Source organism: Rhopalosiphum maidis, chromosome 2 (assembly GCF_003676215.2).
Source record: "Rhopalosiphum maidis isolate BTI-1 chromosome 2, ASM367621v3, whole genome shotgun sequence".
Lineage (NCBI taxonomy): Eukaryota > Metazoa > Arthropoda > Insecta > Hemiptera > Aphididae > Rhopalosiphum > Rhopalosiphum maidis.
Window position 1 is genome coordinate 86239229 of NC_040878.1, and position 72089 is coordinate 86311317.

The 72089-nt window shown below is 30.3% G+C and overlaps 6 protein-coding genes across 14 annotated transcripts in view; 3 read left to right on the forward strand and 3 right to left on the reverse strand.

Annotated features, from left to right (window-relative positions):
• Positions 1-9542: 9542 nt before the first annotated feature.
• LOC113552630 (receptor expression-enhancing protein 5-like) lies at positions 9543-10516 on the reverse strand. Its single transcript, XM_026955478.1, has one exon. The coding sequence runs from the start codon at positions 10053-10055 to the stop codon at positions 9543-9545; it is 513 nt and encodes a 170-aa protein (XP_026811279.1). The 5' UTR covers positions 10056-10516.
• A 2440-nt stretch (positions 10517-12956) lies between these two features.
• Positions 12957-14793, reverse strand: LOC113552262 (phosphoglycerate mutase 1). The gene is made up of 4 exons (XM_026955049.1): positions 14580-14793; positions 14142-14374; positions 13768-14032; positions 12957-13559 (listed from the first exon to the last, which is right to left on the reverse strand). Exons 1-4 carry the CDS (start codon positions 14677-14679, stop codon positions 13393-13395), a joined length of 765 nt encoding a protein of 254 aa, XP_026810850.1. The 5' UTR covers positions 14680-14793; the 3' UTR covers positions 12957-13392.
• Positions 14794-14877: 84 nt separating this feature from the next.
• LOC113552261 lies at positions 14878-16787 on the forward strand. The gene is made up of 3 exons (XM_026955048.1): positions 14878-15775; positions 15841-15976; positions 16042-16787. Exons 1-3 carry the CDS (start codon positions 15630-15632, stop codon positions 16609-16611), a joined length of 852 nt encoding a protein of 283 aa, XP_026810849.1. The 5' UTR covers positions 14878-15629; the 3' UTR covers positions 16612-16787.
• A 1139-nt stretch (positions 16788-17926) lies between these two features.
• LOC113552814 (histone RNA hairpin-binding protein) lies at positions 17927-20985 on the reverse strand. 4 transcript variants are annotated; one of them, XM_026955758.1, is made up of 5 exons: positions 20700-20985; positions 19926-20595; positions 19638-19748; positions 19401-19574; positions 17927-18189 (listed from the first exon to the last, which is right to left on the reverse strand). In XM_026955758.1, the coding sequence occupies exons 2-5, from the start codon at positions 20477-20479 to the stop codon at positions 18021-18023; spliced, it is 1008 nt and encodes a 335-aa protein (XP_026811559.1). In that variant the 5' UTR covers positions 20480-20595; positions 20700-20985; the 3' UTR covers positions 17927-18020. The 4 variants fall into 4 exon arrangements, with proteins under 4 accessions (XP_026811559.1, XP_026811557.1, XP_026811558.1 ...); XM_026955756.1 differs by having other exon boundaries at positions 19926-20630; XM_026955757.1 differs by having other exon boundaries at positions 20679-20985.
• A 398-nt stretch (positions 20986-21383) lies between these two features.
• On the forward strand, positions 21384-30699 carry LOC113553708 (SWI/SNF complex subunit SMARCC2). 2 transcript variants are annotated; one of them, XM_026957190.1, is made up of 17 exons: positions 21384-21645; positions 21770-21889; positions 21976-22089; positions 24612-24780; positions 24854-25062; positions 25422-25520; positions 25582-25691; positions 26254-26393; positions 26460-26768; positions 26841-27025; positions 27105-27328; positions 27425-27645; positions 28003-28157; positions 28221-28316; positions 28389-28643; positions 28707-29121; positions 30362-30699. In XM_026957190.1, the coding sequence occupies exons 1-16, from the start codon at positions 21529-21531 to the stop codon at positions 29085-29087; spliced, it is 2904 nt and encodes a 967-aa protein (XP_026812991.1). In that variant the 5' UTR covers positions 21384-21528; the 3' UTR covers positions 29088-29121; positions 30362-30699. The 2 variants fall into 2 exon arrangements, with proteins under 2 accessions (XP_026812991.1, XP_026812992.1); XM_026957191.1 differs by having other exon boundaries at positions 21976-22080.
• A 38070-nt stretch (positions 30700-68769) lies between these two features.
• The window catches only part of LOC113552114 (dynein heavy chain, cytoplasmic), a 21514-nt gene continuing 18194 nt past the window's right edge, over positions 68770-72089 (forward strand). For 2 of the 5 annotated variants that reach the window (XM_026954816.1, XM_026954818.1), the window contains exons 1-11: positions 68770-69077; positions 69189-69458; positions 69540-69639; positions 69710-69883; positions 69979-70237; positions 70307-70714; positions 70775-70896; positions 70959-71196; positions 71280-71588; positions 71657-71792; positions 71856-72055. In XM_026954816.1, coding sequence (XP_026810617.1) covers positions 69194-69458; positions 69540-69639; positions 69710-69883; positions 69979-70237; positions 70307-70714; positions 70775-70896; positions 70959-71196; positions 71280-71588; positions 71657-71792; positions 71856-72055 — 2211 coding nt within the window. In that variant the 5' untranslated portion in view covers positions 68770-69077; positions 69189-69193. Of the gene's footprint in view, positions 69078-69188; positions 69459-69539; positions 69640-69709; positions 69884-69978; positions 70238-70306; positions 70715-70774; positions 70897-70958; positions 71197-71279; positions 71589-71656; positions 71793-71855; positions 72056-72089 lie in introns of those variants that run through there. The other 3 variants (XM_026954819.1, XM_026954820.1, XM_026954817.1) reach the window with 2 other exon arrangements.

The window sequence follows — 72089 nt, forward strand, 5'->3', positions numbered from 1 at the left end:
GCCAATATAATAAGTACCTAAGCGATAATTTATAGTATTACTATATAGGTGTGAAGTACTATATATAATAATGTATATTAATTAGCTACGTAATTTCAATCATGTCGGACGAAATCTTAAAAAACACGAAACGACCGTCGCTAATGTGTTTTTAATTATTCTTTTGTACGGAACGCCATTGCGAATAAATACGCTCCTATTATATAATCAATCACCGTCCTCGTTAGTCGCTACTACAATCACAATTGTAATTTTGTTAGATTTGTACACCGGCGTTCGAATGGAGTGAGACTAAAATCGTGTAAATAAATATAGTTTCGAACACAGTATCTTTGAATTCAATCATTCAGATTTCGTGCACGAATTATACATTTTATATACCTGTGTGGTTTTTGCTATTATATATATATGATTTTTATATATCATCTAATTTAAATTTTAACCACTGACTTAAAGTTAATAAAGAGTGAAACAAATTTTGAATTTTAGTTAATTTTACCTAATTATGTTGTTGTTATAAAATAGACACATGACATATGTGTTGATACAACGATCAAGTTAAAATCCAACAAACAGCGAACAAAGGTAGAATGACCTCTAAATCCAATCGAAATATTAATTGAGCATTGTACACAGTCACCAAAGTGTATACCCATCACCCATAAAACGGTGCGCAACGTTTGTACATCCGAACACACTCCACAGTTAGGTTAGGCTAACTTAGAGTAGAGATTCACAACCAGGGTGTCGCGAAATTTATTTAGGGTGCCACGAAATTATTTGAAATATATTTTTAGTCCATAGGACATACGGTACCTCCGGATTTTTAGAAAATGACTAAGGGTGCCGAGAGTCAAAAAAGGTCGGGAACCTCTGAGTTAGAGAATAAAATGATGATAATCTGCACTTTAATACAAATAATATTGACGACTCAAAGTAACGTAGTCTGAGGGAGGAATAATAAAGTGTATAACACTAAAACTACATAGATTAAATGATTATAAAGTTGTATTTGGACGATACGATTGAAAGACGTATTAATTAAAACGTAAAACGAAAAAATAATAATATATTTTATATTAACGTTTATCGAAAACGTAATAAATTAGCTATTTACTGTTTAGTATAAAAAAAAATCAAAGCTGAAAAAATAATGTTAAAATAGTTTTAAAACGTTCAAACCACGAACGATTTTTATTTCGCTATAACACGTAATAATTATACCGTTGATATTAAGGGCCTAAAGATGGTAGGCCATTTTAATTAAACATGACTACCCTTGGTAGTTGGTTTCCAAACGTAGATTTGGAATTTTTCTGTATCGGCTTGTAATGATATGCTGACAATCGTATAATTGTATAGCAGTTTAAACACATTAAATAAATAACGGTCAAGTGGCCACGTGCAGATTATGGTTAATTTCAATATACACATCTTTTATCACTGATGAAAAGGACGATTTACACTATAAGGTCACATATATAGAAACTCACGCGTGTTTGTGACAAGGGGGCCCAGGACGTGTGATGTTTTCGTGTGCCGCCAGAGGCATAAGGGATGGTCCAATGAGAGTGTCTGCCACCAAGGATAAAGCTATATGTCTTTAAAAACGCATAGGCTTTTGATGGGGTCGCCTGCGACTCTGGCCTGCATGACCACGTCGTCTTTCTCATCAGTGCATGTGCACCAGTCACATTAGAAACGTCTTTTGACACCAGATCCTGCAAGCGACAACTGTGCCTCTTTTTGAACGAGTTAAGAGTTGTTTTTATTTGGATTCTCGTGTTCATCAGAGAGTTCTTTGTTTGTGTCACCTTACTGTATCACTGCATGACATTCATATATTGCTGCCAGTCAGGTGAGGTACATGATAATAATAAATTATATACTCGTGTTTCCCAACTTCTTTTACTCGCGGAACCTCTGCAGGAGCTTGAACGTTTTGTGGAACCCCCATATAATTGTTGGAGCTTTTCTTTGTTCAAATCAAAAATATTATTAATTAATTTATATTTTATCAAAATTTCCACGAAACCATTGGCACCAGCTGGCGGAACCCTTAGGTTCCACGGAACACCAGTTGGGAAACACTGCAGTATATATACTAATATCATTATAATTTATACACATATTCTACATACGGTGCACTTGATCATACTATCGAATACACTACCTCGCGAGTCCTCCGAACATCAGGAAAAAGATTATAGCGTAAATCTGAGGTTAATATGTGATATGTAGTTTTATTTCCAGCACTTTTGAGTGTAGGGAAGAATCACCCAGACCTGGACTCATATACCAATAGGGATGTGGCCTTATTATTACTATCTATCACTTTCACCCTTTTAACATTATTTTTAATTTTATATATTTCTTTTATTTCTATTTTTACGTTATTACGCAGGCTCGTCGCTTCAAAGTGTATAATACACTATTGTTGTTTTACGATACGTAATAATAAATGTCATCGTCAATCATTATTTAATAATAATAATATGATCGATACGATCAATAATGGTAGGTAATAAGCTATTTTATGCGATCGGCGTGATAGATTTGAATAAATATATTAATATCTATAACATCCTTTGTCAATCGTAAGACTTTCGGATTACCCTTCCCTTATTTTTACGAAGAAAATGGCGTCTGACGATGGCTACGAGAAAAAGTGTTAACCGTCGGTTGACACGAAAGATTTTAATCAGAAAACTGAAAAGTAAAAACACGAAAAACGCGTATACGGCATCACAGTCTAGTGGTTTAAGTCTGTTATAAATTCGTTGATAAGTTTAAATGCACGGCGGTAGACGGCGCTGCTGTTATCGTCAGGACCACGGTGTAGATATAAACAAATACAATGTGAATAGATTTTTGAATAAAAAACGTTATTTAAATTGCGTATGGTCCCGACTAGCCTAATATTTTTGACGGTTTATACATTGAAATGGTATTGCGCGGAACAGACTTATAACGGAGACAATATTCATATTAAATATTTGCTATTCATATACATATATGCAGTATGTGTACTTCCTGCACGTCTTGAAGCATGACCTGGCGGCGGTCGATTTAACGTCAGTTACGCGCAGTCGACTTCTGATTGGTTTTCCAAACACACGTCTATCACCTAAAATGGTGGAGGAAGTGTTGTTTTTTGGAAATGTGGCTTTAACTTTAACGTGCGACGAGTATAGATTATAGAAGAGACTTAGATTTCAATATTAAATTTTAATTTAAAAATGTAAAAAATGTTGCACGTATTTTAGTATATTATTCAACAATTAATCACGCTTTTTCTGATGAAATAAACGGAAATCGCTGTTCATAAGATCTAAAGTGTTTAATTTTATACTTTGAACTTACAAATTTAATGCAGTATATTTATACTAAATATTAATTCAATTTATGAATTTATATTACTGGAATAAAGTGGATTCGATACCAACTGGTTTTAAAGAGTTTAATAAATAGTAGATTGTCTAAGTGTATACGTGTATGTAAAATTATAGCTCCTATGACCCCCCTTTGAAGCCGTCTTTGTAACTAATAAGTGATAACAGCGTATAGTGTAAACGAAATAGCAGGGACACGCACATGCATGCATAATAACATCATGTACACATGTCATTGAATGCTACACAAATATTAATTATTATTATGTAGTTGTTTTTTGTCTAAAAGTACTAATATCTTGTAAATTATACTAATTAACCTCTATTTATCAATTAATCATACAACATTTCTGAAAACATATTTGAATTTGTGTATCTGAAATCAACCTTCTTATATTTTTAAATCAATATTAATTTTTACTTTAATATAATTAGCATTATACAATTATTAATATTGAAATTTAACAATAAAATTGAGGTGCTTAAAAATTCGATTTAAAAAAAGCGGAAAATTTGTTTTCAGATAATATTTTCCGACTATATACAATTGGCTTAAGATTGGTCTATATTAATATAAAACACAACTGGGATTAAATCTTACAAAAAAAAAGGGTTTTATCTAATGTCATTTTATGCTATTTATATAATATTATTGGTTCGGTATCCATAAAGTCATTACAATCTAACGGATGACAAATGATCGTGACGTGATAATTTAAAATTTAAATAAATTTATTTGCGTTTGAATGCCTATTTAAAGTCCCTTGTGACTTTATAATACGTATTAGCGAAAATTATACAAATCGATAACTCTTAAATTGTATTTTATTAACACATAACCTAACCTGTTGTGAACGCATGCAATAGTGTTTCAATTTTCGTAACGATAATTTCATAAATATAACTGTTTGTTTATTGCATCATTTGATTGGAGTTGTACATTTTCACCGACATATCTAGATGCTAATGAAACCCATCTTAAAGTACTACAGGTCAATAATTTGGGATCCACATACTGTGTACTGTGTTCTACTTTAGCTTGAAAGAGTCCAATGTAGATTTTTAAAACTTGCAATTTTTATTTTAGGCATTTAATGTCCTCGTCGCTGTTACGCTCCTGTCAAAATAATTGTTGGCCGTGCACATAAATTAAACAAGACTTACTAAGCAATCTGTTATCTAGTGCTGTTAATTCTCTTACTATCGTATCTCTCATTAACTTTAAAGTTTCACAGTATTTTGTCCGTTAACCCATATCCTTTCATATACCTACGTAATTTTAAATCAATAAAAAAATAAATTAACCAATGAGAATTATGTCTATCGCCAAGTTTCAGCCTTTCTTATTTAATCATTTTTCTTTTTGTTTAATTACTTTATAATTTTATATGAATTTGCAGTCAAAGCACGGAAATATTGTGGCACCAACCAAGAATTGTTCATCACACCCAAGAGAATATTTGATGTTGCAGCTTCAATCATTTAATTGTCTGCCACCATAATAGGATGATGTTATTTGCATGGGTAAAGAATACGTACTTCAGTTTGCGCTGTCCAAGAGGCAAGAAGGCGTATACTAAATACAAAATCATTTTAGAGAAAATTTAATCTTATAAACAATTCATATTGGTATAAATTTAAGGCTGACACCTGCGTGGCTTATAAAAGATTTACAAAATACTCAAGTTTCGACTTTGATTATTTTTCACGAAAGTTATATGAGGAGATTTATAAAATTAAGTCCGACGATGTACATGCTTTTTGGAATAAAATGTAGAAATATAGATATTTTAAATAGTAAAGTTAAAAATTTAGATCCAAGTGCAATTGAAAAAAAAAAATAGGAAAAATGTTAATTTTAGACTAGAGTACGAGGCTCTAATGGTGAGTCTTATCTTTATAATGATGTAATATAGTAGATATTTAACGTTAACCGTTAAGTAAGTTTTTTCAACACCGCTCATGTAAAATACGAGTGGAAAAAACTTGTCATTTCAGTGTATCTATATAATTTCTAGAATCTTCGTGTTCCTCGTCCTTCACAACAAAAAAAAAAAACGTTATTTAAACTCGTTAGGTTAAAAATTAAAATAAATTATGTATATTTTTTTATTGAATTATATTTACATTTTTAATTATTTTTCTGAACGTAATTTTTAATATTTATATTTTATTGTGCACTCTGATTATATTCCATTTACTGTTTAAAAATATAATATAATATTTTGTGAAACCAATATTCTTTATCTTCTTTTGAAAACCGCTATTTGTGATATTTGTGTGTTTATAATTCGCTTTTATTTAAAAGCTTAGTTCAGCTGTACCGGCCAATGAATTCAATTTTATGAAATGTTTATAACTGCGAGGTACGTCCAGAAAGTAAGGTTACAAAGGCTGTGTAGGACGAAGGGAATTTTGTTTTTCAGAGTTGTCACCAATGTCATGAAGAGAATTTTCTAACGATCAAAACAAATTATCAAACGCCTCAGTCCGTTACGAAATGTCGTCACAGCAGCCAAACGCGTCAAACAGTTCGTCCTCCAATCGCTCCACCTACCGTAGATGTGAGATACGCTCTGTATTCCTTGAAAGGTATGAAAGCGAAGGTGAAACTTTTCTTGACTCAATTGTGACTGGTGATGAAACGTGGATGTGTCACTATACTCCCGAGTCAAAAAGGCGATTTCTACAGTGGCGCCATACCCATTCACCATCAACCAAAAAATTCAAAGTCCAATTTTCAGAGAGAAAGATCATGGCATCTGTTTTTATGGACCGGAAAAGGTTATTATTGGTCGATTTTATGCCTAAAGGATCCACCATAAATGCAGCTGCATACTGTGAGACACTCAAGAAGTTGAAAAAAAAATCAAGGACAAAAGGAGAGGAATGCTGACTCGTGGTGTGTCACTCCTTCATGACAACGCTAGACCGCATACCGTCTCACTCAGGACCTGCTTGTTTCATTTGGGTGGGATATTGTGACTCACCCACCCTACTCCCCGGACCTGGCACCATCGGATTATCATCTTTTCAATAAATTGAAGGAGTTTTTGGGTGGACAACGATTTTCAAATGACGAGGAGGACCAGGATGCTGTCGAAAATTGGCTTCGGGAGGTGGAGCGGAAGGTATACGACGAGGGTATATAAAAACTGGTCCCTAGGCTTCAAAAATGTATTGATCTTAATAGCGATTATGTAGAGAAATAATGAAATGTTTTGACACTTATCTTGTAAATTTCATTTAAATATATTCATTTTACAATTTTTAACACATGTTGTAACCTTACTTTCTGGACGTCCCTCGTATGTAAACACTCGAGTACAGTGCCGTAGCTAGATATTTGTGTGACCTGGTGCAAATTGGTCTAGGTGCCCCATAAATTTAAACGCTATTAGTGACTAATGTGACTTAGTTTGGGCTTTTCAAATTGCGCTTTGCCCATAAAATGTGTTTATTCCAACATAAAATTATATTAGTTAATTTTGTTATTTAGTATGAAACTTATTAGACTGCCATTCTATTAAACATAAAAGTAGATATCAAACGGCCAAAATGTACCTGTAAATTATAATTAATTAATTAAATAGCCATTTATAGTGTACCATTTATAAATTACATGTAGTAGTCAATTGAATAAATATATGAAGACAAATAAATTTACACAAGTTTCATATAATTTAATGTTATATCAAAGAATTTTATTAAGTTAACATCTAAAACGTTATGAAGTACCTACATTATAATAATAACTAGATTATATAATATAATCTAATATTATTGGGTATTCACTATTTAAAATTACTAGATCACTATATAATGTTAATGATGTATTATATTTTATTCATATACCTACTATAAAACATACATAACAAATTAAAACAAAATTATTATTAATAATAATATTATATATTTAATAATATAATTTAAATTTTATTTTGTTTAAATTTAAAAAAAAAATTGATTGAAATACACATTATTAATAATTATAGGTATGGTGACTACAAAAATTTTTTTTTAATACTATTTGGTATAAAAACATTAGTAAATATCTATATCGATCTTTATAAAAAAAAAGTCAAATTTAAATTTTTCTTTGTAAAGATAATAATAATAATAGTATTAAACAATTATCAAAATTATATTTGTCATAAGTCAGATATTAACTAGTATTATATTAATACTAATTATTGTACTATAGGTTAAGTCGAACTCGCGTCTCATGCTAACGACATTATATGTAACTATTACCGTCTACCTACATAATAACATTAATAACTAAAAGATCATTCTATTATTCATCATCTCACATTATTTTATTTTTTCTTTGTTATACTCTTAATATTTTTGGTCACATTATCAGGTAATCTGCAGGGCCCTTTCAAGATCAAGTGTCCCGGTTTTGCACCGCCTGTACCGGTGGTTTCTACGGCACTGCTCGAGTAGATACACCCGTCGTCGTCGTAATATCATGTTTGTTATTTAGTTATTATGTACGTCGTAGAGTTATAAATAGAAAAATAATTAAAACATTTTTTAGAAAAACCACTGGCCTTCTTCAGTCCCTTATATCTAAGAACATCAATGTCAATATATCTTTCAAGTTATACTTATAATCAGGGCTAGGATTTATATGCAACAGCGTGTTTTTTTGTTGCAACTTCTGATTATTGATTTTATCAGTAATGTCCACAAATCACCTCAAGATGAGATAAATTGTGGTGTTTTTATTTTGCATGCTTTTGCATATATTGAATAAAATGAATATTATTGCATATTTCGATTATAAGAATACAAAAAATGCACGTTTTATAGTATATTTCGTGATTGATATTTCTTATTTAATTATAGCCTTGCGCTGATTAAAGTATGAAACTTTGTTTTTTTGTCAAACATAAATTTTATTTTTATAAATACAATTTTATGGTACAATAGGTATGCGATACAATCTTCAGTCAATATAAATCAATACTACGATCCAATCGCCGATCATTTATAATCGAAAATTTAAAAAAAGTCTGTGGTCGTAACACGTATTTCCACTGTTGAATGTGAATTATAAATTTTATTTTTAAAGTATTTTATATTATTTCTCGATTATACTATATTAATACGAACAACCAATCACTGATGTATTTCATTAAATAGTTTTTTTGTAATTATATTTTGTGATTATCTTATAAAAATTTAAATGCATAATTTTGCATATTTTACAATTTTTTATTGCATACAAATCCTAACCCTGCTTATAATAATTAAGAAAAAGTATGTTAGAATATAATTTATAGAAAATAGTATTTCATTTAAAACATACTATGTAACGAGTTTCAATTTTTCTACCTGTAAATGAGATATGTATAAAAATGTGAAATATTCAAATATATCATTAAACAATAATTGCAAGTGAATTAATGTACTCAAATTTCAAATTCAATTCGGCACGGGTTAACATTAATAGATCGACTCTAAACTTTTTGCACCTCGTTTTTTCTTGTATATACACAAATTCAGTGAGACTGGAGAAATATTGAGATTGATTAATAAGGGACACTCAAACACATTATATATTTTATATACATTTCATAGTTTCATACATACACTATATACACATAGTTACAAAGTTACAGATGTTGCAAACTCTAATATATTATGTACATTTTCATTTAATACGAATAATATTATTCGGATCTATTTAAAATTTCTCACTCTGGTATTGATATATATATATACATACATTTTACAGAGTACCTACCCATTCAATGAACATAGCAATTTTTCCTTTATGCCACGACATTTCTCAATTACCTATACATTTCAAGAAAATAGTATGGAGTTGTAATTATTATATATATAATATAACTGTTTCCGACACTGGACGGGGTTAGGCTAATTAGGTACTTAAGTAATTTGTAATTGGTAATTGATTATAAAATCAATTGATGTTGATGAAATTTGTAATCGTTATAATGAATTACATAGTACTCGGTGTACTGAGCGTACACATATAACTTATAGAGGATATACCTTAAGTTTTATCAAATATATGTGCGAATTCGCTTATTGTTTATTGTTCGTCGAAATGTAAGATTTTATTATAATTTTATTTTAATATAATTATACACTTGTAATAAAACGTCGACGCGATCATCAGTCGTCCGAACCGAAGACCATCTCGAACAACGGCCGTACGACGGCGTCGAGCACGTACGCGGACCCGTTGTCCCGGATCGGCACGGAACACCAGACGAAAAACCACGTCCGGCACATCTGGTACAGCGGCACGAACCGCAACACCGGCCGGCACAGCGATTCGACGATCAGCACCGCGGCGAACGTCATCCAGTACGCGAACCTCTCGTTGCGGGCCTCGTCGGCGGCGGACACGCGGTCGTACTTGCGCCACACCGGCGGCGAGACGGTCGCCGACACCGTGGCCACCGCCGGCAAGACGAGCGCGAACACGTTGCTCATCAGTTCCGCGGTGGGCTCGAACATGAACAGCACCGATGCGACCAGTACGACGCACAGCAGCACGCGGAACCTGGGCAAACCGGTCAGCGCCTCGGCCCACACGAACGCCGCGTGCCACGGTTTCGACCTGTCGTTCAGCGCGTCGCCGATGACGCCCCTGACCAGTTCCACCTTCGTCAGCCTGGCCATGTCGTACGATATCGGTAGGCGTACCGCACGTCACGTCATCACAACACGGGCCGATCGCGGGGGTCCGGTATTATTATTGTTATCACGTCGTAGAGCGTCGCGAATATTATATCGTCGTGTTCTGCTGTTTATTGCGCGTTCGACGACCACTGTGTGTTTGTTACTGATTCGCGGATATAAACACGTCGTTATCGGGTTAGCAACGTTTAGACGAGCACTTGACGACGACTCCGCTCCGGCTGAAGGTACGCCGTAAAATAACATAAAACAATGTTATGTGATTTCGTTTGCTGCGGGCCAGACACGGAAAATCGGTCGTTGCGACGTTACCTATTACCGTGTTAACGAAGTCCCCGTGTCATGGGGTCACCTGCAACTGGCGGACCGCAAACACTTTTTTACGGACCCTTATCCGCGGAAATTTTAAAATTTTTACAATGTAAATAAATAAAAATTATAAGCGTGACACAAAAAATTTAAATAATCTGTATTGAACAATCAATAAATGAATAAATAAATCAATATAAATACTAATTTAAAAAAAAATGTATTCATTAACGTATGTCGTGTATAAATATTATTAAAACTGTTGGGGGCCGCGGAATGCATGGTAAATTTCAAAACGTACCTCAATAAAAATCAGTTTATTTTAAAATGCATAAAATCGACAAAATCTTTTGTCAAACATACAGATGGATGTAGTAATATCATTATATATATAATAATTTTGTATAGTATAGAGACATAGGGTATAGATCATAGACGTATAATGAATGTGAGTATATCTTAAAAGTTAAATTGATATAGGTAACCTAACCGTCCTAACCGATATAGGTACAATTAAATTAAATCATTAAATACCTACGTTATTAAAGACAAAACAAAAACAAAATATATTGGGATAGATGTAATACCTATAAACTATATACGTTTGATAACCGATTTGAATTTATCAATATGTGAATATGTCTATTTGTGATTGATTAGATCACTTTTTCAAATTTAGATCTCAAACTCCTTTAAATTTAGTTAAATTATTAAAAAAAATTATGAAAATGTAAGTGTTGATTATATATTATTCGAATTTTAAATTTTAATATGTGGCTCGATCGATCCATTTACTAAGGAATTCAAATCATTTTTCAGAAGTTAAATCGCATCATTAGTTCCATCGGTAATATTGACAAAGATACATAAAAATCAGCATATAGTAACTGTTCACGCTTTCGACGCCGTTCTGTGATCTCGAAAAATTGGACGTGCAGATATTTAGACTCGATGGAAATTATTTCAAATATTATCATTTTAATTCAAATTTCTATTACCTACTTATTAGTCAACTAACTCGAGCGTTTAGGGCCGCAGTACTTGTCGATGATGCTAATGTGATTACCTATACGTATTATTTCTTTTATACTCATAGGCGTAAATTTGCTTTGTTAGAAGGGGCAGGGGCGTATTTAGAAATATCTAAGGGAGGGGCACAAACAAAAAGTTCAAATTAGCGTACATGTACATGGGGTGTAGAGTTGTAAAATATCTCGTATGATAAAAATAAGTATAAAATACGGTGAATGGGAGGGGGCACGGGCCTCTCCCTTAAATACGCCCCTGATGGAAGGTGGAGCTAAAATTATAAACATAGAACAGGCCCAATCATTTTAATTTTATTACAAATTTACAATTCCAAATTCATGAAGCTTAAATGTTCACATAACACATACCTATCGGCTATCGGATATCCTGATTGAGAATTACGTTTTACATTTTATATTTTCTCATAAACAACCTTAAATTTCTTGAAAATCTTAAAAAAATGTAGGGGGGCTAAGCCTCCTAATTTATACCTATGTTTATACTTATATATTATTTAAATAATAATCTATTAAAAAAAGTTGAGTGGTTGTCAAAATTGTAAGCAAACTTTGTTAAAATACAAAAAACAACTGTGTTATTAACAAATATTAAAAAATTCAAGACTTGTTTCGTAAAAAAACTTCAACAGTTGAAAGTAAATATACACTATATAGTATATAACATAAAATATAAACTATACTTACTAGTAACAATTAACTACCTATATATTAATCACTAATCAGAGCTCTTAACTTTACACTATAAAGATTAAAATGTGCAAAAATCAAAAGTTTAAAATATTTAAAACCTTAAACCACAATAAACCAACTACATATTAAAACTTGATAAAATGTGTGTAGATAAATTAAAATTTAATTTGTATTAGAATTGTATTATTAATTAAGTAATTAGTAAATAGTAGGTGCTAATGTACAATATAATGATACAAACAAATAACCCGAGTACTTTACTAATATATTTATTATATTATATGAATTAGTAGTGTGAATGACACGTCTAATTTGTTTATTTCCCTTTTTACCAAAAAAATTGAGTTATGTTAGAATATAATCTTATTTTTGGGTGGGCCCTTTAAAGGGACACCAATTTGTTTTTGCTTAGGAACGCAAAATGTCTAAATACGTCATACGGCACTGACTGCCAACTTGTTTAACATATGCCTAGATGTATACACAGTTGTTCTGAAGACTAAAAGAAAAATTATTGAAAATGCTCAAAATTCAATTCAGATTTACGAAGCTCATTTCGCTGGCCAATGAAAGTACAGTAGAAGTAAATAATTAGCCGGAAATACTCGTAAGTCACCCTAATGTTCAAAATGAGAACGAAACACAATGAAACATAGCTAGTAGCAACCACAATTACAGAATAAAAATGATCGAAGCACATTTATAATTTAAAATTGAATAATACAGAAACTGACTTGTTAAATGATAAAAATGGAAAAATTGAAATGTAGGCAGTTTTAGAAAAAAAGTAAAAACATATTTATATACTAGAAAAGCAAAAAGTTAACACATTTCATAATATAGGTAATGTAAGTGTATTGAATTATTGAATTTTATAACTACTTAATAATGTAAGAAGATATTTATAATTTTTGGAGGTAGAAAGTAATAAATGCAAAGTGTAACAGGACAATAAAAGAGGCCAACATTAATATTAAATTCTAAATAACTAATAACAAATAAATACCTTTCGGTAATCAGATTACATTCAAGGCTCACTAAATTTTAATTTACGATACTTCAATATTTTCACACTTTAACCAATATGTATACTATCTGTATACATAAAAATACTTTATAACTGTATCTAGTGAATAAATGGTTTTATATTTACCTAATAGTTCCATAAATAATTTAACATACTATGTAAAGAATACATTTAAAAATATTTTATGCTACTAATAAGTATTTAAATTTTTGTATAGTTGATTAGGTTTATTTTTTTTCAACGATTATTTTGCTTTGCCTTGTGCAGCAACAGCTTCAATTGCCTTTTTTACAGTTTCTTCGTCACCCAAAAACTTCATTGAAACCACAGGTTTAAAGTTTTCATCTAATTCATATTCAAATGGTATACCAGTAGGTAAGTTAAGAGACATGATTTGGTCTTCAGTTAAATCTGAAAAATACAGATTATGTAAATAAATATAATTATTTTTTTTAATTTTTACCTTAACCAATGTATTTAATACAAAAAAAAAAAAAATTGTCAAAATTAATGTCTTTCTCAATACAATTAATAACTGTATAGTAATATAAATTGTAGCTATAACTCAAAATTGAATACTGATTGCACATAATTAAAAATAAATGAATAGGAAACTCACTATCTAAATGTTTGACTATTCCTCTAAGACTGTTTCCATGAGCAGCTATCAATATTTGTTTTCCTTCTTTTAGCTGAGGAATAATAACATCATTCCAGTAAGGCAATGTCCTCTGAATCGTCAATTTCAATGATTCAAACATAGGAAACTCTTCCTTTGAAGGTTCATCTTTGTAACGGGGGTCATTTACGATTTGATCATAGTATGCATGGTCTGTATCCATGGCAGGTGGAGGAGTGTCAAAACTGCGTCTCCATATTTGAACCTGAAACCAAAATATTAAACAATAAATATTAATACTGGAATTAGATATGAAAATTAAACTTAACATAATGTTAAAATAACAAAAAATTGAAATAGTATGATTATATTACCTGTGCTTCGCCATATTTGGCTGCAGTTTCAGATTTGTTCAATCCAGTAAGGCCACCATAATGTCTTTCATTCAAACGCCAAGTTTTAGATATCGGAATGTCTTCTTGGCCAAGTTCTTTCAATATTGCACCCAGAGTGTTTTGTGCTCTCTTCAATACAGATGTGTGTGCTATGTCAAATTTGTAATTGCCTTGTTTCAATGCTTTACCAGCGTTTGCTGCTTCCTCTTCACCTACTCAACAAAAAAGTAATGGCACAAGCCTTTATTAAATTGAAATTGATAGAATATCAACATCAAATCGACAATACAACTCTAAATAACCCTCAGGTTAAATATAAAAAATCTGATTCCATAACATTTGAGGTATAAACTCTTTTAATTATACAAAATTCATAATTTATGCACTTTAATCTTCGAATAGTACAAAATTACAAACCTTTTGGGCTTAACGAAGCATCATACCATCCGCAGAACAAGTTTTTTTGGTTCCATTCGCTTTCGCCGTGTCTAACCATCACTACCTTGTACTTGGCCATTGTATTTCGTAAATTGAAAATCGTAAATTTGGAAATATTGAAGTCTTCTAACGAACTATTGAAGGTGAATTGAAAGTTTTTATAACCTTGTCATTTGCTAAAAGTCAAATTTCAATTAATGAGAAAAACGTCGTGACGTCACTACTGATAAGCATAAAACCAAGTGTTACCAAATTTCAAAATGGTAATAACCTTTAAGAGCTCCACTGGAAAGATAATTCCACGAAACATACCTCCGGCTGTTGAAAATGTCGAGAGAATATTAATTACTACATCGTCATAGACACATACGACGTGTGTAACATAATTCAAAAATAGAGTAAAAACCCTCGCTTTTCGCGAAAAATCGAATACGTTACCGGTGGACTATTACAAATTTTCGAGTTTCTAGCCGTTTATTTGAAGTGAAAATTTGTGGGCATATGTTGTCATGGATGAAAAAACTAATTGTAAATTTCTTCAATGAAATTATATTTATTACAATCACCGATTACGATAAATACGCTAAACACACGTGATGATATCATAGACCCACAGGTATATAAAATATATTTATTTTAAGTTTATTTTATATATCTGTGCATAGACCTTATACAAACTATAACTATAGGTCAATGAATGATATTAACTTTAACTGTTTATCAGGATCTCAAAATACAAACTATTTACTAACATTATGCATATAGCATGTATACTATTATAATAGTGTTTTAGTTTGTAGTATTGTAGTTTTATGTTCAACTAATAACTATTAACAAATAATATATTATTTATCCGTAACATTTGGCGATGATTATTGAATAATATCTCCCAAGTCATAAATGAACAGAAGTCAATAATTCAGTATTCAAATAAACTGACAGTATTAAGGTTAAATTGTATAAAATGTTTAATTTTAAGCATTTGTAAACTTCAGTCTGAACAACGACGTTTTTAACCCGAGAATTGAGATGACAAACGACACTGCAAATTTCACTATGTTTTCTACTAACACTGTAAAAGTCAAGTGTGACTGGCAGTCAAACGTTTGTGGAATGGACATCGAACACTGTGTTGTGGCCCGTCCAAAACAATCTGACATCGATACCAAAACACTGTAATACAATATTGTTTTTAAAATATAAATTATTATTATTTTTATTGTTATAATTATTATTGCAGTGATATATTGCAATTAATAACAGAATTTGATTGCAAGAGCGTGAATTTTGAGAAGCCTGAACATCAAAGTGACTTATTCATAAATATAAACTGTGAACCGACGCATGTAATAGATAGAGTAGCTGTGTGTTCTGAGGTAAGATTGTGTCATTTTGCATTATGATGTATTTTAATGAGAGCAATTACTTTTTTGTTTTTCAGGCCAGAATCATAGAACTGTTTGGGAAGACTGGAGAATATGTGTCTATACATCAGTCTATAAGTCACAGTGATTTTGATGGAGTTCAAATGTACTCTCATTTGATACCCATTGACAGTACAGAATGTGCTTTAAAATTAAAACAATTTAATAATTCAGATTTCATTTGGATTTTTGGCATAATTATTTATTTAACCGAGGTGAAAGAACATTCTAACAAATTCTTGGGTCCTATAAATATGCAGAATGTTCAACATTTGTTAGAGTCAAAACCATTAGACTTAAATGCTTTAAAACTGTTTTCTATGTTAAGCCTTAAACAATCACAATCAATTAATAATGATGTTTTAATGTCTATTTTTAATAATATGGATAATTCCAAATTTTCAAATAGTGATCCAGAAGGTGGTGAATTCAAATTGGTTAGTTTCAAACAATTCGAAGAAAAAGTAGAGCACCGACTTCAAAGTATGGCTGTTCAAATGAATACAATTGAGAATAAAATTGAAACATTAAATAAAAAGTTTGATTTGTTGATAAGCGCATTACATGATAAAAATATTATATTGTGATATTATGTTTTGTCTAAAATGTTTAAATGTTACTTTAATCCACAAACTATGACAAAACCGAAGATAAAATTTTAATTCTATTTTGTCTTGGTTGTACTGGTTTGTATTGTTTTTAAATGTATATTTTTATTTTATTGTATAAACAGACTGATATATTTAACATAAAAAATTAATAACAAACTTATCTGATTTAAATTTATTTTATTTTCAAAGAGTTAATCTTGTGTATAGTTTCAACGATAATATTATTATCTATTTGTGTTAAGAAGGAACCTCAATGTCATAAAATATTAATGTGTTCGCTATATAGTAAAGTTGTAATCTTGGACCTTGGCATACAAGTTTGTAGCAAAATTCATTCTTAACAAGTACTGATTTTCATAAATTCAAAAAAAAAAATATCTAAAATATTTTAAGATTTATATTTTTTATTGATACTGCTTATAACCGACAATATTTATAACACATCCTTTTGCAGTCTTGTCAACCGTCCAATATCACAGCTTACCCAATTCACCGAATAATATATCTTGTAAATAAATACCTCTCTTACAATTAAAATTCTTGAAAACTTGAGGCTCAGGCCAATTTATAGTAAATAATAGTTTTCAATTTTTCACCTAAAATTCACTTGATAAAATTGAATATCTTATATTATAATAATATATATACCTGTAGTAGTGTGGTCAAGTGCACAGAAAAGTTGTACTATATATTATAAATAAACATAAGAAATGAAGTTAGGACTTAAGATTTTATGTACATTGGACAATTTCTACTGTATATACAGTGTATTACTAAATGGAAATAATAATTGGATGATTAGAATACTATTATATTATAATATTCATGACAGAGATGCCTATTTAAAAATTAATTATACAAAGTTTGAATGTAATACAAATATATTCAAGATTTAATTATTAATACATTTACATAGTAATAAAATATAAGTAATAAATAGACATTATAAATTTAAAATTGTTATAAATTGGTATAAAACATATATATGAAAGTCTTAATTGTTCGAACAAGGTTCTAATCGATGGAAATGGAACACTTAGTTTATAATATTGTAAAACTGACTCAATATGAATATAATTACAAAAATAAAAATAAAAATTATATACACATACCTAGATAGTCATACATATATTCAAATTAAGTAACTAATATTTTTAATCAAATATAGTTAATAAAATAAAAGTTTGTATCCATTAATTTTAACATTTAACACATGTTTAGTTTTTACTGTATAGAAAATAAATAAAATTCTTTCAAGTTTTATAGAAATAAACATTTTATAATTAAATATAATATACATAATAAATAACCTACAGATTATCAAAAATATTTTAATGAATGGTCAATAAATGTTATGAGTGTAAAATTTATGAATACATAGATACCTAATTTTCAGTTTTAGATTTCTTAAACTTCTTCTGATTTAGAGTAAGACCATCTTCATGGTTTTCCCGTTTTTGTTGTGATGAATCTTCAGACAACCTCAATGGTGGCGTTGATGGCCTTGAATCTGAGGCCTGTGAACTTGAATCCAAACTAGTCATTGATCCTAGTCTATAAATTAAGCAAAATATTATCAACATGTCTACGTAAAATTATGGTTTGGATTAAAGTTTAATGATATGTTGTGTACCAAATACTATTTAATAAATAATATGATGGTATTGAATATTAGATTATTATTCTTGAAAGATTATATTTGTTCAGACATAATTTCACAGTAAAATTAATTAAGTTAGAAAAGCTCTTACTAAATTAAGTAAAACATGAAAAACTAAGCAATGTTTATTTTGACGGAACTAAAATTTTCTTTATTACGCATAACTTTAAGCTGTATTTCCAAATAATAACATCAGAAGAATTTTTTTTTCATGTTTATATCATCAAAATTGACAATTAATTGAATATTTATATTGTCATTCAAATTATTATTTTCTGACCAAAACATTTTAAAATATTTTATGCTAATGATGAATTTATTAACATGTTTATGTCCGCGTACATTTCAGAAGTTGGGTGTTACTAGCCGCGTAAATATTGATAATATTATACTCGTGAAGACTAGGCAAATTATACATATACAAATGCCAGATCGGAACCAGCTGTTTGTTGTTGTTTTAAATGTTTTGATAGTTATACTGAATAGCCTATTAAGTAAAATAATCGATCACAACCAGCCAAATATTTTAAATAACGAATAAAAGTAATTGTCCTATGATGACTACGCATTGTCATCGGAGCTGAACGTGTTAAATACAATTTTTATAATTTTAATAAATATATTTTTCTTTAAATATTAGATTGTTTAGTATACATTTTTATAATTTAAATTAAGTATTGAGATCATTTTTTTGATATACAATAAACTAGTTACATGTAACATCGTAACCCTTAAAAATAAACCCTGTTAAAAAAATTACATATCTGCTCACGGTGTAACATACCTGATTGATCTGATCAAATTGAAAGTATTCACTAATATTCTAGTTATATTTATTTTATTAAATGTTATTTCATAAAAAAATGTTTGTGATCAAGTATAAATTAAGTTTGCAACCCCCAAGACTAGACTACTGGAAAAGTATTCAATTTCTCGATTTTCCACTCAGACCTATTAAAGGCTATTACTAGTTACACAATGTATACAAAAAACTTTGATGATATTAATTATTATTAGATCAATCCTAAATAATGTTTAAAAATCCACGTTTACTTTCATTGCAATGTATATATAGTGCACATGTTTCTTATATTAATTTACTTACGAGCACAAATTTGAACTTGAACCGGTGGTCAAGGCATCATCATCATCATGTCTCCTATCAGGGTCCCATAAATGTAACTTAACTCTCCAGTTTTTAATTAATCCATCCCAGGCTCGCCTAGTATATTTCAAATTTTTTGGAGGAGTTTTAGGATGCCTCTTTGTACGTTCATGTCTAAAAAAATAATACTTATAATAATTTATTTACTTAATTTATAAAATATATAAAAGTACATACTTAGGAACCTGTTCTAGATACTTGACGTATCCAATGGTATTTTTACCAAAATCTATTTGTTTTTGTCTTCTTGCTAAAATTAATGCGTCTGTTTCACGTCCCAATTTTACTCTACAAAATAACATAAAATATAAATCATCAAAATAATACTGAATTAATAAAAATGGATAATTTTCAGTATAATAAACACTTTTAATATAGAAGTGACTAACTACAAGATTCAAAACATTTCATTAAACAATAAACTTATTTATTTTAATAAAATTTTTAACAAAAATACATGCTTACTTGGGACTTTCTACAGAGTCGTGTATATTCTTATGATCTGTGGATTTTTTGTTAATTTTGTTGACCCGCTCAGGTGACATGGTATCAGTAACCACAGACTCGCTTTCAGAAGTTAATCTTCTCTTAGCATGCTGTACATCCTTCTTGAGGTTTTCTTCTTTACAGACCAGCTCTTTAGGTTTGTTATCTGATGTTTTATTTGACTCTTCCTTTACAAATGGACTACAAATGGTATCTTCGTCAAACGTATGCGTCTTTTCATCGAATTCCTGTTTGATTGGCGTTACCATGTGTACATTGTTCATGAAAGAAGTCAAACTGAGGTCGTCCTGGGTCGAAGCTTTGACAAACTCCTTTTTAACTGGCTGGAAAACCATATCGTACAGATCGTCCTCATCGTCGCCATTCTTCACATTCGGATCGTCAACGTTCTTTAGTGGCGAATCAATGTCTGTCTGCGACTGTGATGATTGCGAACTGTCGCAGAGTTCGGCCCAACTCTTACCGGATAGATCAGTGACAGTGGATTTAAGTTTTCGTTTTACATCGGCCATCGCGGTATGGTTACCAAACAAGTCGGTGCGGCGGGACGACGTACCAACGAAAAGTGTAATTTGACTAATTCGAGCGTGCCTCGGTGCGAACGGTATAAATAATAGCCAGAGGTCAGCTGCAACGATATCGCGTGATAGTAGTGACTGACGACTGACGATATAAATAATATATATTTTAAATTACGTTTTTTCAACCTACACTTTGGTAGTGACGACTTACGAAAAACAGGAAACAATGAAACAACAGTCGTACTCGGACTGCTTGGCGCGTGCACTAGAGCAACCGCGACAAACTGGCTAAACTACAGTCGAACACTTTGTGCCTTTGACAAAATATGATTGTACGATATTTTTCGTCTTTCCATATAATCGTTGAAAAAAATATTCCAAAATCGAAACGCAGTATTACGCCAAAACGGCGTGCTAATGTAACAATCAAAAGATATCACTAAAAATTAATAACATTAATATTTATTATATTTAATATGATATTTGGTAACATTATTGTTAAAATTTAGTATACAATTAGATACCACCGTACCCATATGTAAACAAAAATCGCGGGAAATCGGTATTTTTACCAATACAGTTGTGCCAATACACAGAAATGCTCGTTTTGTGCGTTACATAAATTTAAACACTATTGAAAACACTGAAAACTATCATTCTATTCATTCAACAAATTTAAATACGAGTATTTACTAGAAATTATTATTTAATGTATTACAACACGTCGGGATATCATTCCGGTATCGTCAAGTATAATTATTAATTCAACATCAACTTGGAAAAAAAATAATATTTCCGAATTTCAAAGGTTGCATCTGGTAATTTTGAGTCGGCGTGCTGTCAGCCCTGTGCACAAAATCCAAACAATTCGGCCATATTTATTATCGACGTTTTTTTGTTATTGTTTCTTGCTTGTCGTGTTCACCGGGTTTTGCGGTATTAGATATAATCGTCCAAAGTTTTGCCGAAAGCTCGTTTTTGGGGTATTTCGACAAACCGGCCCTATTTTGTCGTCCGATCGTCCACCACCCGACGCTACAATGTTGGCCTTGGGTCCGAAAAAGGACGGCAGTCCGAACGTGAAGTTTTTTGAATCTCCCGAAACGCTGAACATGTTGGAGGGCGTTAGGACGTGGCTAATGAAAAATCACAAAAAGGTTCGTACACTTTTGTTAAACAACATCTAGCCTTAATGGCCGGACGTATACGACTGTCCCGTCGCGTTTTATTAGCTATTAAACGTGTGTGTTGTGACGGTTTTATTTTTTTTTTTTTGTTCAGTACCTTCAAGCAGATCCACCAACCAACAAGACTCTTGCAGCTCTGGTGTTGCAGCTCATTCAATTTCAAGAAGACAATCTTGGCAAAAATGTCAGCAAACCACCACTCACTCGCTTGCCTGTTAGTTGGTTTGAAAAATTCTCATTGGTTCCATTCATCTGTGATTTTTTTTTAATCCACCGATTGTTATCGACGTTCTGTTGTAGATGCGCTGTTTTATGGATTTCAAACCTGGAGGTGCTCTGTGCCATTTGCTAGCTACCGTGTACAAGTTTAAAGTGGAACAGGGGTGGCGAAGATTCGATTTCCAGGTCAGTAAGGTATGATTTGGCGAGACGAGCCTTCATTTCACCTCACCACTAACCACTAATCGGACGTGCACGCCTGACCTGTTGTTATAATCCCACGCTGTCAATTTGTATTGCTATAGCTCGTCTCCAATTTATTATTATTGGTATTATAATATGTGTACGAAATTTGTTCATGTTGCCCGTGTTGTGTGCTTTTTCTGTGGTGACCACAAAGTTAATTACATGCCGAGCACGTACTTTCTGCACCTGTCTCTCCTTATTCCTATAGGATAATATCCTAATCCTTTGCAATATGTACATCAATGGATTATACAAGTAACACAAACTACTCAAGTACTTTTTTGTATATGTAGATTAACAATTTAGTAGTTTATCAATAATTATGTACAGTTTATCTACATAAGTTCTAAATATTTTATTGAATACAAATTTATACTTAGGATAAAATTTAATTACATTTAATAGGTACATATGAAACTATAATTATGAATACCTATAACATTTTTTATTTTTATTAATTTTATTTTAATCCATTCTATTATCAACTAACTTGGATCCACCGAATCATAGATTGTATTATAGGTCAGCTATTGAAAGTTAATCAATTTATTGTTATCAATACTATTCATTTATTACTTTTTGGAAAAACTAAAAAACCTTAAGTCTTACAATTGTGCCTCTCGTATGAAACTATAGTATAGGTCATAGATTTTAGCAAAATTGTTATTAACTTAAAAAGACATTGTTTTCGCATAAGTTTACACCATCATATTTACACATAACAGCAAATATTTACGTTTATATTTTCAGAAGAATCCATTTTATTCTGTTCTTAATATTAGAGCAAATTGACAAATGTGTTATCCAAGGTTCTACTTTTTTTTTTATATTTTAATTTTGAAGCAAATTATAAGCAATTGAGTTGAAAAATACATTTAATATTTTAAATGCTTATAATTTGTTGCAAATGTGGAATCCTGGATAATATTATTTTTAAATTTGATAAAAAATTATTTCACCCTTTTATTTTAGTGAATTGGATTCTTTTTAATGTACAATTTCTATGTTATATTATGTAACTTAGATGAAGATAACTTATGTTGAAAATGATAACCTCTTTAACTCTTGAATGTTTATTACATTTTTAATTTATATTATATTTAAAACTTAATATTTCATTTTAGTACTTATGTTATTGATAGTATTGCTCAACAATATTTCTATTATTACAAGTCATATAGACTGCACAAGTTATTTAATTTTTAGCATAATATAAGAAATATTATATTACATTTAAAATCATGGACAAAAATTAATTCTATGTAAATATTTTAAGCTATACGCCTGGAAAAAACGCCTTATACGCATGATTCTGTTATAAGGCATTTAAGTGATCAGTAACACTTGCTATCAAAAGCCTATATGATTTTTATATTTTAGCCAATGAAAGAATATAAATGGAATATATTTTAGACGTATGATCAGAAACAATTTTTAGTCATATGGTATTTACATAATTACAATTATATTTGGTTATAGGTTCTATGTTGTGATAGTGAATTCCAAACAATACATATAGTTTAGTTTTTTCTATTATATACATTTAAATAGTTTACTAAGGATGACATTTTTTTCACAATTATTTATCAAAATAATGTAGATATATGTCTATTATATGCATTAATATGTTATCTATATGAATATAAAATGATACAGTTTTATCATTAATATAAAAAATAATAAAATTGTTCACAATGCATTACTGGCAAATAAAAAATAAATTTAATGGGAATTTATAAGTGTATTATAAGTATAATTGGGACTAAGAACTGCTTTATATGTTTAAAATTATAAATATTTTGGTGTATATAGAAATAGTTTTAATAACATTTGTGTGCTTGTTCATGTGAACTAATATTTTTCTTCTACATTCTTATACTAATTCAGTTATTAAACAACATGTTAGAGAAAATACTTGTCAATATTTTTGTGTTATGAATAATAATGTACAGAACTTAAAAATCTTAAGACATGTTCAGTAGTCCAAAATTTATGTTTGTTATTATTTATTCAAAAACTATCATTTCTACAACTTAATCAACATTTTAAAATGTCTTTTACTTATGATCTACAATATTTTATTGTTATTATTGTCATTAAACACATTAAAATAATATTTTAAAGTACTGTACATGTTTATTATGTTGTCTTAACTATATACTAAAATTATATTTAACTTATATGAAGTATACTAATGTAAAATTCACATTTTCATAAATACTGTTTTATAAATTTCAGATGTTGGTATATTATTTTCAATATAAAATAGCTAGCTCTTATATATATGTATATATTTTTTAACAAATCTCATTACTTTTTTAATTCATTTAATAGCGATTTTACTAAAATTGTATAAATGTTTATCATTATTTTTTTAGTATCCTTCATAGAAGTTAATGTGTTTATCTTTAAATGTATTAAAGTAAATTAATTTTTACTTGATCATAAAAGTGGTTCTGGTTTATTCACAGAGTCCTTCTAGAATGGACAGAAGTATTGAAATGTTTATGAACGTTGAAAAGGCTCTAATCCATGCCAAATGTCTATCTATGCCAGTTATACTTATTCATCCAGATGTTGATAAAATAGTTCAAAACCGCATAAAGGATATTATTAAAAGGCATCAAGGAACACTTACTGGTATAATATATTTACAAAGTTTATTAAGCATTTTACATTCAAATGAACTATTATTCTTAAAAAAAACTTTTAGAAAATGAACAAGAAGCTACTCATGTCTTATTTCCGGTTGTGGATCCATTGGATGAAGAATATGCTCGCCCTGTTTACAAAAATAAAGAACGTTGGATACAAATGCATTGGTATTATTTTCCTGATTCTCATGATTCATGGGTGACTACTGAATTGCCTGTTGAACCACCTGAAGTATTATATGGCAATCAACATCCAACTCCATGGAGGGTAACTTAATTTAAATATTTATTATTTATTTATTATTCATTTTGAATTTGAACTGATTTTTATAATTTTTGCCCTTTGTCTAACTTAAGATATTAACATACCTAAATGTATGATAAATATGTTTTATAGTAATAATATTATTATATTACATAATTTATTGTTCAAGTATAATTGTTTATTGGTATAACAAGGTGCTATACATTTCATTAAACTAATAGGCTTTAAATATAATTAACAATAGTTATAGAATATTTTTTAATTGCATTTATATGACAAAAAATTATATGTTAGATAGTTATTTTGCTTAAAAAGCATAAATAAATTTATTTAAAGATTAATAAACAATTATTGTATTTTAGGTCACAGCGTCTTGGGTCTTAGATTTAGATACTTATAATGAGTGGATGAATGAAGAAGATTATGAAGTTGATGAAACTGGCAAAAAAAAAGTTCATAAAGTAAAATAATAAAACGTGAACCTTACTTTATATATTATTTAATATTATATTATTTTACTAGTTACGTCTCTCAGTTGAAGATTTCATGAGTAATGATCCATCTGGAGGTAAGAAAAAACCTAAACGAAAGCGAACGCCATCGCCACCTTCAAAACCAAATAAACGTAAAAGGTAATAAGATTATTTAATAATTTAACTAGGAAACGAATTTAAATGCTCTAAAAAACAAAAAAAATGCCTTAAAAATATGATTTAAATGCATTCATAACAGAATTTGTTTTTTTAATACTCTTAAAATTATTTTTAACATTGGAAAATTTTTTTTAATTATACAAATTTTTATTCTTAGGTATTAATTATTCGTATTGTTTTCATGGTCTTCTAGTTCTCTTATCTTGTTTTTAATTTGAAATTTATTTCCAGAAAATAACTATACAAATTAGATGGATACATTTGTTATACTTATACCCTGTGTTTCATAATAGCACTGTATAATCAGGTGCAGCTTTATTTTTATTTAATTATATCAATTCCTTTATAAAAATTACTTAAAAATATAAAGAATACAAAATAAAAGTAAGATTTTTTAATTTCTTGATATATGAAATAAACTTAGTGCTTGGAAAGCAATGTTTTTGGACCTTCAGAAAACAATGCAATTTGCATTTAAATTTGTTCACTAGATGTAATTTATAGTTGTTATTTAACTTAATTATATCTATTAATTGTATAGTGGACGTGGAGGTTCTGTGATGAGTGTAAAGAAAAATAAAGTAGATGATGATAGTGATGATCTAACTAGAGATCTTGAAGATCCGATTTCAGAACCCAATATTTCTGAAGTTAATTTAAATATTTCTCAAATAAAAACTGGTAATTCTTTATAAAATTTTGTATGTAAAATACCTATTAAACATAGTATATATTTTATATAAAAAGGATCGTCTTCATCAAAGAAGGATAGTGATTCTCAGCCAATTAGAAGTGGTACTCTTATGGATTTAGATGAAGATTTGGATAAAAGTGAAGATAATAAAAACTATGATAATAACGCACAAGATGGTACAAGTTGTCCTGCATCGGGAGTGTCTAGTACTGGAGGTGCTTTATCAATAATTAAAGAAGAAGGACCAGAAGATAATGCCACTGAACAAATGCATCATATTGTTATACCAAGTTATGCTGCATGGTTTGATTATAATTCAATTCATACGGTTGAGAAACGTGCCTTACCAGAGTTTTTCAATAGTATGTATCTATTTATATATCATAATATTTTTATAATTTGTTAATAAGTTTTCAATGTATCTATTGTTTCAGACAAGAATAAATCGAAAACACCTGAAATATACTTAGCGTATCGAAATTTCATGATTGATACGTATAGACTTAATCCAACTGAATATATGACAAGTACTGCTGCTAGGCGTAATTTGGCTGGTGATGTTTGTGCAATTATGAGAGTTCATGCTTTTTTGGAACAATGGGGTCTTATTAACTATCAAGTAAGTGTTTTATTTCATTTAATTTTAAAAGGTAAACATTTTTTTTCTATGCATTAATATACAATAATAAATAATTAAGGTTGATGCTGATAGTAGACCAACTGCGATGGGTCCACCACCTACATCTCATTTTCATATCTTATCTGATACACCCTCTGGTTTGCAACCTGTTAATCCTCCTAGAACCCAACAACCTTCAGCTGCTAAAACACTTTTAGATTTAGAGAAAAAGCCCGTAACAGCAGATAAAGATACTGGTCATCATCCAGAACCATTATCTAGTTTTGGACTTAAATTAGATCAGTAAGTATTCAAATTTCTGATAATTATATTAATGTTCTTAAAAATGTTATTAGTATTATATTTTTCTTTTTATTAATAATCCTTTTTTTTTTTTAGATATGCTAAAAAACCTGGTTTATTACGAAATAAGACAGCTGCTGGAATGACAAGAGATTGGACTGAACAAGAAACTTTATTATTACTCGAAGGATTAGAAATGTATAAAGATGACTGGAACAAAGTTTGTGAACATGTTGGCACAAGAACTCAAGATGAATGTATATTACACTTTCTTCGTTTACCGATAGAAGATCCCTACTTAGAAGATTTTGAAACTGGTATGAATATTAAATCTGTTTATAACATGTTATATGTAATAATGTTATTTATATAACATTAGAAACTGCATACTGTATGGGATGGTTTTTTCAGTATTCTGATTTTAATAACTATCAACCCTATCAAGGTTGTTTTTAAAAATTCTAGTATAGTGGTTTCTGGTATTAAGGTATATCATTTGTTACTAGTGCCTAATCTAATACCACAGTATCGATATCAAATTTAAATACCAGTAACATATTATGTATACTTAAATAATAAAATACCTTGTATCTATCTATCAAGTATAATTGGATTAATTTCATTATATTTTCTTAAATAATTGATTCAAATGTATTTAAATTATTTTTTATTAGGTGGTGCTTTGGGTCCTTTATCTTACCAACCCATTCCATTTAGTAAATCTGGTAATCCAATTATGTCTACTGTTGCCTTTTTGGCATCTGTAGTGGACCCCAGAGTTGCTGCTGCAGCAGCTAAAGCTGCTATGGAAGAATTTGCTGCAATTCGAGTAAGTTAATACAATTTTACTACTTTTATTGAAAAATGATTTTAAAAAAATAATTTATTTCAGGATGAAGTTCCTTCTGCGTTGATGGATGCTCATGTTAAAAACATTGAAGCAGCCACTACAGATGGAAAATATGATCCAGCTGTTGGACTTTTACAGGTAAAATGATAAAATATTACTGTAAATTTAAATGTTATCAAACAATTATATAATATTTCTACTGTTGTATAGAGTGGTATTGCGGGAACTTTCCCAGAAAAAGAAGAAGAAAATGATAAAGAAAAGAAAGAACCGGAAGATGTCAAAGATCCATCATTGACAACAGAAAACGATAAATCCGTCAGAGCTGATAAAGAAGTAATCTCTGACAAAGATAAAGAGCAACCTATGGATGTTGATAAGAAACCTTGTGAAGAAACTACAGCCAGTACACAGTCTACTACTGTTAATCGTACTGCTGAAGAAGAACCTGAACGAATAGTTAAAGTAAGTTGTAATGTTAAATTTATCTCATTCAAATTACTAATATTTGTTTTGTATAATTATTAGGACTCTGAAGTACAAGCTGCTGCTGCTGCAGCTTTAGCCGCAGCTGCTGTCAAAGCAAAACATTTAGCAGCTGTAGAAGAACGAAAAATAAAATCTCTTGTTGCATTACTAGTAGAAACACAAATGAAAAAACTAGAGATAAAGTTAAGACACTTTGAGGAATTAGAAACAACTATGGAAAGGGAACGCGAAGGGTTAGAATACCAAAGGCAGCAGTTGATACAAGAGCGACAACAATTCCATTTAGAACAGCTAAAAGCTGCTGAATTCAGAGCTCGCCAACAGGCTCATCATAGATTACAAGCTGCTGGTGTTCCTCCTCCAGTTTCAAATCCAGAACATGTTGCTCCTGCATCACCCGCGCCTCCAATGGCCACATAAAACATGCAATTCCAGAATTACAAAGCCTTATAATGTGAGTTATATTAAGCCGTTTCATCAATAATGAAATTTTATTCATACAACTATCTTAGTTTTACCAACCTTTTAACATTAAATCGATCTTCCTTGTTGTATAAATTATTGAATATATTTCATTTCTTTTTTTTTTTTGTTTCTTAAATAATAGTTTTGGTGTTTGATCTTCAAAAAATATTAATATTAATCTAAAGCCATTTGAATATTTACTTTTTATATATATATGTATATAATCACATATTAAAATCAATTATTTTATCATCAAATATATACATATACAATTATATTATTTCTTATTATTATAATTATTTTATTTTTTATCATTTTTATTTAATATTTGTACTAATAATTATGTAAAATTACTTTTTTTAATGTATCAAATTGAACTAATTTTTATACTTAAAGTATAATCCATTTATCTTATTATTTTTTATATTAATTTATTAAAGAAAAAAAGTAGAGGTTAAAGATAAACAATACATTTTGTAATATCATATCCTTAAAAACGACTTGTATTAATTTGTTGTCTGTTGCTCATGGTATCATTTTACATAGAATATTCAACTGCACTATAATTTCTTATAGTTCCATCTTATCTAAATAAACAAGTTTGAATTCATGTCTATAATATACTATGTTTATACTACTTTTGTAAGAGTGATGTTAGGCAATGATTTTCTTCACACAATGGTAACTCTGATGCCCAGTTTAGGGAGTTTCTTAATAATTCAAACAATCATCTAGTTTGCACTTCGCTTATATTAATTAGATGAAGGACTGTGGCTGACTATTGAAAATAAATACTGAAGATGATAATTAATTTGTTGAGTGGCGTGTCTCAACTGGACTATAATTTATCATCGCCTAAAACCAACTATTTAATATTTTATTCAATATCTATGTATATTTTTCACTTCATACTATTACTTTTATTGTTTTTTTTTTCATTATTGAGCTTGTAATATATTTCAGATTGTTTTACTTCAATTTTTATTGGTTTTATTTAGAATTCTTGTTAAGTTATAAATTACATTTTATTAAGTTTTACCTCTAAATAATAAGAACAATTTAAAAAAAAATCTTGATATCTGTTAGGTAATTTTGTATTTTGTAATTATCAGGGATTTATTTTACTTTTTTTATAAGTGTGATTTTTAATGTCCTTTATATAATCCAATAAATCTTAATTTTATGTTAAAGTTTGAATATGATTTTATAATCTATATTTTTGTCAACAGGTATATTATGATAAATGGTCTGTTTGAATTCTGGATTAGTCGTCGATTATTTAAAATCAGTGGAAGTTCTGTAAGTACTTTTGTATTCACTTGTAAATATTTAGTTATTTATAGGGTCTTACTGTAATAGTTGATTTAATTAGTATTTATTAATGTATTATTAAATGTATTCTAGATAATAGTAGGTGCAAATAAATATATTAACTTGTACTGTTAGGATAAAAAGAAAATTACATAATTTATTTGTTTCAATGTACAATTTGACAAAGAAAGTAAATGTTTTATTTAATATTTTTTATGTGTTACAATCTTATACTGTTTTACTACATTACTGATATAATTAAATTTTGTGTAGTTTCCAGACTACTTTGTGTAACTTAATATACAATTGTATGATTTAATACAACTAAAATGTAAGTAATTTTTATATTAGATAAATAGTAATGTAATATTTAAGTCATGTGTTTTCCTTTTTTTTTATATATATATATATTGATGAGATAAACAAATATACATATATTTATTGTATTTTCAATATACACAATTAGTTATTACTAGATTTATTGAACATATATCTATATTTATTTGATAATTAACAATTACAATTGATACTATTAACCAAAAAAGGTACCGCCTCATTGGTGTCGAAATCTTTTAAGGGACCTGTGCTTACAAAATAATAAAAAACTACTACATTGAGTTATTAACACTGACCCTTCGATCCCTGATCAGATAATATATCTAATAATAATCATATTGTTTTTATTAATATTATTACTTATTACTATAATATTATACCACGGGTATACCGCAGTCGTAAACATGCCAGAACATGAAATATTGAATACAGAGCGATATTACGAATGATACAATAATTAATAACCTTGAAATAGGTTTATACATCTACTGGACGTGTGGTAACAGGATCTGCAGCAGAGACATTAACTTGTGTGTATTAAAAGCTAGTTTGTTTTTTTTTTTGTTACTGAAAACCCGTTGCTTGACAGACACTTATCTGTTCAATAATGATGATACACTGATTGTAATTTATATTTACGTCGATTATCATAGTCGTGGTTGTATTTGGCCATTGTGCGTTTCAAATTGTGGGGAATTATGTCAGACCAAAACTTTCACCCTGAAACCAAAAAAACAAAGTTAGTTTAACTTCACGAAGCTCGCCCAAGTTGATATAGAATTTCCAAATCAATATCAAACGAAAACTAATGATTAGCAAGTACAGTGGATTCCGCTTAATGTGGGCACGTTAAGACCAACCCTGTTTGCCTACATTAAGCGGTTGCCCATAAAAACCGAAATTGGTTAAAAAAAATAATAATAATAATAATAATAATATCATAAAAAGTTGACAAAATCCCTTTCTGCGTGAATTTTTATTTTTACCGATAAAAATGTACTTATTGTAAAAAACACCAGAAGGATGGGAAAAATATTTAAGTGAAACTACCCTTAAAAGTTGATTAAGGATTAATGTTTGGCACATAATTAGGTTATGATACGTATATATATATTTGAATATTTCAATAAGTATTATTCTTAAAAATCTATACTTATTTTTAAAATATTCTGGACAAAAAGTACTACAAGATGGATTTTTTTTACCAAAGATCGATAGTATCAAATTTTTATTGTTGTAACATTAAGTGGGTAGTGTTTCACTTTGCACAACAATAATATTTTCAGTCGTTTATTTTTCATCTGAAGTTCACAATTTTACTGCTAGGTAGATGTAACCGGCCGTATATGTAGTAATGTTGTAACTTTATTTTCAACAATAGAAACCACAAAAAACTAATTTGTGCCATTTTTGGTACAATAATATGTAGAAAAGGGTTTTAAGATTTAAATGGTACCTAGTGCTTTTTATTACTTTCGATAAACACAATAATCTCATAGATATGACGAAACCCAATTAAATTTATCGTTTTAAAATACATATGTGTATATTCTAACAATATGATAAAATAAAAATTGCCCACATAAACCGAATCGAATGCCCATATTACTCGGCTTTTTTTAACCTTGTTATTATACATTTATATTGGGACCAGACCATTTTGACCATATTAAGCGAATGCCCATATTAACCGGTGCCCACAATAAGCGGAATCCACTGTATTTGGTTATCTATTTTTAAAATTTACAAGTCACTTAAGGGACCATTGCAAGCTTTTAATGTTACGAAATAAGCCCACCCAATATTTCTTTAAACTTCTAAAAGTTTTATCCTTAAGTTTAATTCTGTTAATATGTTTGCACGACAGAATATTCATTGTATGTAAACAGTGGTTGCTCCCCTCTAGTTTAAAAGGTAAAAACCATATTATACTAAGACAGATAAAATTACTTTGATTCTTGAATGGCCTAACATTAGAACCAAGTTGGATCAACTTTATAACTTCAAAAGATCCCGATGGACGCCAAAGTGAATTGAGAATACTTATTAGAATCATTAGGTTTCATTTGATAACAACATCAAAGTTCCATTTCATAACAAGTGGGCCAATTTCACAACTTCAAAAGCTGACTGAATCACTTGCAAATTAAAAGTTATTGTTTATTATTTATAATCATTGGTAATATACTAATATGTACACTCGACTCATATATGTTACATAATTGCGCATTTTTACCATATTTCATTTTAAATGATTATTCACTTGTCACAGGGCTTAGTGGGGAAAAATTCCAGGGGGAGTAATGTCTGAAATGTCTCCATATAGTTTTAAGTATTCCATATATAATTTTTTATGTACTATGTCTAATGCATATAGTATAACATGTAATGTATAAACAATGATTGTGTAACATACCTATTCATCCCACTTTTATCATTGAAAGATGTTCAAAATTCAAATTTGTAATTTGTTTCATGAAAAATTTAAATCAAAAATAATATTACATTTTTTAGAGTAACTAATATTTTATACAAAATTAATGTTTGGAAAGAAAATATTTAAATCTTAAAAATGTAGTGATTTAGTGCTTTAAATTGTATAAGAAAACATTTAAATTCTACGCATGATGGGGTGAGCATACTTAAAAAATCACACATTCGCACTTTACCTATATAAGGTGTAACAAGACTATTAGACGAATTTCCATTACAATTGTTACTATATTTGTTAAATAGTCCTGTTACACCCTGTATATATAATGAAGACAATGTTTCATTTAAACTTTCTATTAGTTCATAATCAATAATTAAATTTACTATTTTATTTCTCATTCTCATATAGTTGTATTTTATTCATTAAGTCTAAGTATCATGTTCCCCTCTTGGGACATTTTTAGTATATTTTTTATGTTACCATCTTTACTTCCAGTTGTCCTTGGTTGCATATAAACCTAAGTGAAATATACTAGATGTCAGATGAGGAGTGGCATGCAGAAGTGTCACTAATGGAACCTATGCCCCAATTGAAAATCGGGGGTAGGTTGGTGGTTGGTATTTTTTAGTAGGTATAGGATGGTTAAAAGTTAATTATTTAGTTAACTTTATAATTGAGTATATTGTATAGGTATTAACTATAATAGCTACAAAAGACAAAAAAAGAAACAAAATTACAATTTTTTTTTTTTTTAGTAAAATATATGTTTTTTGACTGAGTTTGAGTGGAAAATTAATTTTGCTCTACACAACGAAAAAGTTCTGCACGTCACTGTAGATGGATATATAGATTTAAAAAAATTAACTATAGAAAATTTAGGTAGATAAGTACCTATTTATTCAGTGACGGATTCAAAAGTTTCAACCAAATTTCTAACAGCGTTGGTACTTAGTGTTTGGTTCTTGTAATATAACATATCACAGTAATTATTAGTTATAAATCATAATAATCATTGATCTAATTATATGCTGACCAAAGCAATGCATATCAATATAACGACATATCTGCAGTTATATCGGATACAAATGATATGCAATAAATTCAACAATTTAAACATATAATATTGTATTATAGCGTTCGCTCTATTTTTATTTCTTCCGACAACGAATTGTTAGTGTTTCAGTTAGTCCGAATAAATTATTGGTAATGTTTATATTTACTTCGTAATATCATTGATTAAATATATAATGTAAAAAAAAAATTATAAAAAAGATATGTATATATTTCTGCTTAATATATTTTAATATTATTTATTATTATTATATTTTGAATATACCTAATATGTATTATGATAATATTTTTATTATATCGAACACAATAGTACACCATTTTATGACCGACAGGCCACTAAACACACTTTCTTAAGACGTTCAAACATAACTTTTTCGTCTAAATTAAATATATTATCTAAAACTAAACCAAATCCATGTACTACCAAAACACCAATTCAACTAAAAAACTCCTCCAAAATCCAAACTTAACCTGTAGGAGATGGAATATGCCAAAGCATTCTTCATTTTGGTTAGTTGGGACTCCAAACCGGCCGTGAAGCGAAACTAGTATCGCAAGCCTACCCCAATAAGCTCCAACAAGAGATTGTTGTCACAAGAGTCTTCCTGTCCCACCATGTGTCTTTGTGGTATTGAAGGAAGAGTCGACAGTGTCGCGTCTTATCCGTGGTGGCGGTTGTGACAATTCAGACTAGTCTCTACGGTGCCTGTACTTATAATAGCGACCGTTGCGTACCGTGTCATATACTAAACGGTACCTTTTACGCGCCCTGCAGCTAGTCCAGCTATCTCGTCCGTCCACCAATGCACAAGCTTTCGATCCTGGGCCAGGGTGCGACGAGGCATGGTGTAGTTACACAGATCTACCAAGATATTGTTTAAGCTTTCAGCCGTTGCGTCAGCATCTACTCCGATTTGAATAACGAATTCATGACATAGACGTGTTAACGGGTATGGCCAGACCTGCGAAATTAGCGGTCTTCCCTCCCTTACGCTTATATCACCACCATTGTGGTATACTTGAAGAACAGGACGAGCCGAGTTTTTCAAATTCAATTAAATAGAATAGATATAATATTATTAAATTCTTATCAAATATCAGGCAATTTTCTAATCGAAATTAGAATAATTTTCTGTAATTTAAGTAAGTTAATATACAATTTTTGCTAAATTGAAAGATAATTTTTAATAAATTTGTTCCAGGATGAAGTGTTCTTTCTACGTTGTTAAATACTCATGTTACAACATTAAAGTACTATGATAAACTATACATTTAAATTTTATCAAACATTATAATATTATACATAATATTTCTACTGTTTTTTAGAGTAATATTGCGGAAACTTTCGTAGAAAAAAAAAATAAGAAAGAACTGATGCACGATATCATATTATGTTAAATATCCATCATTGACAATAAAAAATGACAAATCCATTCAGTGAAAATTATGTGCTGCTCTTACTGGCAATTTCACTGCTTGTTTAGATCAGGTGGTTCTCGTAAGTTGTTGTTATTGTGAAGGTAATTTTTTTGGTATTTTTCTGTGTACGTCGGTTTTAACCAATCAATAAATATATTCTTTATGCTGCTATGTTGTAAAATTTTGAATGTTTTTTATGTTCATTCCACATTTTGAAAAGAGTCATCATAACTGCGTAGACACACATTCAGCCTTAAACTTAGAATTTTACACCAAAGTAACCTGCCCCTATACTCCTTATACGTATCAGATATAAAATAATATTTTATTACTTAATATATATATTATAACTAATAATTACTATTGAATACCTTCCCTAATAATTTATAATCAATTAATAAAAGCTTATGTATTCTATATTTAAATGCAATATGTACATTAGTATATAGTTACATAATAACAAATAAAAATTGGTGAAATAAATGTACAACATTAATATTATTTTAAGTGAGAAAACTGAATTAAAAATCAATTACATAAAATGAAATTTTCTTGATTTTTGTGAAAACATGTTATTTACAATAATTTTATTTTTTAACCCATTTGGTACTTTTCTTTCTTTATATGAATACAAAAGAGTATTGAATCTATTCTGCACCATACTGGTGTGTAACCAATTCTTAATGCAGTGTAAATGCGATGAAAATGACCTTTTACATGTTGCAGATGAGATTAGTATGATTATTGCAACTTGAATTAATTTATGAAAGTTTGGATGTACTTTATATATATATTGCATATACTAATTACATGTGCACATTTTCCCGCAAATAGTTATAACTACTATTGTTACTATTGTTTCTGCTCTTAAACTTTCATATAAAGTTAATACAACTTAAAAAAATAAGAAACATGCATAAAAACATTAAAACTTTAATTTTATTTAAGCTAATTTTAGAAATTCATTGGAATATCTTACATTCAAGTTTGAAATCACAACATTAATAATTCTGAAGTACCTATGTGGTTCTTCACTAATGAATATCAACAGATGCACTTAAATGTCTTAAATCTACATTAAAATTACATACTGCCTCTGTTAGAGTAATCAAAGCATAGTTTTGAAGTGTTATAGGTTTTCTTCTTTAAAGTTTTGAATATGCTTTAATGCTTTAAACAAAATAAAATAATAAAAATAATAAATAACCACAATTAAATATTGATAATTATAGTTTGAAAAAAGATATTAATTTAATAATATTTGAATGTTATAACTAACCTCCTCCTGTAGATTGAATTAATAATACTATGACATTTACAGATTTATCCAAAGGAGCTAGTTTGCTTTGAAGCTAGTGACTTAACACATTTATGATTGAAAACACTTCATAAAGGATGAATACAACTACAAAAAAATCACTGTTTTATATTGAATTTAAAATATCTAAAAAAAATTTAATTTAGAAATTCATTGTTTTTTTTTTTTCATGAATCATACATAACAATAAATTTATATTCAATACCTACTGTTTGTGCTACATCTTTGTAGTATTGATCTTAAATTTCTTTTTAGAGTGTAGATACAATTTTTTTTTTAATTTGTAAAAGACATTTACAATCCATGTATACACAAAATAATACAATAAGTAAATAACTTTACAATTTGCTACAATTGCTGTATAATTATTAATAATTGCTTCAACATTTTTAAACTGATAAATCCAACATGTTACACGAATTTACATTACTTGACCTTTTTTAAAACCAAGTTGTTTTTGGGTATTAAGTAATTCAACATTTATTGATGGTTGAGAAAAACAACAAAGGGTGCTTCTAATATATTGAATACCCTTATGCACTATATAAATAAAATATTTTTTATTGGCAATAGTTAATACTTAAATACTTTAATACTTTAATACTTTAATTAATTTGCATAAATCTAAAAAAAACTAAATTTAAAACGTGCTATACAGTATGTATATATGACTACTGGATATTGCTTTTGCACTTAAGCTTGAACTCCATTTAGATGACCAAACATAACATTTACTCCATCATAACATTAAGCCACTATATGAATGATTTCCATGTTTATATTTTATTCTTCAAAGTATTTATCACTGCATTATCACTGAATAAATATGTGTTGAATTTTGACCACTGGAAACATCTATGAAACCTAAAAATATTTTTAAGACTTTCAATCTTACAGCAAATTGTATATGTATTAAGAACTAATTTTCTTTATAACTTTTAATAAGATGATTATTAATTATGTAACCATTTGGCTAATTATAAATTATTTAATATTTTTTTGATTTTGCAAGTTGGTTTAAGTATATTGCATGTGTGAAGATCATCACTTTGTAGAGCTTTCAAGTATTAATAAAAAGAACAAATAATGGAATATAGTTGAACATTTTTAATACACTATTATAATATGGAATATGGATTTCTAAGTCATCAAAAATAAAATACAAAATCTACTAATAGTCTTAACGTTAACTTTAACGCCAGAGTACTTATTGTATTCACTTGTAAATATTTAGTTATTTATACTCTCTTACTGTAATAATTAATTTAATCAGTAGTATTAATATATTATAGATAATAATAGAATAATAACATTTATGGTAATAATAATAATAATAATATATATTTTGCAAAACAATAGGTAAAAAATTATATAAAAACTTAATATAAATTAATTTCATTACCCCCTATTAATCAAGATTATGTCGGGGGAGACTGGGAGACTTAAAAAATAATTTATATTAATACTAAAAGTTTAACATAGTTTTATACAATTATATAAATTACTCATTTAGTCAAAAACTTAATTATAAAATTAACTGTTTAACCATCATTCATACTAATTAAAAGCTACTAGAATTTAAATATGAGTTTCCATAACATACAGATTCACACTCAAATTGATAATGTATTAAGTATTTACAACAACAATGTTTTTAATTATCAATACAATTATAAAAGTTGTGAAGAAAAATAGTTATACCAGTTAAATTTAAAATATTCTAAAGATTGTACAATTCATATGATTGGGATTGATAATTATATTTATCAACATATTTAAACTTATAATGTATTTTAATATAATATAAATATTAAATAATAATATAGTTGTATTAATAAAAAAAATTTAATATTCTTTTTGATGATTGTACCTACAAATTTATTTATGTTGACATACATAATATTATATTATATGTAGAATAGTATAAACATATTACTATATAAATACTAAATTAAAATACTTATAACAGTCATAACATTATGCCACATTACAGTGTGTCAATCTTAGTTATATATATCTATATAATATGCAGTATACATTATTTATATTATTTTATTTTCATATCCATTAAATTCTGCGGTGTTTGCAGGAGTAGGTAGTGTTGTGATGATGATCTGACAATTTGAATGTAAAGTCGTCAAATTTAAATTAAAACCGCTGCTGCCATATTCCCGTTATGACTTATGTCTGTGCGTAGTCTTAGTCGGTCGTCGTCGTCGATGCGAAATGTGCATTGCAGGCTGGGTCAAGTGCAATATGAGATCGTGTACGAATCGCACACGGTGATGCTCATTTAATACATATTGCAAATAACACAACCTAATTTGCTACATTCTTTGCTTTTCGTCCTCGGCGTACAGAATAAAAAAACCGTCTACCACTTGGCCTCAACGATTTCGGAAGAACCATGGAGCAGCAGCAGCAGCCGTCGACTTTTAGCAAAATCCTCCAATTGGCCGGGACATGTGCAATATTAGTCAAAATTATACAATAGTTACACAAGTCGTCGACCAACTGGTGAAACGCTTCACAGTAATAACCAATCTTTCCGTCGACGAAAAGCGTCGCGTCTGCCTATAAGTAAAAAACAAAATAAAAAATTAAGTAATTTATATAATATTAACGCAGGACCTTGATACAAAAGTATATCTAACTATTATAATACCATCCACTGGTACACCGCAATCGGAAACATACCGGAACATTAAATACTGAATACATAGCGCGATTATACGAATACGGAATGACACAATAATTAACAATATGGAATAGGTATGTACATCTACTCGACGTGTGTATGTGTGGTAACGGGATCTGCAGCAGAGGCATTAACTTGTGTGTATTAAAAGCTTGTTTTTTTTTTTTTGTTACCGGAAACCAGTCGCTCGGCAGACACTCATCTAATCGATGATGATAAACCGATTGTAATTTATACTTACGTCGATTATCACAGTGATTGTTGTGTCCGGCGAGTGTGCGTTTCCACTGTTTCCAGTTGTGGGAAATTATGTCAGACTACTCTGATCGCGTGTCTCGTCCGTGGTATTATTATTATTATTATTAATACTATTATCTATAGATACCTCTTAACTATAACAGAAGAATATTATTTGAAAAGCGAGACAAACAAAAATAAAAAAATGTATGAAAATTAGTTAGTTTTTCCATTATATACATATTATAGTATAATATCGACGCACACCGAACTCACTAAACATTATGAACCCATAAATAATATAAATTTTATTTTTATTTCGGTAAATAACATCACACCTTGACCGCCATGGATCAGCGGTACACTCAATGCATTATAATACGTACGACGATGATTTTTAGTATACTTTTATATTACAAAATATAATATGATATTATTGCGATTATTATATTAAACGCGATGTATGCGCGTACCTTACACATGCCACCACCACACCGGGCCTTGGGCTATCGACGAAACATTCAAACATCTGCCATCTTCCTTTTGACCACCACGCGACCAAATGTTAAATTTAAAAATACTACGGCGAACAATGAATCCGATGCGTGCTCTCGTTTTGGTGCGGACGGAATAATATAAATTGTGCGTACGACGTCTGTTGTACACCTATATAATGATGACTTGTGTGTACCTCTATGACAAAATTTTATTATAGCAGCGGTTTACCTATATAATAATATTGTTTTATACTGAACACGATATCTGCGGGCGATGGGGTTTTGTGCCGTACTTAGTGATTCGCGCGTTCAATTATCATACGATAGTCATATTATATACACACTACACCTACATATATATAAATAGTACACCGCGACTATACGCAAGTATATCACGCGCTCATCGTCCTTGGATGTATAATATATTGTATTATTATAACGTGTCGTTACGAGGACGTCCATACGATTGGCGAGGTCCAGGACAAAAATAATTCCAAAACCCTGTATAATAGATATTTCTATTCGTAAGATGTGTTTTTAAAATGCCCACTTTTTAGTTGTATCAACGAGTTAGTATAAATTAGTAGAAGAATTGTCCATATTTCGGAAGAATCGACAAAAGAGTAGCAGCGTATTATGGTCTTTGAATTTCAAAGCTTGAAGTGCGAATGGTATGAATATGAACGATATATTGCACGATACATCATTTATCCAAGAAACTAATTGAGCAGTCTAATGTAAGAGCTTGATTATGTATCACTTAGAATATATTCTATTTAAATTTTACAAATTTGTTATTAAACCAATTTTTTACACAAATAATATTTTTGTTATAGACATTATTAACGATTAAAGTGACCATTTTATTCTTTTTAGCTCATTTATATTAAATAAAAAAACGATGAATAATTAATTTCATGGTTGTTTATTGGTAAAATGTTCTATATCAACTTAAAATTCAAAAATTACACCCCTGAAATTAATATTATAAGCATGAAACAAAAATAAGCTCTAATGGGTTTTTTAAATGTATATAACTGCACTCCTTGAACTTGTCCTACTTATTTATTTTCCTCATTATCATATAATTGACCACGAAAGTTATTTACTTATCACATAGTACCTATATAACTATATTTTATCTAAAAAAAAATCTTCTGTTATTTCTCTATGACACAATACATTTTAAATGTTATTCAACAATTATATGATTTTTGAACACTAGATCTAAAATCTAAACAATAAACACGAGTATCTTCCCCCACCGTCCTATAAACATACCAATATCACTTAGGTTACACTTTGGCGAAAAATATTAATATTTTGTTAAATTGAATAACATCGTTGTACGTAGATTACCGAGCCGTTGTTCGTGTTATTAATAGTGAGAACGATATGATTAAAAGACAACGACGTTCGATTGTATGAAACCGCGTGTTACAGTTAGTTATACAATAAAAATGTACTTTGAACTGTCAATGGCGAAGCGTGGAGGGAAGGGCGAGAAAAGATTAAACTAAATGATGATTACGATTGACAACGACTGTATGTGTATTTAGGTGTATGCGCGACGCGCGTATTAGATTCGATCGAACTTACTATATCGATTTATTCGAGTACAGCACTACCGCGATTCATCATTTAATGGTAAATGAATTAATTTTCTCGAAAAGTATCGTTTTAGAAAATATTTCTTTTTACAAAATTCAGTGATTATAAAACATCATTTTTAATTTCATACATAACATATTGGAACGTCGGAAGCTGCAGTATATATTTCTGGGAATTTTAAATCATAAAAATCGAATTTAAAACAAATTTATACAGATATAATAATATTGACATATATTTTAAGTATTTTACTTTATTGTCTGTATTATAAGTAAACAATATACACTCTTCGAGAAATTGAATGTTTAACATTAAAAGAATCATTTTGAGTTTGTATAAGATTATACCATTTATACCCGAAATTACTTAGTATAAACACGTGCGCCCGTATTATTTTACACCGCCGAGCGGTGATGGGTTTTCATCAAACGGTTGTGGTTATACGACTCGGCTGAGAGAAACTACTCGTTTTTTGAACAAAAATAAATAATAATACTCAAAACCTACGGAAACCAGTTTTTTTTCTTTTCGAGTAAATTTCGAATAGTAGATATATTAAAATATTTATAGGTACTGCGCGGTCTCCCGCAATAATAGACGACTTGCCCCACCCCATAGGTCTACAATCTTTTAATCAATCGAACACGAGATTCTTATATTGACCACGACTCCACGAGCAAACTCAAGAGTTCACGTTTAATATATACTAACTACGAACATCATATTATTAAACATAATATCATATGACCATGAAATATTTGCAAATGCTTGCGGGTTTCCATCTTTTCCAAAACGATTGGTTTTGATTTTTGTATCGAAAATGTTGTCCTAAGACCTGAGTGTTTTCGGGTTTCAACTTGTAATTACATTAGGCTTATATTATATCAAAAAGTCTAATAACGATGCCAGACGAAATGCAAAATTATAGTCATCTATAGAAGCCAGAAGGTACAGTTAAAACAGATATTAAATATTATTATGTAAGGCGCACTGAGGTGCTTTTACGAACTGCACTCGGAGCAGGACAAAAACGTATGATAAAAAAATAATAGCATTATATTATCGCGGTAAAAACCTATAGGCCTATAGACCTAAAGGCGACTGTGACTTGTGACACTGAGGATCCTGCGGGTACAGCAATATAATATGGCATAATATAAAAATATTACAAATACATTTAAAAGCTGTAAAGGTTTTACAGCTTAAGCTACATATATTTGTTCATATAGGTAATAATAAAAATAATAGCGACGATTGTACTAATTCTCACGACAACTTCGCGCACTAACTTTTTAACTAATATAATATATATACATTAACATAATAATATACATTATTGTAAATATACGTAAACGCTTGTCGCTACTGCTGTGGTCTATTTTTTTCACTTGATATATATTACATTTGTGTGAGTCTAATATGTATGTTGTGAGGCTGTGTGTTGAACTTTGCCAATCATCCGAAGAATCTCGTTCCGAACGGTAAAAACCGCTCCTATATTGTATCGTCAACAGGCCACAGCCCGCAATACATACAGGCCGCTACCGTCGCACGCACTCGCTTTATGTTATTAATTATTATACGTATTCTGATGCTGCTGTTGTTGCCTACCTATCAATCGTCCACGTCGAGTTTTTTTTTTATTTATTATGAATTATTTTGCACTGACCAGTCCGCTATAATGGACGACAACGAGTCCCCTCCACCCCATCACGAATGAACGATTTCGCGTGACATTTCCGTCCAAGTCTGATTTGCAGCGCTAAAACTTATACATCAATTACTAATCTACTATACCACGATGCAATCACATTTTTAAGAAAAAATCATATTTTTAAAAAATCAATTAGACGTTATGCAAAACGTTGCTCCACTTTTCTAGCACCACAATCTAAAAACATATAAAGTTATGAGTTATAATATTTATAACTAATTATCTGATCGTCCAAAGCTTAATTTTTATTTACCTATTGAAATTCTTAGAATATGAAATTAAAAATGTATAATGTCTTCAAATAGTGTAAAAATTGTTAATACTTCTAAACGAATCAATTTCGCGATCTAATACAATTTTAAAAAATACGTCAGTCAGCACCGGTTCAATCTTGGTTTGCCGGATTCGAGTGTCTAAAACCACGGTGGTCGGAAGTTATTTCGCGAAGACAATGTCTGCCAGCGATTTTTTTCAAAAAACTATAATAATAGTAAAAATAACGTCGGTGAAATACGGTTTTCGGAGTCCCCGCAGCAGGACATCGTGCGGGTCTTATGCGCCCATACACATAATATATTATACATCACTATACAAAATAAATAATATACTGCAAATGCCAAATACATATATAAGAATTATTGAATTATATTATTATTGTTATTGTGCGCGTGTGTGGACGATTCACCAAATGGACGGCGGAAATGCAAGCGCGTCGGCCAGGTGAAAAAGGAACATCTGATAGCCGGGGCGACCCGTGTCACGCGCGCACGCTCGCGCCAGCCACCAAGCCCTCCAACAAAAAACACATCTGTCGTTTTTGGAAATTATATGATTACACATCGTGTGGGCGATTGATGGAGTGTGTGTAAGTACGAATACGAATACCGAGTACCTTCTATATTATTATGCCTACTAATATGCAGCACGCGATCTAAATCCACGTGTTGTAATAATATATACCCGTGATAAAGATCATCGTAGTATCGTCGGCGTTGTCGTGCCGTTTATTGCGTTTAAATAATAAAATGTAAAGACAACGCGACTACTGTAGCTTATATTAACATTTATTATTAAATTTTAGTCTCTCATCCGGCGAAAACGTACTCGCGCGTGCCGACGAGGGGGGGAGAGATCTTCTTTTTCATTACCCTACGACCCTACCATCCTGCATGGGGTCACCCCGAAGCGTTTTTCGATTTCATTGCGAAAATCTGAGGTGTTTTGTAGAACCATCATGTCAACGACAATCTCGATAAACCGTCCACTCCCCCTTCCCTACCACAGGCTTATCAAGATAAAAATATTTTGCTTTCCACGGGTTTCAAAAATTAATATATTATTCATGTATATGAAAATAATAACATATCACGATCAATAGGTATTGAGATTGTTCGAGAACAACGCTGTTACAACCCGAAACACGATAATGGAACAAAAATGTACGATTCTATAGGAATAAAATTTTCCCCGCCAACACGTTGGTCTGAAAATAGACGACGCACGAAAAACTTATGAATGCCGGTGCCCCTGACGACGATATCCAAACAAGGCTAGTATGTATATAGATTATTCAGTTGGCGGCAAGCCGGTATATTATACAATTTTTTTTTTTTAAATTTATTTCATAAAATTCCTATAAAATTATGCTAATTAGTAATTACAAATATTATGCTTTGAATTTAAAACCTAAAATACCTATAGTATACATAATACATATATGTGGTATCTTCTATTTGTTTAAAATGTATAGTATCTAATTGAATATCAAATAAATAATTTATCTTTCGCAAAGACGAGTTGATGAAAAAAAAATCACAGCACAATCCGAAATACGATAAAAAAAACATCACGTTGATTATTTTATAATTATTATCATAAACGTTATTTGTACATCGTGTACCGCACAAAAGAAATCGCTTTTGAATGACCTCATGCGTGTCGTTGTTTTTAAGCCAACAAACGATAATCTTGCTCTGAGAATCGAACGCGGCGCATATAATATAATATGTACTATTGAACAAAAAGTTTAAAAAAAAAATGTGTATATATTTAAGCGTGTAACATTAACTGCGGTCTATGCATAAAAATTGTTAATTTACAAATTCCAGATATACGATTTCGAAGATAATGTCTTTCGAGTCACGCGAAATCTCAAAATGGTCGGCGGGCGGGTACCAATTATATTATACATAGATATAATATATTATAATAACTTAGTTAAATTATTACACACTCGTCATTTGAAGCGTAATATATAATATAACTGTAATAATATATAGTATTATAGTATACACATTACACATGTATGTACAGGGTGAATCACCAAGCATGCTCACTCCTTTTTCTCCAATATTATATACAATTATTTAAAAACTTATTTTTGAATTAGATTTAGATAAAAAATACATTTTCGATTATCCATCGAATAATTTACAGAAAAAAAGGGAGTTTTCATTCAAGTATTTAGTACGAAAAACTATCTAAAATATGAAAATATCATCTTATAGTGTATTAAAAAAATCCATTTCAAATGTCAGATTTGGTTTACTAATAAACTACTGGATTTTATGACTACATTAATGGAGGAATAAAAGGGTTTTATGAATCACCCTGTATATATAATAATATATTACAACATGCACACGTGTGTTATAGTTACGACTAAAACAGAGTGCTATAAAGTCGTTTTTTGTTAAAACTCGGCGGTGCACATGCGCGAACGCTCGCGTTATTCGCGGTCGGTCCGAGTACGGCAAACTGGTTTATATCATTTAGGCGTGACAATATTGTTGTATATACTTCTATAAACGCGATCGTCTTTATAATTTTTATTCATTTCCTGCTGCGCCGGCCTGCAGTAATTTAATTAAGATCGGTCTAGTCTCTAGTGCGATGCTGTTCGTTTGGCACCGGTTGACCCAGGACCGTAATTTTATCGCGTTATACGTTGTGTGTGTTATGTGTACACACGATATATCCTTACCGATCGCATAACAGGTTCCAGGTTACTCGTCCCCGTTGTTTTAGTTTATTAGGTACAATATAATATATAATATAGCCGAGCGCGTATTCTTTGTTGGGACGGTTTCCGATCTGTTTCTGTCGTTATTAAATTATATCGTTGAATATATATTATGTATATATAAATATTATAATAATATACATATATATAGTATATACACACATGCCGCCACGGTGTCGAGTTACGCGAGAAACAAAGCGTTATTATTATTATAATTTAAAGTGTACACAACAACAAGATTACGTGTTTGAAGTCAAAATAGTATGTTTTTCAAACCCTGACAAAATCGAATACTTTTAAACCGAACGGGAAATAAAAACTGCTGCATAAACGCATGTAGGTATATACTTAAATGCGTATTACGCTAGTAGGAAACTGCGCATACCTATATTATAAATTATAATATAATGTAGTTGGATCGACGAAATATCACGAGACCAAGAGACGAAAATGGGCATAATATATAGTGTACAGTGTGCATGACACTATAATACACGTATGCACATAATGTTATATATATAAATTAAAAACGAAGGATATGTAAGGGATAGTTTTTATGGAGCACAATATATTATATGGAGAGTTCCGTGCGTATGTACAAAGTGTATAGGTATAATGTATAAAATATATACCCCCCGTACGGAACAAAACTCCAAAAGAAGAGAATGAGGTAGAGGAGGTGTCCGGGTCTCGGCAGAAGGTTCTTGTCATCTGACACGGCCTCCCCGGCCGGGAGAAGAATTGAATGAAAGACCGCACAAAAGAGACATTAGCAGCGCAGCCCTCTGCAAGGCATACCTATAAACACAATATATTATAATATAATATATATTATACACGTACAGTGCTATGTAGGTACGTACATAGACTGTGAAGTGTGCAGTGCGATTGTGCGAAGAGTGCGTGCGCGGACGGGAGACCGACTATACCGCCGGCCCACATTCTCATTTTCGGTTCACGAAACGAGAACATTACACAATGGAAATGGTTTTTTATCGAAAAAAAATTAATCCCCCTTCGAGTAGGTTTTTTAAGACTTGCTCAGGATACGCATATACATACACACAATCACGTCGTATACGTTATAACACCCGAGCGCGGCCGTGGCGGTAAACAAGAGCAGCTGCCGCCGAGATTCGGCAGCGTCCGTTTCCCCTATAGCACACTGCGCAATAACAATATTCAACGGTTACCCCGACGATATATCGTATAGAGTAGGTAGTACCTATACATAGTGTAGTTTCAATAAAACGACGACGAGCCTATATTATTATTATTGTTATATATGCGTGTTAATATCGTAGTTATATACAGGATGAGTCACCGATGAGATTTCCAGAAAAAGGTTTGTCGCGGGAAAACCGCAAGCACTGCAGGATACATTGGGGTGCATATAAAATAATTTATACTATACCTAAACAATATATTAATATTTTACAATATATATGTATATGAAAACGTTATCTATATATATGTGCGTATATGCAGTGTAGATAGGTATTATGCATAAACGCGCTTTTATCACTCGCGCGAATATTATATTACATTGAAATAATTATTATAAAATACATATTTTGTACACGCGCATATTATCATAATAATATATGTGCTATACCGCAAAGTCGATTATTCGTTTGAACGCTGATAGACGCGACGGCGGCATCGGCGGCTTTTATTTTGAAGTACTACTTGTATTATATAATATAATAAATAATAATATACGATCTCGTTGTGTCGCGGGTATGTGCAATGCAATGCCCCGCCGTGTGTATTATACACGGAAATTATTGCTGGCTGACGTTATTATAACAAGACCGATTATTATTAATACTAATTTTTTTCTCCCGACAAAATATGTAATGAAATATATATCGTTATTATTATTATTATTATATTTGTCGGCAGCGTTTTTGTACTGCACTGTACGCCCGAATGCCGAGGAAGTGAAATTAATAGAAAGAAGAAAAAAATTTTTTTTTCCAAAAACCGTCCACCGTGCATAATTTAATCAGTCATCCGAGCAATGCGCCCTGCATAGACTTGTATCGCGACTGTTTTTTTTCTCTCAAAATCCAACACATTTATTAAATGTATATACATGTTATGTTTGTTCGTGTCAAAACAATTTCGTGTAATCGCGAGAAGAACTTTGCCGCATGTATATATATGCAGTGTATGTCGAAGGCCCACGCTCCATATAAACGTGTACTATACTCGCTGCTCAACACGCATAAATTAAATATTGTTATACGGAGAGTACGCGTTGACGAATTTCTTAAAATCTAATGTAAAATTCCGCTTGACCGCGAGTCCAGCAATAATTACTCATATACCTAGCTAAGCATAAGCGAATAATGGATGCATTAAAATCTTCTACGTCAATAAATAATAATAATAATAATAATAATAATACGTACATTATTACTGCGGAATTTAGAATTTTCGCGCTAAATAAACATTAATGTAATATACGATTATACGGATATACGCGCGTGACACGAATCGACTAGAAGTTGCTTAAGTTTGTTCGTCGTTTCCCCTTTTCCGATTTGCATATCGCAGAGTTGCCGTCGACCGTTTGAATGCAATAAATTAATATAATAATGTATACATGATGATGAAATCTCACGTGTTGCGCTGCGCAAAACCCGAAATATGAGAAGAGGGTTGCAGTGCACGCGGTGCTTTAGTCGTTGCCAAGCAGCAATAATAATAATAATAATAATAATAATACTGCCCTTCCCTCTAGCGAAACAGTACGCGAGTGAATAATGACAATCGCTATTGCGTACTTAATAAATTCGTTTTCCTACGTCGTCTTATAATGAAGTATTATTTATTTCTACATACATAATACAATATACTTCACACAATACAATTTAATACCAATGTAAAATAATATTCGAGTTGAATCGTCTTTCCAACAACACTTGGCATCTTCATATATAAAAATATAAAACGAAACAAAATTCGAATTTATATAACCAAAATCGTATTTTGTTTTTCATATCAATTCGATAGACAAGTATAAAATATATACCAATTAGTTTTTTGTTGGATAGTTGTGCTTAAAAGACTTATGCCGTGTCACATGAAAATTTGATTAATTTAATGGTTCAATAATGGGCCACTAAATCATGTTAAAAACGACCATTAGCTCACAATTATTTAATTAAATGTTTAATGATTGTTCGTGCAACACGGAATTATCGGTATATTATGTGAAATAAATTATAAAATGCTTAATATTATTATTAATTTAAAATAATATTGTCTTACCACCATATATGGACAATCGAAATATATAGATGGACATGACGTATTGCAGCAGCCGCGGTAAGGACACAACATAAATCCGAAATATCACTACGATGATTGAGATATAAAGATCACAACACGGTGTAAAAAAAAATGTTTTACTCGATACGGATTTTAAAATTATTTTTTTGCTAAGAGAACGCGGTTCGAATCGTCGGAGCGACGTGGTGGTGATGATGTTGGTGTTGCGGACGACAATCGCAGACGAAATAAAAACGGCGACAGCGCAGCAGAGCGGGTAGCGAACGATCACTGCACGCACGCACACGCACGCCCATAACCTGGGACAACAGATCGCCGGTTGGGATGCGCGCGGCCTCCTCGCAGCAACAGCACCAGAGGGTAGTTTCGATGAGCTGTATAGAAGAATAGAATAAACGCGTATAATATAGGTATACGTGTACAATAATAATAATAATATTGTAAACACGAACACGCGGTGCGCAACCAAAACAACGAGTTCGCGCGGCAGTGTCGGCGCTCCGGTTGCACCCCTCTCCATGCGTGAGAAATTCGAAGGTTTTCGGTAACGCATATTATACACATTATTATATATATATATAAAGTAGAAGTGGTGGTGGTCGTCATCGTGGTGCCCGCCCCAGTTGACAACGCGCCGCACGTGAAACGCGTTCTCTGCCGAGCCAACCCCTCTGCGGGGCGTACGCGCCACCCCTACGATACCGCGTGGACGAGAGTGCGCGCACACACCCCTACTACGATTTATACTGCGCACATAATATATTATATTATGTATTATTACGGCAACCGACTGCGAGTGCGATTTTCGTAACGGAAACAACTGCCGCCGTCCAATGGTTTCTCAAAATATTTATTTTCACGATGTGATACCTACATATTTATACATTATATATACCTCTCGTGTATACAACTGCATAGAAAGATAATAAAACATGTACGTAAAGGAAGAATAATAAGTGACCACGAACGCTAGGATTTTTTTTTTTGCATTAAGTTCCCCCAAATACTCACTACCTATAGTGACTATAATATATAATGCATCGCCCACTCTATATACATAACAAATTTTTATCTATTGAAGAAATAAAGAGTGGGCATGTTTATTTATAGTAATTTTTTTAATATATGTATACAAGAATTAATTATACACGGGGAATTGCAAGAATAATACAACAAAGTACAGCAAGCACGTGATAAAGAGCTATGAACGCGCGAGTTTTTATAATACATAACATTAAGTTCAACTCATCATATCATGCAATCAAATAAACGCATCACGTATAGCAGTTTATGTATTAAATCGACATTATCGAATTTCCCAAACATATATACGAAATCATAATGCAGTTTTATCGATGTCGTCGTGGGGAGGTACGTGCGTTATTGGTTATATCGGAACACCGCAGCAGCGGCAAAACAAACAATCCCGCAGCAGTCGACGTGTGCACGCCGCCCGGCAGATGAAACACAATAATAATATAATGGGAACCACCGAAAAAGCATCTGCTACATATTGGACCTGAACAGTATTTTCGCTTCGATTTTATTCGATTTTCGAAGCCAATACACCACGACTCTACGATACGAGTTCCGCCCGCACCTGGACCGCGCGAATAATCTGTCATCGGTCATGATCGATCAGAGCGCGCGTGCGCGCGACAAAACCGCTAACAACATATTCTAATGTTTGCGGGCTTAGTAAAAGCCGAAGAGGGTGTTTCATTTGCCGCTTATACGATATTGCTATATAATTTATATATTTTCCAAAACCATGGATCATGGTCTAGATCACGTTATATTATATATTGAATGATATATAAAGTATGTAATAAAACATTCTCGATCGGTAAAAAATTTAATATATTATGTATTATGCTATTGCGCCACCCCACGACAGAATCACCCCGGAAACTTTTTTATTTCGTTCATACTTCACCACGACTGTATGAAAATGACTTTATTGAGGGGAGGTGTAGATTTTTATATTTTTTTTTTTAGAGAGTAGATTCGTCTTGATCGTTTCAAAACCCTTGTGACGGCTGGACCATTAAAGGGACATTATTATACCGATAAAGGTCCATTTCGAAAATTGAAATACGGGGACTCGATTACGTGACATCGAACACTACGCAAAGGCTTTGGGGGTGAATATTTATTTGCACAACTCTTTTTTTCATTATTATTATTATTGTTGTTGTTTTTATCAGACGACGACGAGCATTGCAAAATTTATAGAGAACAAAAAAACACACCGCGTATAAACACATATATAATATGCGAATAGGGGAAAACTCGATTCGACATTTTGATTACGAAACGCATCGTGAAATTAATTTTCTTTATTAAAAAATAATGCAAAAAGTATTGTATTACGTCAGATCTATTTACTCGTGATGAAATTATTATTCATTTGAATCAGTAGTGCGGTACAGTGTAGGTACTCACTACTCACTTTATATTATTAAAACTTATAAAAAGTAATTTACCACGAGACACCAGCTAGAAAGTAACTTTTGCATATACAGATAAAATATTCTTTACCTATCGAAAAACTATTTTATGTTTGCGGCATGCTAAATTATATTTTATGTATAAGGTATAACAGCGAAGAAATAAGTTCAAATCGAAAAACAACAAGACTTAAAGAAAAAATACACTAATATTCATTTTCATAATAATATATAATATATATTATTAAATTATAAGTTTTATACGTTACTGCCTTACTGGTTAAAATATACCTAATGTATTAATCCGCACGATGTGAGTATGTGAAACATACTTGTAACTATCACAATTTGTATGAAACTATCAGGTTTAATCAAGATAGCCGGCACTCAACACAACGCATATAATCAGAGTTTTATCCTACACACAAGCTCAATTGTTTAACGTCCGATTAGACAATTGCATTTCTAACATCATATCGCTCCATATTTCATTGTGAGAAGAAATTAAGAATTTATGTTGAGACTAAAATTATTTCTCAATTGGTTTTGCGTAATAATTAAATTTTAAGCAAAGTTTATTGTAATAAATACATAAAAAATATTTTGTTATATTATTTCACATCATGCACATCAAACAAAATCAAATAGTTTAAATATTATGTATTCCACAAGTCTTATTAATTATTCCCCGACTTTCGTATCATCAAAATAATTAATTTGTTGATGACTCTGACCTACAAATGCAAATTCACGTGTGATCACCATTTACGTTATAATAATACGAATCAACTAGTTGCCCACAGCACGCTTACACTATACGTATATATAGACACAGTATACACAGTATATTTATAATGCTTACTACTTTATTATACGGTCAACTATACGCGGTAACCACATTTCACAAATTATTATAATAATATATTATTTATTTTATCTATCACACATATAATAATTGTATTGATCTTTGGTTTTTAATGAATGTAATATTTAAAAAAAATATTGAATGAAGATGGATGAACTCTAAAGGGATGCGTATAAAAAAACTACTCCTTCGGACCCGTTACCATCTGTCGCCGAGTTGTTGGCCAACCGTAGCTGATTATGAAACTCCTATACATCTGCTCCTTTTTATTATTATCGGCCTCCTGTTCATTGCATTACAAGCTTATAGTATACGTTCTTACAACACACGCTCTCCCCCTTGGTAGGAAGCAACTATTATTATTATTATTATTATTATTATATATGTATTTTTTTTATCCAAATAACACTTCCCTATTGGTCAAAACTAAGTCCTTACTCACAATTATTACTCAATTTCACTTTAGTCAATGACCAAGGATGACAATACTAAACAATCGGACAATCTATCAACTTTCAACTTGGGGATTTATTATAATAATGCTAGTAACGGCAAAGGTTACCCAATCAAGACATACAAATATATTAAAATTGAAATAATAATAAATACAATTTAAATATTTAGAGTTTTATTTTGACTACAATGTCTTTAATTTAAATAATACTAAATGTTACAGTAAATAAAAATTATAATTTTATTAAACAGCTTAATTTAGATATTGTTTTTGTTTTGCGTCATATATATATGTCCTGCAATGTGGGCCCATCTGTTATTATACGAATTAATAATTTCATAGATCATATTATTGTATACCATGGTTTCTATTCATGTTATGTATTAACTGACATCCCCAATGATAAGTATGATTTGGACTTAGATAACTGTATTACAACTAAAGCGTATAATGTATATATATCACAATATAAATACAAATGTATTAATTATAATACGTTTATAACCTCGATCAATTTTACAATAACACTAAAAATGTACGATTTATAATTAATCATTTAAATGTAAGCTTATAAGTTATAATGTTAAATCAATAAAAGTTGGTGGTCTATATTTTATTTAAATAGAACATAATTGGTTTTATCAGTATTCTACGTAGACAATTATTATACTATGCATGCGTATTTCACAGGTTAAAATCTAAAGCATTACATATTTATGTCTATAATCTATAAACTACACAATTAATTAAGTATGTACCTATATATCATAATATACACCTATAGTAATGGTATTGCTAAGATATAGGTGAAATAATTTTGATATTATAGGTAAATATTTTTATTACCTATTTATTGTATATGGCTCATATTATATGCTGTATTAGCTACTTCTTAATAAACTAATGTATAAAGATTAAACATATTTTATAAGTTTATAACTACTGAAATAATATGAACAGCCCATAATATGTTATAAATTATAATTTAAAGATTCAATTTAAATTCAGAAAATAAAGAACCTGCCATACACACTGCACTAAACACAATCGTATAAAGTTTATGTTAATACTTAAACACAAAAGTTAAACACCGCTTGGATTTTTAATGGAGTTTATATTGAATAACGGTTTTATTTCAATCGTCTGTGTATGGGTATCGCTTAGCTGTATGAATTTGTATTATTTATCCGATCCCAAAAACGTATGATACTAATTCTCAAATTGTACACAAACAATATGCATTTGAAATTTAAGATTGTAAAATATGATTTATAAACTACGTACCTATGCCTAATACATACACATATAATACGGGAATAATAATATGTAAATTAATAGATGATGAAGGTATACACACATTTTAGGTTTAAAAACAAAATAATATTAAGTGGGTACGAATAATTCGAAAACGCCGAGATGGTGCCAACGACCTGCGGCGATTATGCAATGTTTTTCGTGTCAAATTCGATGCTTTTCTAAACATAATTTATTTATCAAATACATTTGATATATATATAGGTACAGCCAATCGATATACGGATATATATATATATCGGTTATTCTTTATATTATCTACCTGTTGCATAATTCAACTATAGGAAAATGCACGCAAAAAATAACGGCGATCCGACGATTGGTTTATTTTGCAATTCTCATTATTTAAAATATGTCACCGACTCGTAGAAGCAGTTTACAAACAAACAAGATATGCATATAATCGCTCACCGTATTATGCATTATTACAGTATATACATTAATACGTAGATACTATAACACTTGGGGTAACGCCATCAAAAAGAAAAAAACCATTGTTACAATATAATATATAGACAAGACCCTCAGTACGTATTAGGTAGACAAGAGTAAACACACGTTGGAATAAAAAGAATAAACTTTTATACCAGCAAAAAATAATTCTAAAAAAAAATGTCTGTGTTTACTAAATAGGCGGTTAAAGAAAAAATAGAAAACTACAATATTATAATAGTTGTATATAACTAGTTTTTACGACATATTTTTAAATTTTTACGACCGAGGGTAGTCTACTAGTGCATGAGTTACGAGTTACGACCAACGAGTATGCACACATATAGAATATTACAAAAGACCTTTGTCAAACCGATGTGTCATATTATCGACGTTATCGAATGTCCGGGCAGAGCGATTTGTACAATTTCTGGAACTCGTGTCGCCAATGACCTCTACGAGTGTCATTAAACTCGCGTATGTGTACGTAATAATACGTACAATGTAGCTTGGCGTTATCTTCTTTTGAATGAAGAATTGTACGTGAACATGACCTTTCTCGTGTGCTTTTTAAAAATAAAACTTTTTGTGAAAAATTGAAAAACTCGTTGTTAATGTTATTATTATTATTATTCTGTTTTACTGTCACGTGTTCCATAAACAACTATCACTTGTAACTTAATAGGAAATGTAAAGCCATCCGTTCCGGACGTTTGCGTTTGGATTTCATGGACTATCAATTTTATTATATAAATTATAACATTTTATCATGCACTGCAATGTCGTAGTGACCAAAAACCAGGGCATTTTTAAGAAACTATATAAATTGAAAACATTTTTCATTTTTATTTTTTTGTACGAACTATGGTGGTATTGGTATAAGGGACTGGTATAACAGGCATTATACTCGTACATATTTCATCCCAACAACAAAACACGTGTTATACCTTATACCTGAATATCTGGCATTGTATTTATCTTCTTTGAACAAAAATCAGAGCAATATATTTGAAGGTCTCTTTTTCTTTCTTTTTTTGCTTGGACATTGGGTTCAGGAATTTTGGACCCAGATTAAATGAAAGCAAGCTACCTGCTGGCACTCACCCTTCAGACGGCGTTTCCACAAACGAAGAGAAATCGCCATTCAAGAAACCCAACAGGCATCGAATGTCGTTGGCGTAAAACTCCAATATATAATACACTTATGGTCAAAATATCCATAATACCAACACACGCTTAAAGGAGAAAAAATGTTTATCTCAAATATTTTAACAAGTCAACACTTCAATTCACTGCACATTGCATGTGTATGAACCAAAAGCCAATAAATGACAAAAATTATGTTTGAAGATAAATATACTTATAAATAACCTTCGCACAGAATAGCAAAGATACAGTAATATAAACATTCTCTATTGACAAGTGCGATTTGAAAATTTGGAAACAAACATTACTAAATATTAATAAATAAATACATTTATATTAATACATTGTCATAATTTAAAATAATACATAAATATCACGGGCGTAAAAAGAAAAACTATTTTAATGATCTACCTAAAAATCATTCGATATTCGACGTGTAAAAAGCGTCAGTTAAGAAAAAAAATATTCACTTTTCGATGTAAATTGTACTAGTAATAATTTATATTTTGTAAACTAAATACAAATTACGCAAATCTAAATATTTAATAATATAAATAAGTAATAACTAACTAGCTAATAAATAGCATAAAAATATTATTATCAATCCAATAGCGTTATCAATTAATTATTATTATACGATATTGTATAATAGAATTATTACATAATTAAAATATAACAAGATACTTAAAGATACTACTAATTAAAATCAGACAAACCTTTTGGCGGTGAGTGAATACATCAGTATACAGAATACCTATCTGATTAGATTGGTCGTTCAAAATAATCTCATTGGTTTATAGTGCTTAAGGTAAAAAGTCAAATTCTTGATAACGCTTACAAAACTACAACAGACACGATAGACGATTATTAGACTAGTTTCATATAATAAAAAATATATTTTATGATTTACACTATACACTATATTAGTTATTATATAATTATATAAATTTATAGATTGTTAAGTACCATTATATTTCTTTTGATTTGATTGTCTATTTTTATTCCCAAAATTTCAATTATATTAGTATTATTTATATGATTATGAAAACCTATTCGGCGGACCCTATATGTACAGGAAATATTTGCACGCTCGTCCGCGTTCTTGTTTTTAGCTAGCAAATGAATATACGAATTATACATAAGCCAATATTTGTTCAAGTCAAACATAATAAACAACGACTAACAGGTAAGAACATTGTTTGTTGATAGCTGTGATTTATAATACAATGCAAGGTTGAAAAGAATGATTTTCTATTATATACATAATATATACCTACTCGTGAAAACATAATGTTTACAACGGGTCATACCCCACAGGACAGAAAACACGTGAAATAGTAAACGTTTTATAAATAATATGCTGTTTCTGTTGTATACCGGTATTAAAATTTAAAAGGCTTATTTAAAGACAGTTTAAATAATATACTAAAAATATCTGGACCTTCGTTGATTTTGTCTGAGATCTGAAGAGCTATTACTCTAGTATAATAGAATAAATAATTGGAAAAATGTTAAAACTTTATTTTATTAAATTTAAATAAAAAAATACCGAAATTCTCGCATGTATATATATATATAGTATGTACATGCACAATTACTGAATCTGACTGATGTACACGTTGCTATTACAATTGAAATCTATAATATAATATTCTTTTTCCTAATTTTACTAAGGAAAATGGGTCACCAGATATACATTATAGCGGTTTAACATTTCTCGACGACAGCCGGCAGACGTGATCCGGCAATTGAGTTTGTATAGAATGGGCGAGGTTTCCTGTACGCACGGGGCTCGCCTCGTATATGAGCTTCCTTTAAATCCTTTGTTTTTGTCATCGTCCATTGGATACATAATTTGATGTTTACATAATAAACGTCCATAAAAAAAATTAGATATTAAACGTCTTGAGCCTCCCATCGACGGGTATATTATATTATAAACATATTACAAAACACAACGTGTCATTATATCGAATGGTCTCATGACTGCAGGTATATATAGGAACGCTATATACACCCTGTATACAGTATACCACCCTAGTGGAAGTTATGACATATTTTCTTCGGAAATAAATCGGTATTAATGATAGAAGACAAGTGGGACGACATGAGGATTGTCTCCGACAATCGGCTTATCGTCGTGTATAGGTAGGTACCTAATATACGTATAATATAATACATTTATATACATATATAGAAATGAGGAAAATCATAATATTTCTTTTAGTGGTTAAAAATATCATTGAAGCAGTATTATGAAGTTTACATAGTACAGACGCGACTGACAAGTAGGCTATAATGAACCCCGTGGAAATGTTCTACTTGGATTGTACGTATGGCAGTTCCTAATCTGTGCGAGAATATGGTCAGTACCTAATGACGGCTAATGTGTTACTGAACGCTGTATACATATATATATAAAATAAACAATAAACCCATATAGGTACATTGAATACCTTTATATTTAAGTATTTATAATTACTACATAGGATATAGGTACTTGATGACATTGGACGAAAATCTAAAATCTGGTATACAATATTGTCAAATAAGGACATTAGACGGCGATTCACGAATACGAAGTAAACGCAAATAATATTTATTGATAAATAATAACTATAATTATTATATAATTTAATACATATAACACATTATACAACGCCCTAACATAAAAGCACGATATAAATGTATTATGCAAGTCGAATATAATAAGCAATGATGATTTTATTATGCAGATGTGCAGCAAGCAGTTTGCCACGTCCGACACGGCAATACTAAATACAAGATTGGAGGTTAAAACGTTTTGATATTGTTATTTTTTTTTCTAACCCAATTTTGAAATTTTATCGGAGGGGAGTTAATGTGAACATAATACACTACATATCGCGTTACGCGGGGCGGAAACGTTTGAATGGAATACCTGGGATTATTACTTATGGAATACGAAAAAGTATACGTTATCTGAAGGCGATGTTCACAAAAGACGAAGTAGCTAGTACTCATATATAAATATAATATACAATAATATATATTTAAATACTGTACTAGTGTACTGTAGGGACAGATGCGTCATGTGACCAGTTTTGGTGAGAACACCTGGTTGGTGTTTGCGAGGAGAGTCTGAGCTGGCATACGATTTGAGCATTATAATATGTCCGCAGCGCAATAATAATTATTAACAGTTATTAAAAAAACGAACCAATATATTATGATTATACGTTTATGTACATTTAATATTATAATGCGCGTAATATGCGTTTACTAAACGTGCTCTGATCTTTCGGGTGAAGATAAAAAAAACATTGTCACCTGAGAAGTAAGGACATATAGACCCGACCCCTGCAAGTTTTCACCTGCCAATAGAGAACACGAAAATAATAACAAACCCGTCGGTCTCGGACTAAAGTAACAAGAACTCTTCTACATGAGCGGCGATAGTGTGGCGACATTAACATATTATTATATTTACATAATATTATAAGAACCGTGTTGGATTTGGATAGAGCACAATAACGTTAATCAGATTTTAACTAGCTATCTATAAGTTATAAGTTCGAGAAAATATGAGACAATAATATTTTAGAGAATAGACATATTAGACATTAATAATAATAAATATTAAAATCTGATAAAAGCATTATATTTTATATAGCTAAACAAAAAATCGTTTTGTTAATTAAAAATTAAACGTAAATAATATCAGATTCAGATAATGCATTTTTTTAAACGCCGCCAATTCATCGCACAATATACGGTTAACTGGTTAATGTTAATTGTTATGCAATAACTAACAAGTGTAGTAACGCGTATGAAAACATTAACCATAGATTTTGGACCGTGTTAATGAATAATCGACAGAAACGTCAACCTTGCAACTATATATCTGCTTTAGAATAATGCCACAGCCACATTTAATAAGATAATTAATAACTCTTCTGTTCCTTTTGTTTTAACACTTCAATCTTTTGATACATATCATTATGATAATAAAAATAACCGTGATTAAAATAGCACCAAAACGTCTATAATATAAAAACGTAATTAAATAAGAAAGAAAAAATTACCATTTATTATTTAAATTATAAGCTATAGCGTCATAGCGTGCTGTTTCCGTAGCACGCGACTCGATTTGGCACCGAAAGTTTTTCTATAAACATCGATTGCTATTACAACGAATTGGATTGAATCGCTGTACACCGAACAATATTTATAAGCTACACGCCACACTATTATAGTTGTAAGCATAAATTATTTTTAACATTAATTGCGATCTGCGTTTAAAAACATTGTAATATTGTCAACAATAAATCTCAGCGAGTGTCACATCGAAGAATTTATAATAAATAATAATAATAATAATAATAATAATAATAATAATGATAATACTAAACAATTTAAAATTAAAAATAGGCGTTAGCACGTCAATCGCATTACACTATTATTGTAATTTCCATATAAACGTGTACAGATGCATGATATACAATATTATTATATTGTATTATTGTAATGCAATAAGTGTTATCGTTTATTTGTATAGTAATGTGTATAGTAAATAATATGTAAGAAATCGATGAGAGAAAAAAAATCTTACCGGGATCGGAGAGGAGCTGATACCTCGCGGACGACCAGACTTGACGATAATATCGTGTACACAACTATTATTATAATATTAAACTTGTAAAACACAGTCATTATTACCAAATTAGTAAAGTTATAATAAAATATGTACGAGAGACGATGATAAATAGATCGATGGTGCGAGGGTAAAGTGCGTGCCGATGGGGAAGGGGCAGCCGGCGGGCGACGGACGGACGACACGAGCGGACACGTGTTCCGTAGCCGACTACTGCGGGCCGTTTGAGTCGTTTGAGATTCTCGAAGCCGAAGCCGACGACGACGACGACGACGACGACGACGACGAATATCGGGATCGCAGGAAGGACACGCCGCCGCCGCCACATGTGTCCGCAGAGAAAAAACGTTTCGAACTGGAGGGGGCAAAAATCGTACGTCTACAACACACGTTATGTCGACCGAGAGCGCGTATCGTCGTGTATGTGTGTAAAATAGAGAGAACTTTTCCGCCGCCCGTTCCGATTTCCAGAGATGACGCTGCGACGATTGATATCGACGGTGAAGGCAGTGGTGGTGGTCATTGATATTACTGTAGCAACATCTACCGCATAAAATGCACACTACGCACGTGCGTGACCCGTTAGCGGCCGCGATCGCGTATTGTTTAAATTAATAATTATTTTTGTATTTAATAATAATTAAATATTATACAGGACGATTGTAAACATGCTCACCCCCATATTTTCGTTTAGCAAAGAATTTACTGACATTTTAATTTTTAAAAATTTTAAAATATTCACGAAAACGATCTTTTTAAATTCTTGATGTTTTTCATATTATTACCTAACTGAAGTTTCCTGTTCCTGTAACCATACGGCATACTAACTGTTTTACAAATGAGAATCTCATTTTTACTGTAAACTATTTATTGGATAAATGTCGATGTAGGTATCTGATTCAAAATTCAAACGTGTAGTTTTTCAGTTATTAAACTGTATATAAATTATAATAGTCCTTAAAAATGGTTTTACAAAAGTATATAATAGATACAGTATTAATAAATTATTATTAGATCTTGTATTATACTATTTATATTTGAAGCATATTATATTTACAAATTATAAATGTTGATTGTTAAATATTAATAACTAGAATATTTCCTCATACCTTCCAAACTAATTATCACGGGATTATTATCTTTAGTATTGAACAAAGTTAATTAACTAAAAAAAAACATACTTGTTAGAATTTTGTTTTCAACTCGTAAACATTTTTAGAACAATTAATCACTAAATAATTTACTGTAGAAAATAGATTCTCATTTGAAAACGAGAAGTTTGTATCTTCACAGGGCATCCTTCAAATAGTAAATACAAATAATCTCGACAATTTGAAAATATTGTCTTTAAGACTTAAATATAATATTTAAAATAGTAAAATATCAAAAAATTAAATTTTTAATATCTACATTATTAAAGAAAAACGGTAATATTTGGTGATTAACTGATTCACCTTGTGAATTACACCTATTCATCTATAAACCTTAAGGTAAAGTATAGTAAAGCTAGTAATTATCAATTATGATTAGGTACAAATAAAATTGTTGATCTCAGTAATACAACGTATCTTTTTTTTCTAAATAATTCTCACTTACGTAGTGCATACTATGTTGGAGATAACGAAAAATGAAATTATTATTCAAATATCATAGTAATAACTAATAATAATAATTGATGACTAATGATCGTGTATTAAATTTAAAAACAAAATTCACGAAAACAATATTTATTTCAATATAACACATCGACATCGTTATTTAAACTTGTAATAATTAATAAGAAATATTGAATAAAATGTATACCTACTTATCTGTATTTAGACATTTAGTATTGATAATAGAACTTCATATTGTTCAGCTTTTTTACGTATTATTATTATCACTAATAAAATTAATTATTATGAGTATTTTATTCAATTTGATGTACGTCATAGTATATATAATATTCTAATGTGAGTAAAAAATGAATGAAACACATTTTTACAAATAAATTATGATAATATAAATGATAAATGATAAATCCCTATAAGTATCAATCTTATTTGTAGAGCCCGTGTTGGGGTTGTTTTATTGTTTTATTGTTGTTTTAAGTGACAGGCTTGTAGTGTTTATATGATATGATATCGATAAAATCATTGATTTTCATAATACAAAATTGATATAGAGTTCAGTTGAATATTTATATTTACATAATACATTAAGAAATTACTATATTTTATTTAAAGAAAAACTTGAGTTTCATTTTCAATTAATTCATTAATCTAAAAAAAAAAATGGTAAAACAATCATCAATAGGTAATATTTAAAAATAATTAAAATACTTTTTTACATATTAAGTAGTCTATGCAAGAATTAATGATTATAAATGCATAAAATAAATGATGATTAATGAAACGAAGGATAATTGTTTTAGAGATTATTTGTTTATTATTTAAAAGAAATAAATATCGACATAATAATAGTTTTATCTTATTTTCATTCATTGAATAATTAAAGAAACTAAATTGTTTATTATAGATACTATGTTTTGCTATTGTTTAAAAATACTAACTACAATGCTATTATTTACAGGAAGTACCTACATTTACATGCTTAACAATCGTTATAACTTTTAATATAGCTGTACCTACCTATTATTGTGTGTAATATGTACAAGATTAAACATTTATAAACTGCAGTTCATATAATATTCAAATCATATTAGTTATACTAACTCGATTAATCAATAATTTTGTTTTTACTGTAATGGAATCGGACAGAATCCAATCTATCCTATAAAATAATTGTAATAATATGTTAAAAACATATTAAAACACAATAAATTGTGTAATAATTATATAAGTAAATAATATATCATAACAATGAAATGTTGAATTAATATAAATAAATTATAATATTTTGTTTAAGGTGGTTGGCGATTGCTCAATTCTTTGATTTATTTTACTATTTTTACTTATTAGTTATCACTTATTACTTATCATTCTTATCAATTACTTTTTGTTTAAATAAGAATAACATAGAATGTTAGGCTATTATTAGATTTTTGAATTGAGTTTGTTGAACTTAACACGATTTGCGATATAAAACAATAAGATATGTTTTAGAAAATCGTCGCTATTCTACAACATAAAACATAATGACCATTGGAAAAATATTTGTATTTGTCAATACATACTAGTATCGATAACATCAACAAGTATATTGGAAGATATCGACAGGTTGGTATATACTATATAAACAGATAAGTATTGACAGATATTTATTATTGGAACAAGTTTACTTTATTACGCTTATTGGAAAATTAAAAAAAAAAAACTATCGGAACTAGTTATCATGTATGTAAGATTTAACTGAGTTATAAATGACTAGATGGTACGACTAAAAATTGTTATTCGGACTTCGTTTCAAAGTTTGATAATTACGATTCACGGTCATCATTACATTTATAGTTAGTGCGTGCCGCGCGCTGATAATATACATGCACTAATGATTTACCATTTATGCACTTAAAAATATAGGAAATTTGCATCAAACTGTTCGAAATGTTCAAAATTAAGCAAAATAAACTAAAGAATATATTTTTTTAAATATATGTAATCAAAACATTAAAAATAGTATATAGTGTATTTGTGTGACAAACTGACAACTGACAAGAGCGGAAATTGCCTTTTCACCCTTGCTATACTATTTTTTGTCACGCCTATGCCGCCTTTATCGACATTACGGTAATAATGAACTTTTTTTACTTTTCTCGGTATCTAGATTCGCCATAGGTACTGTATTGTTTTATTAAACAGCACGGGAGTAACCCACCTACTGGCAAGGCAAAACGAAAAGGAATGATACGTTCGTCCGGGCATGTATATGTCAATCTGATTAGAACTGAAACTTTAAAAAAACACTTGCAGTGAACAGTCGAATTAACGGTAAAAGGTCATTTTCCAGCGTTTCAACCGGCATCTTAAACAAAACTTTCAGTGTAGGCGTGACAAAAAGCAGTTATATAATGACCTAACGCGAATTAAATAGATATTCAAAAAGTAGATTATCATTCTGCAGTACAGTAGATGTCGAGTGTGCCTCGTCATTCAGTTGGTAAGTCACTATAATGTGTGTGTTAAATTTGAATTTAATGATAAATCATTGCATACGAAAAACGATTCTGAGTAAAGACGGATTGTCAGTCTATACAAGGTAGATACTAAATATGTTTTATATGTTTTTAAATATTGTTATTATATTAATTTATCTTAACTATCATTAATGTAATGGTAGATTAAATTAATGTTTGCTGAAAAAATTGCATTTATAATATTATTAATATAGTATATTATAATAATAGTATTTGTTTATAATTTTATATAATTTATAATTCATTGTATATAATTTTCAAATCAATACTGTGGCTTTATTACTTGTAAAATTGTGTTATTAGGTTCGTGATATAAATAAACAATATCATAAACTCTAAATGTTTTTAAATGTCATTGTAGGTACGTATAAATGATATAATAATATTAATATACGTAAAAGTTTCTCAAGTTCTCGTTGTTAATATTTTTAAATTAAAATTGTTATCCTTCATTTAAATATATAATTGCGTTCAAACAGCTACCAATACCACTCTACCATCCTGCATATCTGTATGCAACCGAAGGAAGACTACGACTATGTATCTTCAATTTCAATAAAACCAATTAAATAATTTACTATATATTTACTTATAATTAGGATATTTTAACCTTATAATTAATACAAATATAAATAAGTATCTAACAAAAAAAAATCTTTTACTAGGTTAATTCATAGATATAATAATAAAATTACATATATCATTTTAGTATATTATTATACTTTAATAGTTTAATTATTGCACTTCTATAATTATTAAAAACTTATAGATAAACAATTTAAAGGATGCACTGAGAAATAGTTTAAAAGACTATTATTAAAATGGATGAATGTGCCAAAATGTTTTTTTTTAGGAATATATTATATATGTACTAATCGTACTCTGTAGAGTTTGTTTAGCAATTTAGCATTTTTAAATATTAAGTTCTTTTCTTTTTACTTTTAATTTATAGATAATTACTAATTAACTACCTATATTGGATAATAATAGGTCAATTGTTTATTATTTTGAAGGCACTTATATGATTTGAACTTAAAATATTTATAGTTATGTTTTATGAATTAGAAATATATTATCATTTATACTTAGAAATGTTTAGTACCAAAATGATTCTATAAATACCTTTAGCAAAGTACAAAACTGATAATAGTCATTCCCCAATATAAAATCAAATTTATACAAATGAACTTTTTCTACAGAAAATATTTTTTAAATTTTAGTACCCCTACTATAAAGGCTAAGATTTCGTTTCCACTAAAGTACCAATAAATTACCCTATAATATGTTACTGTACACTATATTACTCAGCATAGGCGCAATTTGGGGAGGGTTTGGGCGTGCAGCGTGCTTAGCACTCCTAATTTTGAAATTAGCACCCTCTAATTGTTTCGTGTTAATTAATATTTTAATAGTAATATGCATTCATAACCTTAAGATAACGTCATAAAAAAAAAAAAATAGAAGAGATTCGGCACCTCTAATTTTTTCATTGAAATTTTGCTCCAGTTACTCAATATGCACATTGTATACGTATTACCATTGGCTATTAGTACTAATTTATAATTAATGGTATCTTTAGCATCGTGAACTGAAAAACATAGTCGTACTTATTAGGTATTAAGTATACATGTTGTATATATTAATTTATTATTAATTAATAATTATTATATATGTATATTTATTATTGTACAATACAATATAAATTAGAATAATAATAGAAAATTAGAATTTCGAAATTAGTTGATTTTTCAAAATGTTTACAAATATTGAAGCTTTTGTGTGTATTTCAGGTGCATAGTGCATACTATTACTATATATAGCTGTTATAGCCGTCTTAGACCTCCAGTCTAACCTTTATAATATATTTATTATGTATTATGTATATATTGCATAAATTCTTCACCAGCTCCACCTTATATGTTCACAAAGACGCAAATACATCAACTATTGTTTATAGTTGTATACAAGGACTAGATACAACTATATAGCTATTATACTGCAGTGGGCAGTGGGCACTGTGTAGAAGCGTAAATTACGATTTTGGCGTCTTTTTCCCCCTAAAAAAAAAAAACAAACCCTAAAAATATAACTTCTAAGTTCTAACGCGATGCTCTTTTAAGAGACTTACAATTTGGCTCCCGCCGCGATTGTCCCCCCTCGCCCCTGCCGGACTTCATCAAATACGCCTCTGCCACTGTGTCTGTGTTTGTGTTGTACTTCTGTGTTATTATGCCAAACTTCAACTATTGACTTGACAAAAGTTTATGGTGCACTGCAATTTCTAAGGTACGTTGTGACTGTATGTCCATTGTGAATTGTAAATGTAATAAACAATAACAATAACAGTAGGTATTATAAGGTATACACTATACATTATAAACCAAGTACCAGCACGTAATAATAATTAATAGCTACGCGCTGCAGATATCACGATTTTCGAAATGGTTAATATGTTTAAGCGACTCAAAAAAAGAAAAGATGTCATATATTTATATAAATTCATAACGCAACACACGCGCTCGTCAAACGACTGCGTTTAATGAGTAGAGTAATGACGAGTATTGACAAAAATTGACATCAGACAGTATGGTCATAGCGTAGTATATTATACCGCCACGTATAACTGCGTAAATATAGTGCAGACAAGTCCGTAAAGGTGTTTTCACACAATATCATTATTGTCACTGACTGTGTAATGAAATATTTTGTATAAATGCGGTATTGTCTCATTGTCTGTAGTATGTACTTTGAGTTTGAAAGCGTGGTGTGAAACCGCCTTAATTCACGCAAGTCGTAATGTTATTTATTTATATAACATATTAATTATTTGCTACCTACGCGATGCGACGACCACGGAATACCTAAATAAAAGTAGTTACTACAAAGTATTAACTAGTTAGGCAGTAAGAGTAACTAGTTAATATTATGGTACAAGTACGATAAAATATTCATGCAACTATGCGAGTACGCGCCAACCGGTGATTCGACTCGTACGCGTTGGTCACACTGTCGGTGTATCAGAACACCCGCGTGTGATATAGGACGACGATCAGTGCGGTCGGCTGACGGATTACGGACCGATGGTATTGTACACAATACACATAATTCCATAGAGACGTGAATGCGGCGCATCAATTGTTGTAAGTTGTCGGTGGTGCATATTATCTCTTTGCTCTCATATCTGTGTGTGTGTGTGTGTGTGCATATCCGATATCTGTGTGTGTGCTACTCCCCGTCATTCAAAAAATACACGTCTCGTTCTCGTGTCGTCCGAATTAGCATAAATATCATAATTAAAATTATTGTGTTTCATCGCGTGCCATGACGCCTTAGTCCGGTTTTGTGTACAGACTTTAATCGTATTGCAGCCACTCTATCTAACTATATTTAGCTGTAAGTCCGGATCGAACGTTGCTGCTCGGGTTTTCCCCCCTTATCATCAACATGTGAAAACGCGAAAACCGGCCCTCGATTTTCTCGCGTTTTCTCGTCCCTTCTCTAACCCCAGCACCGTCCCAGTTCCACACTAGTTCCGGCCCTTCTCTGCACAGGTAAATGCCGCCTAGTCCGGTCTCGTCTGCGGTCGTTCAACAACGTACCTATATTATGTAGTAAGCTCTCAAGACAAGTAATCTTCAGTTTTCGGCGTCCTCAATTTACAGGAACGATGACGGAATCGCTGGACAGCGGCACAGCTAACACCATGTCGTCGCTGGACGAGAATGCGGCCAACTCGCTGTCCATTATGGATACTGCCGTGTTTGTCGACTATTTAAAGAAAACTGTATCCACCGTCTTGCACGGCGACAAGTCGGCTACCACGTCCATGCTGGATTTGGTTTTCGACGATCCCTCCAATCTCGAATGCGTCAAAAAGTTTCTGTCTGACCCGAACACGTCGACGATTTTCGTCCAAAAAAGCGTCAACAAAGGTTTCATTCTTGATGATTTCCATCTAACGTAGTTTTGAGTTTCGAAAAATAATGTATACCCGAGCGTTAATATTTTTTTAGACGAAGAAACAGAAAATGGCGCCGACGGAGACGATGATAAAGATATACCAATATTTTATTTGTCTAATGAAGTTGTTTTCACCAATCAAAAAATGACAAGGTTCAACATGATTTTCCTTTTAAATTTGAATTGAACTAAATTGATAGTTTTTAAAATAATGTTTGTATAGCTTGTCCTTTATGAAAAGAGCAACAGTGATAGAAGCTGATAAACCAATTCCAAGTCAAGTACGACTTGTTCAGTTTAATGATGGTTCACCATATGAAACATTACATGCATTAGTTAGTAAAGCTATTACTCCATACTTTAAGAGTTATGTTAAAGAATCGGGAAGAGCTGATAGGTATTGTTATAAAATATTCTGTTACTAGATTGTTGATTTTTAATTAAACATATTTAAACAATTTATATCAAAATGATTGATATTTGTTTTTATAGAGATGGTGATAAAATGGCTCCATCAGTAGAAAAGACTATGGTTGAATTAGAAATGGGACTTCTTCATTTACAACAAAATATTGATATTCCTGAAGTGACATTAACAATTAATCCAACTGTATTATCTGTAATAAGCAAATTTGCTGATGATCCAAATCGTAAACCAAAAGTATCTGATTTTGGAGCTCTTGTTGAGGATTCAAAGTTTCTTAATCAGCTTCAAGCTGGCGTTAATCGTTGGATCAAAGAAATACAAAAAGTAAATTTGTGTATAAACAAAATCTTAGCTATACTTTATGTATTTATTAAATTGTATCAAATTTTGTAGGTGACGAATTTAGATAGAGATCCATTAAATGGAACAGCTCTTCAAGAAATTAGTTTTTGGTTAAATAAAGAAAGAGCTTTACATCGTATACAAGATAAGCGTGATAGTTTAGAAGTTGGTCTTACATTAGATATTTTAAAACATGGCAAACGTTTTCATGCGACTGTCAGTTTTGATAGTGATACTGGGCTTAAAGCTGCTTTAGCTACTGTCAATGATTATAATACTTTAATGAAAGATTTCCCTATCAATGATCTTCTAGCTGCAACAGATTTAGATCGTATTCGTACTGCTATTGAACATATTTTTATTCATTTACGAAAAATACGGAGCACAAAGTATCCTTTACCAAAATTATTAAAATTAGTTGAAGCAATTTCCAGAGATTTATTATCAAAATTATTAAAAGTAAGTTTTGTTTTATATATTAAGATTTGTAATATTTTTACTAATAATTACTATTTTTAGGTGTTAGGTACTAGGTTTTTAATGCATATACCCTATGATGAATTTGAAAAAGTCATGGGGCAGTGTTTTAATGTTTTTACTGCATATGATGATGAATTTGATAAACTTCAAGTTATTTTAAGGTAAATAAATATACATATATTTTAAATTTATAATATTATATTTATCAATTGAATGATTTTAGGGATGTAGTTAAAAGAAAACGAGATGAAACATTCAAGGTAGTTTGGCGTATACAACCAGATCATAAAAGATTACAAACAAGGCTTGAACATATGAGAAAGTTCAGACAACAGCATGAACAATTACAAGCAGTTATAATGAGAGTTCTTAGACCTACAGCCCAACAATCACAAGTGCGTGAAGACCAAGATCAAGGCCCTGTTTCCTTATCACCAGCTCCGGATACAAGTGCTATTGAGGTATGAAAAGTTTGCTAAGAATAATTATATTAAATTTGTATTAATTACTTAAACTAGTTTATACAACAACAAATTTTTTATAGGAAGTGAATTCAGCTTATGAGAATATAAAAGTTGTGGATTGTCTGGACATCAGTCGCGAGGGAGTTGAAGCTTGGGAAGCCGCTGTAGCAAGATATGAAGAAAGAATTGATAGAGTTGAAGCTAGAATTACTGCTCATCTTAGAGATCAATTAGGAACAGCTCGCAATGCTAATGAGATGTTCCGCATATTTTCTAGATTTAATGCTCTATTTGTAAGACCACATATACGTGGAGCTATACGAGAATATCAAACTCAACTTATTAATAAAGTTAAAGAAGATATTGAAGCTCTACATGATAAATTTAAAGTAAGTTTTTCAAAAATATAACAAATATCGTTATTATACCTAATACTTGTTAATATTAATGTTTCTAGACTCAGTATCCACAAAGTAAAGCATACTTTTTGAGCCACCAACAAGACATACCACCAATAGCTGGTTCCATTTTATGGGCAAAATTAATTGATAGTCAATTATCTGCTTATCTACGACGAGTTGAAGATGTTCTAGGTTTGATATAATGTACATAATATATCAAAATAAAATTGTTAATAAATAATTTTTGTTTAATAGGTAAAGGATGGGAAGATCATTTAGAAGGTCAGAAATTAAAAGCTGATGGTGATAGTTTCCGACTAAAGTTAAATACTAAAGACATTTTTGACGATTGGGCTCGAGGTGTTCAACAAAGAAATATGGGTGTTTCTGGAAGAATTTTTACTATTGAAAGTACAAGATCTCGTACTGGTCGAGGAAATGTATTAAAGCTTAGGGTAAGAATTTAATTCAAACAATTATGTGTGTTAA

Bases quoted from the DNA above. Each gene is read 5' to 3' on its own strand.
- LOC113552630 (XM_026955478.1), bottom strand. From the start codon at position 10,055: ATGGCCAGGCTGACGAAGGTGGAACTGGTCAGGGGCGTCATCGGCGAC.
- LOC113552261 (XM_026955048.1), top strand. From the start codon at position 15,630: ATGACAAACGACACTGCAAATTTCACTATGTTTTCTACTAACACTGTA. The intron at 15,776-15,840 runs GTAATACAATAT...TTATTATTGCAG, and splicing joins GACATCGATACCAAAACACT to TGATATATTGCAATTAATAA. The intron at 15,977-16,041 runs GTAAGATTGTGT...TTTGTTTTTCAG, and splicing joins GAGTAGCTGTGTGTTCTGAG to GCCAGAATCATAGAACTGTT.
- LOC113552262 (XM_026955049.1), bottom strand. From the start codon at position 14,679: ATGGCCAAGTACAAGGTAGTGATGGTTAGACACGGCGAAAGCGAATGG. The intron at 14,375-14,579 runs GTTTGTAATTTT...TTTGTTGAGTAG, and splicing joins TGCTTCGTTAAGCCCAAAAG to GTGAAGAGGAAGCAGCAAAC. The intron at 14,033-14,141 runs GTAATATAATCA...TTTTGGTTTCAG, and splicing joins CCAAATATGGCGAAGCACAG to GTTCAAATATGGAGACGCAG.
- LOC113553708 (XM_026957190.1), top strand. From the start codon at position 21,529: ATGTTGGCCTTGGGTCCGAAAAAGGACGGCAGTCCGAACGTGAAGTTT. The intron at 26,769-26,840 runs GTATGTATCTAT...CTATTGTTTCAG, and splicing joins CTTACCAGAGTTTTTCAATA to ACAAGAATAAATCGAAAACA. The intron at 28,317-28,388 runs GTAAAATGATAA...ACTGTTGTATAG, and splicing joins CAGCTGTTGGACTTTTACAG to AGTGGTATTGCGGGAACTTT.
- LOC113552814 (XM_026955758.1), bottom strand. From the start codon at position 20,479: ATGGCCGATGTAAAACGAAAACTTAAATCCACTGTCACTGATCTATCC. The intron at 19,749-19,925 runs GTAAGCATGTAT...GTTATTTTGTAG, and splicing joins GACTCTGTAGAAAGTCCCAA to AGTAAAATTGGGACGTGAAA. The intron at 18,190-19,400 runs GTAAGTAAATTA...CTTAATTTATAG, and splicing joins TCAAGTTCAAATTTGTGCTC to ACTAGGATCAATGACTAGTT.